The sequence below is a fragment of the Amblyomma mixtum genome, chromosome 8 (genome assembly GCF_055824585.1).
Source record: "Amblyomma mixtum isolate Tamu chromosome 8, ASM5582458v1, whole genome shotgun sequence".
Lineage (NCBI taxonomy): Eukaryota > Metazoa > Arthropoda > Arachnida > Ixodida > Ixodidae > Amblyomma > Amblyomma mixtum.
In genome coordinates, this window is record NC_143019.1 from 100361298 (window position 1) to 100433386 (window position 72089).

General features: G+C 45.7%; 1 protein-coding gene and 1 pseudogene across 2 annotated transcripts; both read right to left on the minus strand.

The window, feature by feature from the left end:
- Positions 1-2105: 2105 nt before the first annotated feature.
- Positions 2106-27306, minus strand: LOC149333729 ((3R)-3-hydroxyacyl-CoA dehydrogenase-like; annotated as a pseudogene). The gene is made up of 4 exons (XR_016285193.1): positions 27106-27306; positions 23923-24088; positions 21225-21421; positions 2106-2504 (listed from the first exon to the last, which is right to left on the minus strand). The product of XR_016285193.1 is annotated as a (3R)-3-hydroxyacyl-CoA dehydrogenase-like (transcript).
- A 6936-nt stretch (positions 27307-34242) lies between these two features.
- On the minus strand, positions 34243-52782 carry LOC149333730 (lysosomal Pro-X carboxypeptidase-like). The gene is made up of 9 exons (XM_089557787.1): positions 52687-52782; positions 51670-51810; positions 49078-49179; positions 48129-48310; positions 45241-45398; positions 42928-43130; positions 41314-41466; positions 36860-37047; positions 34243-34429 (listed from the first exon to the last, which is right to left on the minus strand). The coding sequence occupies exons 1-9, from the start codon at positions 52780-52782 to the stop codon at positions 34243-34245; spliced, it is 1410 nt and encodes a 469-aa protein (XP_089413913.1).
- Positions 52783-72089: the final 19307 nt, after the last annotated feature.

Sequence of the window (72089 nt, forward strand, 5' to 3'; positions counted from 1 at the left end):
CGTCATCCGTTTGTAGAGGAAGGCAGGAAGTGGGAGTGAGAAAAGAAAGAGGGGTCGTAATGAAGAAATGATATACGCAGTAACTGTCTCACATATCTTGGTGGACACCCGTCAAAAGCATGACACCTCTGCTGAGAGACTTCTGTAGACAACAATGAGGCGTCAAAGGCTTTCGCCTTTTCATTCCACCTCCAGCGAAACGCGGCCGCCGCGACAGTATCGAACCCCGGACGCACAAATCAGTAGCCGAGTGCGCTAACCACTGTGGCATCGCAGCTTCTCACATCTCTTTGGCTCTCCGCTGTCTGCATGCGACAGCATTGCGGCTCAGCTCGACCCAGTGGGCAGGGGCGTGCAATTTCGTTTCAATTCTTCCTTAAGAGAAAACAACAGGCATGCAGACCACATGGTGCCCGCACGAATGCACAGCATTCAAGTGTTTAGGTTCTGAAGACTATAAACTTAGCGTCCCGGCAGGTGGCGATCACGTGCACGGCCGGGTCCACCGTACACAGCAAGCTCTAAACCTTATGTCGGCTCCGGTAATTTTCGGAAATTCCCAAGTTGTTTTGCTGCAACATACTTAATCTTCCTTAATTTTTAAGTTATGTTTCCAGGTCTATACTACAGTATGATAATGTTACATAGAATGACATGTAATACAGCAATTCTGTTAAACAAAAAGAAAAACAGATATGGATATAACTTACGGTGGTGGTTAAACACCTCTCAAGAAGTGAGCAGGCTAACAGTAATGGTGAAAAAGTTCACTGATCAATATTTGGTAAACCGCCTGCTAATCAGCACACTTTAGCAGTACGCAAATGAATTAAACCAGTTACAATGCCACGCGGAGAAGAAGCACTCTTTGGACTCTAATAGCTTCTTTTAATATATTATAGAAAGTTAAAGGGGAAAAATCCTGTATAAGTTACTGTTGCTTAAGGTGCAACTTTAATATATTGCGATTTTTGCCCATTTTTGAGCAAGCAAGACGGTACACGCGGTGTTTATATTTAACACGGAATTATCCTCGGTGCGGAGGCTCGAGAGATTTTGTCCTACCCGCTGGCTGTTCAAAAATTGCGCAGCTCCTCTGTGTGCACCGCAACCCAGATGAGTGCACGTCGCTGCGAGGAGCAGGTCTCCGTTGACCTTCCTGTTTCGCGTGGGTTGGAACTGCGAGAAGAGGCGAGCACCGCAAGTGGTAAAAGGAATAAGTTCTCAGAAAACGTTATTTTCATATAAAGAGAAGCCCCTTTCAAGATAGTGAAATAGATTATCATAGCTGCCCTAGTTATAAATAACGGCTGAGAAGGTGCAGGGCACAGCAGACTTGCCTGTTTTTTGTCCAAGTGTCTTTTCCTGTGTGTCATGGGTGACAAGTGCCAGTGGCGAAGACTGTTTCAGATATTCAGGTCCGCGAGAACGGTTATGATTCGACCAGTTGCTTACACTGACTGCGCGAACGTGGCACATGTTGAGAAATAATGGCGCGAGTTTACTCTCTCTCACATCGACAAAGGCGCTAAAGTGAGCTCAATTATAAGAGAAATTCCTAGGTAGAGTAAGGCTTAAAGAACTAAGGTTTATTTCAAAATCAATTTTTATTTCCATTCTCGCATATCTTTATTATTATCAACCAAAAATTCAGGTAAACGCTGAAGAAAAATTTGCATAACGGAAGACAACAATCACCGAAACCAAAGACCGAAGAGGCAAACGAGCCCCTCTTTTCTCTGCCCTTGTCCAATAAAAATTCAGTTATTTATTTCACAAACACACTCAATCAACGGGACTTTGATAGAGCCCGAAAAGAATAACCACAGCTCCTTAACGCTTAAAAGCCGCCGCGGTGGCTGAGTGGTTATGGTGCTCGGCTGCTGGCCCGAAAGACGCGGGTTCGATCCCGGCCGCGGCGGCTAGAATTTCTTTGGAGGAGAAATTCTAGAGGCCCGTGTACTGTGCGATGTCAGTGCACGTTAAAGAACCCCAGGTGGTCGAAATTTCCGGAGCCCTTCACTACGGCGTCTCTCATAGCCTTAGTCGCTTTGGGACGTTAAACCCCATAAACCAAACCAAACCAACGCTTAAAAATGGTTCTATCAGGGCCTCCCTCCGGCCACCAACATGGCGGAGCCCACGACATAGGAACTCTCCGGACAACAGAGGAAAGCAATAGCTTCGGCTACCTCTCGAGGCAGAGCGAAGCGTCCCAGAGGAATCTTCTCGCACACCGCACTTCGAATTTTTTCTGGCATGAGAGCCAAAGGCGGAGAGTCTGTCGTTCCGGGGAGCACAGCGTTGCAGCGAATGCCCCGTGGTGCCAGCTCGGCGGCCAGAGTTCTGGTGAAGGCGACGACGGCGGCCTTGCTGGCGGCGTACACCGACAGAAGCGGAGCGGAGTCGTTGGCTGCGCGGCTGGCCACGTTCACGATGGCTCCGTTAGCGATGCCAGCTTCGAGCATGGCCCGTGCTGCTGCTCTTCAGACGAGGAATGTTCCCTGCAGTCGAGAGAAATGAAGCTGCGCTTTCTGCACATCACCTCTATAGTGCAGTAAGAATGGCTAAATGCTAAACTACCCTGAATTAGTTTAGATTTCTCATCAAGAATGATATCATCTCAGCATTTTAGGGGCTGAGAATGTTCACTGCACACGTATCTGGGAGTTTGTTGAAGCAAACTCGAGCAGTCTAGGACGTATATGACGGCATCTGGTAAATAGCGCTCCTTTCATCTTTGTGCTCAAGGACAATAGGACCCAGAGAACCCAACAAAATCGTGTGCTGTTTCAAAGCCCCCGGGTCATTTTCCTGCTTGTTGGATTGTCAGTTATCTTGTCCAAGAAGTCATTGCAGGTTTCTGAGGTTTTATACAGGTTGGTCAGAAAAGTGTGACTGTCACTTTTATAGGCTGGCTTTACAAGCTACCTCATATACAGACCCTTCTGAACGTGGCGTCGGCTTCAGAATGTTACTGGACATCGAGAATGACTAGCACTGGTAACATAATTGCTCGCTATGGGAGTACCTAAAAAATTAAGTACGGTATTGCGATTTCAAATCAAGAAAATTAAACCATAAACAAAGCGCCCACCGAGCAGACCGCCCTGTACCGAAAGACAACATTGACAGCCTGTTGTCGGTTTACCGACTTAATTTTGCCACTATTACGCTCCTACCTGTATATCTCCAAAACGTGACTAAGGTTTGCGGCTGCTATCTGAGCAAAATGTGGTGTCTTGCTTTCGAATGTAGTCTCCATGCTTTAATGCCGCGGTGAACTGAGAACAAACCACTAAGATAAGTCCTTGTTAGAAATCATGGTATTTCAATCACAAGCGCAAGCATGTCTCATCCGCAGGCGCTGATAGGAACATAGCTTATTCTAATTTTGAATTTTGCCCGAAGAGCCGCTCGACATATTCACCCCCACCGAGTGACATCATAGTTCGCATCCCCAATTATTGTGACTTCACAAAGTACAGTGGTTATCCAAAGCAAAAACCAGTGCTTGTCCACGAGGCCGACGTGATAAGAATTGATTTAGTCCTGGTTGGCATGTCAATGTAATGTAATGAATAACTTGATTTATAAACCGAAGGCAGCCCTTACTGGGGTGCACGGGGCTCAGTTCTGGGACTGATCTTTTTTTCATTACACGTAAATGGCATTCCCCCAACCTTAAGATATTCCAAAGCATTCACGTACGCTGTTTACAGAGCGTTAGTATACAGGGTGTCCCAGATAACTTGGACACAGATTCATATAAAAACTAAGCGGTCTTCCGAACTGAAATCGCGTGGATATTGTTAGGGGTTATCTAAAGTTACAGTACCAATTTTTTCGCTTCTCCTATTTGAATAATTAGTGGAGATAAATAAATTAACTTTTTAAATATAGCTTTAAACGTTCAGGCGTCAATAGGAAAGTTGTGGAGCTCCTCAAATATTGCCCAAACCAGGAACTTCCAACGAGATTGACTTAGCCTGGCCGTTTTTATTCGGGAAAAACGACAGTCCGCGGAATTTAAAAATACCGCGTGATAGCGCGCTCCGTGCGCTAGAATGCGCCGCGATTGCAGCGCTCTCATCCGTGCTTTGTACAAAGCATCACTCGCTTCGTGCATTTCGTGCTGCTCTAGACAGGGCTTCGGGTTGTGCTTCGTTTCAAGATAAGCGCCAGTAGGTACGGGCGGCAGCTGAAAGAAAGCACGGCTCCTGTTTTTCAGCGTAATTCATACGCGACGCTATCAGGCTTGTTATATGCGTCTTTACTTGCTGGGATCTTGCTCCCAAATTCGAACTCATGAGATTGTCATCGTTCTTCCGCTTGCATTCTGCTAACGTGAGAGCGCAATTATCGTCGCAGAAACGGGAGCTGCGCTTTCTTTCAACTGCCGCCCGAACCCACTGGCGCTTATCTTGGAACCAAGCACAACGCCAAGCCCTGTCTTGGGCAGCACGAAAGGCGCGAAGCGAGTGATGCTTTTTACAAAGCACGGATGAGAGCGCTGTAATCGCGGCGAATTCGGGCGCACGGAGCGCGCTGTCACGTGGTATTTTTTAAACTCCGCGAGCTTTCGTCTTTCTCGAATAAAAACGGCCACGCTTAGGCTACTGCGTTGGTAGTGCCTGGGTTGGACAATATTTGTGGAGCTCCATAACTTTCCTATTGACTCCTGAACGTTTCAAGCTATATTTAGAAAGTTAATTTATTTATCTCGACTAATTAATCAAATATAAGGAGTGAAAAAATGCTACTGTAACTTTAGATAAACCCTAACAACATTCACGCGATTCCAGCTCTGAAGAACGCTTTGTTTTTTTTTATTAAACTTGGTCCAAGTTACCTGGGACACCCTGTATATGGAAGGATCAATGGGAGAACTAGCAATATAAACGAAGAGCTAGTTAAGGTATTAAAGTGGTTTACTACGAGCCAGCTCACTGTTACTACACACAAATCAAAATACACTGGAGAGACGAGGAAGACGAAGTGTCCCTGCTACGGTGGCTGCACATCGCTCCAGTGAAAAATCTCGCCATCCGCGTAAATACGTTCCTTATACCAAGAGAACTGACTTCATATCATCTGAAGAAGCTCCCGAAGCTCATGCGCCGTCTGGCTGTGTGGCATTGACAGAATGTCCCACAGTCATCCCTGCAACTGGACTGTGCTCCGAGACTAGGCCTAGGGCCTCCGGTGACGCGCTGGCGGGGGTAACTCCGCCGGTGTCGCTCGTCGCGACGGCTTCAGCGGCACCTCTTCTGACAACTGAGCCTGGGTCCCAGCTCCTGGTTCCTGCTCCCGGTCCATCAGCGGCAGCGCACATCCCGCCTTCTCCAAATGTTTCTCAGCCCGTGAGCGATCTGCCCTCTGGGCGGAACACGGCAATGGCTACCCAGCCTCCACTTTTGGACGGGGCCTCAACCGCGCTGCGTGAGGAGGAGAGCTCTCCAATGGACATGACTTCAGCACCTGCACCCGTGACTCCGGCTTCTCGCGGTTCTCAAAAGCGTCCATCAGGGGACACTGCACAGGATTCATCTTCGGCCAACAACAGCTCACAAGGCAAGCGTTCCTGCCTAGCAAATGCCAGCCACGTTGTATCGACGCCTGGATCGGCATCGTATAAAGTGGCCATTAAAGCTCTGGCAAACACAAGCCTCACAGACATCCCGAACAGGATCCTTCAGGCAAACCTGGACGCTTGTCTTGGAACCAAAGGTTTTCGTGGCTTCACGGCTAGAACGAAATCCAATACCATCGCTGTGTGGCTTCCGACTCTGGCTGCTGTCGAGCGTCTGCAAACGCTCAAGTGTATATCGATTACAAGCGAGATTTCGGTGCCTGTCCAGGTGTACCTTGTAGAAGGTTCAGACCTACAACGGTGTGTTGTGTACAACGTCGACGTCGCCGAAGACCAGGCAACCCTACAGCGTGAGCTATACTGCCCTTCGCACCGTGTTATCCAAGCGCGGTATATGGGCAAAGGGCGCTCCTGTATCGTCACACTGCAAGGCCCACCAACTCCTCCAGAACGCCTTTACTATTATGGCTGTATTCTGCGACCTCGGCCATACAAACCGAGCGCTGTCTACTGCTACAGTTGCTTCAGATCTGGTCACATGCGCCGATCATGCCCTTTTACAACTCAAGATCAGGCTACGCCACAAGGCACACCGTCTTACCGTTGCGGACTTTGCAAGACCGACGACCATGAGATCACCTCTCCAACCTGCCCAACAAAACAAAAGGCAACTGAAAAGGCTCGGCGTAGGATACATAAACTCGTGCCTCCACCTGAAAATGCAGCCCCGATACAGACATCCAACAGGTTTGCGGCCCTCCAGTGGGATGACGACGACTGGCCAGAGCTTTCTGAGTCCAATCCGCCTGCAGCCTCTGTTCAACTGTCTTACAGAGATAAAGTGCGCAAGGATCGCCGTCGCCTTCAGGCTACAAACAATACCAGCATGCTGGAGCCACTGCCTGAGGACATGGCAGCAGTTGACGACCAAATCGCACGCCTTTTAGCCGAGGTTTCTAAGCTACGACAGCGCCGTGAGCTGCTTGCTCGTCGAAGACCAACAGCGGAATCTAACCCCGCGCCACTGAGTGCTGCCGCACCGTCGACTACGTCCAGCCCTCACGCATTGTTTGCTGACTCTACCAGGTCTTCTGCTGCACTGCGGGATAATTCTACAACATCCCTCCTCCGATTTATGGTAACCCAGTTATCTAACCTGACATCCGTTCTTTTACAACGCTTGGACGCTTAATCGAAAATGGCGAGTACACGTTGTTGCGGCGTGCTCCAGTGGAACTGCAGAGGCCTCTCCACAAAGGTGGGAGAGCTCAAATATCGACTTCGCATGAACAAGCTCCAGGTGTGGGCCCTGCTACTGCAGGAGACCAATGCCTTGCCATCCATTCCGGGCTTTAATGGATACATGTCTCCATCAATGACCGACCGTCGTGTGCACACTGCAGCCCCTCCAGGAAAGGCGGCGGTATATGTCGATACGCGCTTTCCTCAAGTTCGCCTCTCCCTAGAAAAATGGTGCACCTCATATCAGGAGGTAGTTGCAGTGGCCGTGAAGTTTCCCAAGACAACTGTTGTGGTCGTGTCATGCTATGTAAGGCCCGCCGGTGGAGCTTCCTCCCGCATTAATTTGGGGTGGTTATTAACTCTGCGACGACAACACCCAGGGTGCCCTATTTTAGTCGGTGGTGACTTTAACGCCCCTCACCCAGACTGGGGATACCCCACTTCTAGCCCCCGTGGTAGGCGTGTGCGGGACGCCTTCGCGGATGCGTTGCTTGTATTACTCAACCATCCCGATTCAGCAACGCGGGCTGTGCACCATGCTCGCAGTCCAACGTATGCTCCGGACCTTACGTGGTGGTCCGGTCCCGGCACTCCCTCGTGGCACCTGGAGCCTGACTGCTGGGGTAGTGACCACCACCCTATCATCATCGGTCTTCATCCGTTACGAGCCCGCCGATTACGCCGTAGGTGTTCTGTGGTCAATTGGGACACCTTTCGCACCACGCTCGAAGATCTCTCTGTGCAGTCATCTACACTACGTATGGACTGCATACAAACTGCGCTCAACAAGGCTACAACTGTCACCTGGACAGACGTCAATCGTCCGGCGCCGGATGTGGGTCTGCTTAACTTGTGGGCTGCCCGCCGACAAGCGGAGATGGCAGCTTCCCGAGACTCGACTTCTGCACAAGCACGCACAAGGCTGAATTACCTTACTGCCAAGGCTCGCAGATATGAACGTGATCTATCGCGAAGGCAGTGGCATGCGTGGTGTGACCAGTTTTCAACACAGTCATCGAATGCTTCTTTATGGCGAACATTTCGCGCTATGGAACGTGGTTCTCGTCGTCCTGACGCAGCGGCCACAGCGTGCTTCGCTGCTAACTTAGCTCCGGATGATTTCGCAAGAGAAGCAGCGCGGAAGTTTTTTCCGAAGTATGACGTGTTGCCTCCAAGGACCGCAGGAGCCTCCTTGGCTGGCATTCCAGCATATGTCGACAGGCTTCCATCTACAGCCGACGCCGAGGGTATCGCAAGCCCATTTTCCATGCCCGAGTTGCTTGCAGCAATAGATGAGGCCCGTCGGAAGACTGCACCCGGCCCGGACTCCATTCCGTACGAGGTGTACAAGAACATGAGTTCCGCTCTACTGCCTCAACTCCTCGCCACCATCAACAAGGTATGGATAGAAGGCGTCGTACCAGAAACTTGGAAATCGGCTATTGTGATCCCCATCCCAAAGCCAGGGAAGCCGCCGACAGACCTTGGTAATTTCCGGCCTATATCACTTACGCCCACTTTGTGCAAGCTTACTGAAAAGATGCTTGCCACACGCCTGTCGTGGTGGCTTGAGCACCACGGTTTCTATCATCCCGCCCAAATCGGCTTTCGAACGTCCATAGGTACAGAAGATGGATTGGCTGTCTTGGCGTCATCAGTTCTAGCATCAACACGCAGCCACAATGTGCGTACCGTACTGGCCATGGACGTTGAAAAGGCGTACGACAATATCAGTCATGCTGCTATCCTGGAATCACTTGACATGCTGCATTTCCCCGTTAGAGTGCGCAATTTTGTAAAATCCTTTCTGGAAGGCCGACACTTTGCCATACGCCTCAGTGGTGAGGCCGTCGGATCCTTTGTGCCTCTTCGCGGCGTGCCCCAGGGATCGGTACTATCGCCAACACTATTTAATATTACTTTTATCCCCCTTGCTTGGCGCTTACATGAAGTGACTGATATTAAGTTTTTATTGTACGCTGATGACATCACTGTGTGGAGCACCCACCACGACCTGTTGACTCAAGCCTCCGCCCTACAGTCAGCCCTAGATATAACGTCGACTTATGCCTCTTCAATTGGTCTTCAGCTTTCAGTGAGCAAAACTACGTATGTGTCTGTTGCCAACCGCTGGGGACGCCGTAAACTCGCTGCGACACCAATTCGTCTCCATCTATCCGGAACTCCACTTCAAGAAAGTTCGATAGTCAAAATATTGGGCTTGACGATTCACGAGTCAGGAACAGGGACTGCTTGGCTTTCTCGAGCTAAAAAGCAAGCGATTCAGGCGTTAGGTCTGATTAGACGAATTGCTCCTAAAACAGGCGGCGCCCGCTCTCATGTTGCAAGGCAGTTGGTGCGGGCGGTTGTGCAACCGCGCCTCGTGTACCAAGCCCAATTCCAGCATTTGACGAGGGCTCAGTGGGATCGCCTTGAAGCCGTAAATCGAGAGGCAATGAGGGTCATCACTTGCCTTCCCCGCATAACCCCGATCGTGGCGCTCCAAGAACATGCGCAGCTGAATACTCTAGATGAGCTGGTGCAGCAAAGACGTGATGCTCGCCGGCTTAAGTCTAACCTTACACACGCAACGTGTGCACTCAGGGCGTATGCTTCCTCGCACTCCATTCGACAGCCGCCTCCGCCAGTTCTCCCTCCCTGGCATTTTGTGCAGCTAAGCGATAATAAACCAACAGATCTACGCCGGCCATCATCTACCCTCGCGGCGGCGTCGTTTCGCGAACGAATTACACAAGAAGACGCCCATCTGCCGCATGGCTCCATCGTTTTATACGTTGACGCAGGCATCCAGGCTTGCGAAACCACTACTGCAATTTACTGCCCTTGCAAGCCTGCCCTCAACAAAACGTCTAGGTTTCGCTTCCCAGAACCTCCTTCCTCCTTCTGTGTGGAGATGCTTGCCGTTCAAGAGGCACTATGCTCAGTGGCCGCCGTTCCCCTACTACCTACGGCTCGCATTGTCATCCGCACCGACGCTCTTCAAGTCATACGCCTACTACGACGCGTCAGTCGCACCCCAGGCATTTGCCAGGACATCCATCGTCTCGCGGCACGCATCCCGCAGCCAGTCCGAATACAGTGGGTCCCACGAGACCTCCTGAGTTCGCAAAGCCGTGCAGATTCTGCGACCCACCTTGTGACCCCAACTTCGTCTTCGCCTCGAGTCCTAACACTGGATGACACCACCCTCCTTTTAACAAAAAAGGAACACCTCCGGCGCCGCACACGTGCTCTAATCCCTCCGTGTGCGGTAACCCTCCCCCGTGGTCTTACCCGTGCAGAGGAGGTTGCGCTTCGGAGGATCCGGGTCGGGGTTGCCCTAACTCCAGCCGTTACACGAAAGTGGCCGCAATTTGAAGGTGTATTTCCCCGCCCCGGGTGTCCAGTCTGCAAGAACAGAAATCTTGAGGCCGACATTCACCACCTGCTGTGGGTTTGCCCGGCGCTGAAGCCTACAAGAATTCGGCACCTGGCGGCAGCGGGTCTTTCGCCCGAGAACAGTGCGTCATACACCGCTTGGACACAAGGACCTCATCATCGTTCACTGCTCGATTTCATTAGATCAGCGAACCTTTACTCATTCATTTAGGCATCCTCATTTATCATTACATGCCGTTTTATGCCCTGAGGCAATAAACATCGCATTAAAAAAAAAAAAAAATACACTGTGTTCAGCTCTAAAGGAAAAACTTTAAACTACAAAAAAAAACCTTCTGCGCAAAAACAGTGATGCGATACAACATGTAACAAGTTTAAAATGCCTAGGCGTGCATTACGATTCTGACATGCACTGGGGAAATCCCATACACAAAACTAAAGAGCACGTTTACTACATTCTAATACGAGTGAAAGCACGGATTTGTGCTACGTATAAAAAACGGCCAACAGGCAGTGCCGCGGGATGGAGTAGATGGAATTTGATGAAGACAACGCTCTCCAATGCACAGCGCGAGAGTGCGGTGCAGTCTAACACGAGGCGTGTTGGCTGCGGCAATGTCTCTGATGCCTCTGTTGAGTATGACTTAGAAGTGGCTGATTGCCAGTCTGTCAGCTCACCCCCTGACAGCGAGTGGGGGGGGCGGAAGTGCCAAGTTCAATTGTGTCCTCAAAGCGTGGCTTGTCGCCGAGTTCTGCCTCCTCTGAAGAGGACGCCGACCCTGCATCCAAGCACAGGTCCCGCCATCGAAATCCAAAAACCAAGAAATCTCCTCGATGCTCCAGATCGAGGAGAAAGGGTGCCAGCTCTAGGGAGGTCTCACCGTCCGCATTGGCGCTCGACATCGCGGATAGTTGATTTATGTGCACATTGGTCACCATGGCGAATGTCCAGCAGTTGTCCGTCGCCACACTCAACATCTGTAGGCTCCGGTCTAGGCAGAAACAGGTGCAGTTGCGCTGATTGTTCATAGGCGCTCGGCTAGACAGTGTAGCTGTTCAAAGGAAAATTGGATCTTAAGTGGAATTGGATGGGATGGGAATTGGAGAGAGAGGTGGCCCTGCGCCTTTCTTAACAAAATACCACGCCTGAATGTCGCACTCGGTACGCGTTTGGGCGGGCTGCTTTGTGTTCTTCAAAAAGAGCCTCTCTGTTTCTGACTTTATGTACCAGGTTGACACAGATGGGAGCGTGAAACATTGCGACTTTCGGCTGCATTGTGAATCGTGGAGGTTCGTCAATGTGTATGCTTCAAAGAATCGGGTGCAGTCAGCAGTTTTATTTGAGGGTATGGCAACTCTTCTACACTGTGACCGGTACGTCCTACTCTTGGTTGATTTTAACGGCGAGTGCGACCCACGTGATCGCATACATCCAAGTGAAAACACTGATAAGAGCGCTCGAGTTTCATAGGCCATCACAGCAAACGCAAGATTAATTGATGCCGGATTATCATCCGCCTTCACATTTATTAGCGGAGTCTTGAATTCACGCCTAGATCAGTTTTACGTTTCTGCAGATCTACTTAAAAGGTGTATTTCGTGCGAAGTCAGGCCTGTTTATTTCTCTGATCGTGCCATGGCCAATGCGCAGATTGGAGAATGTGCCCGTCTTAAATTTAACCCAAAGTGGTCACTGTGGAAGCCTAACTCTTCGTTGCTAAATGAGGAGGATTTCAAGCAGCAAGTGTGGACAACTTTGGAATCTTGCTTGACCATGAGAGTCCCACTATTTGCAGCTTGGGAGGTGTTTAAGCAGGATCTTCGTGGCGCAGCTATTGAGATCGGCTCCAAGAGGTCTTACCTGGTGAGAAGAAGCGACTGCTTCAGAGCCCTTATAATTTACACGAACTTGAATGCGAAGCTCCAGGGTTGTACAGAGAAGAAATTGCAACTGCAAAGTGTCCCCTTCAAAGATTCCATTGAGAACGCTTTCGAGCGGTCAGTGTACGATCGGGCAGTTATCGTGCTTTGCACTGTGAGGAGTCATGTAGACAGCCCTTGCCTGAGGAGCGTCGACACGTGAATGCCAAGCGCGTCTCTGAGCTTTACTGTGGTGGCATTCTGGTCATAAGTAAAGAAGAAATAGTAACCGAGTTTTCAAAATACTACACCTCGCTTTTGCTGCCGCTTCAAGCACTGCTGACGATGTTCATGTAGCTGTGTGTCCATGGTTTCCTCTCGCTTTCTGAGGATGAATGCGAGATAAGCGGCCCGATAACCTCGGGTGAATTGGAAGATGCAATTGATGGATTACCGCTTTCGAAAACCCCAGGTCCGGGCGGCCTCTGAGGAGAATTTTGTAAGACCTCTAAATCTGTTTTTTCCCCTGTCCTACTCCAAATTTTTGAGCAGAGTATTGATGTTGCATTTTTGCCACAGTCATGTACCAACAATCATATTGGCTTAATACCGGAAACCGATGTTAGATAAAAACAACTATTTTTAGAAAGCTAAAGCTCTATCACGTTTTTTAATTTTGATTACATGCTCCCTGCTAAAGTCCTCTCAAATCGGCTACAGCTTGTAATGGCTACTTTTATTGGACCTTATCAAACATGTGGCTTGAGGGGTCGGTCCATACGATCTAATCTACATACAGCGCGCACAGTGTTGCGTATTGCAGTGAATGAACAAATAGCAAACCTGCAAATTGACCTGGCAGAGGCGTTCTATGTGGTGTCCCATTAGTTTCCTTTTTCTCTTTAAATCACGTCAATCTTGGTTCAGTTCTCTCTATTGGGTTACGCCTTCTTTACAAAGGCTCTTCAGCGTGCTTGATTGTAAATGACTATCTCTCACAAGTAGTTCAAATTCAGTTCTCTGTGAAAGAGGACTGCCCGCTGACTCCGCTTGTGTTCGCATTATGCTTGGAACCACTTTGTCTGAGTGTTAGGAACAGTGCAGCTGTCCATTGTTTTTCTAATATGGGTCACGAAGTGATGGTGTTAGCCTATGCGCATGACCTCGCGTTTTTCTGCCCTGTTAAGCCAAGCTCGAATTATTCGTTCTAACTGTTGCGGGCTCTGTTAATGTATGTGGGAACGACACCTGCCTAATAAGCTGATATACAATGGGCACGTGCTCCACCTAAGTACCTTGCCGTCTCTATGAGTGCCTATAAGCACAGTGCCCATTACTGGAAAGACTGCGTGCCAACTCTGCAGTGCTATGCTGTCACTTCAGTGCCCCACTGTCTCTCGAGTTTTGGCAGGGTGACCTCATGCAATCTCTTCCTCTCCACTAAATTTTTTTATTTACTGCAAATTATTCCTTGCACAAGACTTTATATCCAACGTTTCCATAAGTTTTCGCAACTTTTGTGTGGGGTTAGTCTTTTGAATCAATGAGGTGTGATAGCCTGTTCCGACCTCTAAGCGCTGGTTGCCTCGGTTTACTCCACCTGTGTGTTCGAGAGGTGGTTTCACGTTTCATGTTTTTCCGGGACGCTGCAAAGCCAATGATGTGGGAATTCTTGCAGGTAAATTTAGTTCTTGCTTTACAGAGCATGACTTTATCTTCTAATGCTTCTGGTGTTCGTGGTGTTCGTGAGGTTCTGGTGTGTGCGGCGATTCATGCATGAGGCGTATTTGTCGGTTCGTTTACTACTTGTTCGTTTTCCCATCAGTTCCTTTTCTTCGGTGTCGAGAAACTATTTTATAAAGACTTAATCTGTATGCTCTTTCCTCCGCCACTATATCGCTCTGTGTATTTGGTTTAACGGGACGTGACGTACTCCGGAGACTAAGTAAAATGCCCCTCTCGCCATGTACAAAAACATTTTTGTTAAGGCTGCGCACTGAGACTTTACCAGTTAAAAAATTGCTAGAGAAAGAGAGTATTTTCGTGTCTACGTTGAATTGTCGCCTTTGAGATGCTCCTGAAACTATTGAGCATTGTTTCATCCATTGTAAAGATTCAATACTCTTCTGAGACATCATGCAACGGACATTGAAAAAAAGACAATTTTAGGCTGCATTCTCTAAAATTTCTGACTGCGCTACTATTTTGTTTATCAGCCCTTAGGTATGTTATTTTTAAAAGGATTACACAGCCTGTGGAAAACGCGCATGATGGCCCGACATAGTGAATCTCTTGTTTCTGTCAAAAACCGTTTCTTCAGAATGATTGTACACCTAAAAGAATTGTATGCCCAGACCGAGTATGAACCGGAGTGGTACTCACTCTTAGTGCTGTGTTGTTCAATGCCTTTTTTCTAGTTTTTTGTTTCCTTAGATGTGTCGTTTTATGATGTATTCGCTATGCGCTCCGAATTGACTCTTTTCTCGTGTGTGTGTTGATGTGCCACTATTTGCGGATATCTCAATTAAATTAAACATCGCGTCATTGTAATCTATACCATGTTGAAGAAAAAAAAAAGGCGATAGCCTAGTGGTTTCGCTGAACGGCCCTTCAAGGAGATCTGCTCACGCAGGCGCGGGTTCGACTCCCACTCATGTCTATTTATTAAATTCTCTTTCTCTCTGTTTCATGGTTTCACCTCGGACTCGCATCTCACGCAAACTAGGCTTGGTCCTGATTTCTAAATATCAGTCGCCGGGGGATGGAGCAGATGGAAGTCGATGACAGTGCTCTCCAATGCACAGCGTGTGAGTTTGGTGCAGTTTAATAGGAAGCATGTTGGCTGCGGGAACAGCCTCGGGTTCGACTCCCAATCGTAGATATTAGAGTTTTAGCTGAGCGGGTTTGTGCGCTCGCTCCGCTCAGTGAGCTAGCGGGTAGCGCTACTGCGCATGCGCGAAACGCTCAGGCGGGAGCGCGGGAGCGGTCCGGCTCCTCGGCCCCGCTCCCACGCGAGCCAAGCAGAGCCCGGAGCGGCGCGACGAGCAGGCCTCGCGCAAAGCCTTCTGGGCCCACGCTAGCCGAACCAAACGTAAACATTCAACATGGCGGCCGCCAGCGCGGCTTCTGTGACAACAGGAGCGGGTCTTACAGGACACTTTTCGGCATGGCGAACAGGTTGCAGGCGGCGTCACAAAACTTTCGAACGCAGCTCGATCACGATCGATGCTCGCACGCGCAGAGGATGAATACAACCTCTAGACAACGCCACAAATGCGTACACGCGCACGCTGAGGTATGGCTTGCTGGCCTTGACTTGGCTCTCGCAGTGGCAGACTTTTCAGTTTTACGTACGAAAACTTCATTCCAATGCAGCGCTGTTACCAAAAAGCATAGATCAAACGTAAATAGCTGCTATTTATGTATTCACAGATAAATCAGAGAGGCTTAATTATAACTATTTTCTGGCAAGTCCAGTCACCACCACTAGGTGGCGCAACGAGACGCTGCCCTTGAGCGGACGTGGAAGACCGTGACGAGACGCAGCGCTAAAACTGTACTGTTGCGCAACGCACCGCTGCAGCTCCGCTGGGAACTGCGTGCGGAGCGGACAGTAAATCCGCTCTGCTAAAACTCTCTATTGACTCAGTTTCTTATCCTATTTTTCATAGTGTGACCTCTAACCCAGCTGACTTCTAACTCAGAACCTTTCACCCGGCGATCGAAGCACAAGGTCCGGTAATGGAGATTTCGCTTCAAAACAAATTTGCGCAACACTTGCATATGGATGTCATGTTCTCTCAAGAACGGGAGAGTGTTTTGATTACTCTATCCTACGCACACTATACTTTACTCTTCTACACAGTCTGTTACGTTACTGCATAGGACATTGGGGCAACACATAGCCCTCATATCTTAAAGAATCATCAAATATTCCAAATACCCTTACCTATAGCAAGCCACTTGTTTAGACAGCCCATATTTTATCTTTACATCCTATTTTTGCGTTAACAACCGCACAGACAGTTCCTAAAATACTGCAATTCAATGAGCCGTTTCCCTAGTATATTCATAACTCGTAAACGAGACACTGGAGCTTCAAGTGCAAACTATTTTAACGCGCCAATATGCCATAATACATGCGAAAAAAGGCTGATTCAGTTCAACGGTGCCCTAATTTAGAATGGAATTTCTAATGATGTTAAAATTAGAAGTAATTTTTCACAATGCCTCGGAATGTTATTCCTGATTCTGCAATTGTGAGGACGGTTGCATGTGTAAATTTTGCCTTGAAATGATTTTGTTAAGGCATTGTGCAAAGAATGACCGCATGAAGAAACGCATATAGGGACCTATTTTTGAATGAAATTGATGCATAAAAACTGTCGTGATTTTATTATTTTGAATTTGTGTATGTGAGAAGTGTTCTATCCAAACGCTGCATTTACAAGGTATCTTTGTGATGGACCCGACTCTAGCCTTGGCTGAGTTCAGTACCATTGTACTTAGGTTCATTCTATTCATTTCATTTTTGAAAGAAATAAAAAAAAGTCGCCCAAAATTTGCTTAACCGCTTGCGCCTATTGATAAAGAAAGCGCCAGTCCAAAATCGTTCGTTATTAGTTCTCTCTACGCACTGGTGTTCTGAACTCACTTTCATGTTCAGTAAGGCCTGCAAGCCAATTTGATGTAAAAAACACGGGCAGCCAAAAATATTCCTGCTATCCTCCTTTAAAAAGCAGCACTAGCGGTATGATGGCAACGTTTTTTTGATTTTGGATGAAGTGTTATTCAGCAATGGTAGACATTATTTTCAACGGAGATATATATTCATGAAAAGTATACGACTTAGACCATAGCAATTCTTGGTCTACAATGTTTGGCTTTGGTCATTTTTCTTTTTAGAATCTAATCTTGCATAGTCTCTCGTGTGCTGTAGTTCTGAATCTCCTCGGTGGACATTGCTTGGATTTTGAATTTACTGGTTTGGAGTTTACTGGCTTTAACGAGAGTGAAGGTTTTCAGCTTTTTCTTAATCAGCTCCGTCTTTTTCTGTTCGTCCATTTTGCAGCCAAATGTACCCTAAATTCTTGTATGTATTCTGTTCTCCATGTGTGCTGCTTCCATGGCTGCAAATCATCTCTGACGGAGGAAGGCCTGGTGCACGGAACATTTTTCATGTAATTCAGAACCTTATATTCGATCAGTGACAGTTAGCAAAGAGCAGCAACTCCCTTTTCTGCCGAAAAAAGGGGACTCGTTTACGCGACTGCGATAGTCCTACCGAGTGCGCAAGTTTCCGAATGGACGGCTCTCGCTCGTTCGTCACAAGCTACATGCGCACAGTATTTCACATTTTCAGAGCGTTAGCTCTTATTCATCACATTTCTCGATTTCTTGGGGTCTGCTACCACCTGCCTTTGACGTGACTTTTTCTAAGCCCGAGGAATTCCAGATGGCTGCCCCCGTAGTAAATCTATATAGCGAACCAAATGGTGATTGATTGGTGACGTCTTTAGTACATCGAATTATTGATTGGTGACGTCACTGGTTTTCTGCCATCATGATTAACCAGTCACACGACTGTTTTAATCGCTTTAAACTCAGTAATTATTGAGGCATCATAAATCGAATTAGATATTTGTAATCCTCTATATGAGTAGAGCAGGATAGGCATCAAAATAACGAACGAATTGAATATTTAGTTATGGTTATGCTTATATTTAATTGCTTATAATTAACTAAGCGATAACGCCATGATCTAATTAATGAATATTAGAAACCGGCTCGGTGAGTAGGGCATGTTAGACATGTTAACGAGTTAGCATTAAGAGGGAAAGTAGAGGAATTCAGGATTTTGCTGCAGAACAGATTTTCCGCTTTAACTGAAGATGACGACCGTAATGTTGAAACGATGAACAATCGTCTCACAGATATCATAAAGGAGTGCGCAGTACAAGTAGGCGGTAGGATGGTTCGACAGGATACCGGGAAGCTTTCTCAGGAGACTAAGGATCTGATTAAGAAACGGCAAAGAATGAGGACGTCTAACTCCATAGATAGCATATAGCTAGTAGAGCTGTCGAAGTTAATAAATAAGCGCAAGTTAGCCGACATCAGGAAGTTTAACATGGAGAAAATCGAGCATGATCTAAAGAGCGGAGGTAGCCTAAAAGCAGCGAAGAGAAAACTAGGCATAGGTAAAAACCAGATGCATGCGATAAGAGACAAAGAGGGCAATGTCATTAGCGATGTGGATAAGATAGTTAAAGTAGCCGAAGAATTTTACACAAATCTAGACAGTAGCGATTGCAATCAGAATGTTACTGAGAGCGGCAGTAGAACACAGCAATGGGACATCCCGCCAGCAACGCAGGAGGAAGTAAAGAAAACCTTGAGAGCAATGCAGAGGGGGAAAGCAGCTGGTGAGGATCAGATAACAGCAGATTTGTTGAAGGATGGGGAAGATATTGTGCTCGAAAAACTAGTCATCCTGTATACGGAATGCCTTGTGACCTCTAGCGTACCTAGAGCTTAGAAAAACGCTAATATTATCTTAATTCATAAGAAAGGAGACGCCAAGGACTAGAAGAATTACAGACCGATCAGCATACTTTCTGTTGCCGACAAGGTATTTACTAAGGTAATCGCTAATAGGGTCAGGACAACCTTAGACTTAATCAACCAAATGACCAGGCAGGCCTTCGTAAAGGATACTCGACAATCGACCATGTTCACGCAATAAATCAGGTGATAGAGAAATGCGTACAATATAACCAGCCCCTATATATAGCGTTCAATTATTACGAGAAAGCATTCGACTCAGTAGAAACCTCAGCAGTCATGGAGGCATTGCAGAATCAGGGTGTAGAAGGGTGTTATGTGAAAATATTGGAAGATATTTATAACGATTGCACAGTTACCTTAGTTCTCCATAAAGTCAGCAATAAAATTCCAATAAGGAAAGGTGTCAGGAAGGGAGACACGATCTCGCCTATGCTATTCACTGCCTTTTACAGGAGGTGTTCCGGGGCCTGAAATGGGAACAGTTGGGGATAAGAGTTAATGGAGAATACCTAAGTAATTTGCGATTCGCTGATGACATTGCCTTGCTTAGTCACTCAGGACATGAACTGCAAAGCATGATCAATGAATTAGACAGGCAGAGCAGAACGGTGGGGCTAAAAATTAACATGCAGAAAACCAAAGTAATGTTCAACAGCCTAGCAAGGGAACAGCAGTTCGCAGTTGGTAGCCAGGTGCTGGAAGTTGGTTGGTTTAAGGGGTTTAACGTCCCAAAGCGACTAAGGCTATGAGAGACGCCGTAGTAGAGGACTCCGGAAATTTCGACCACCTGGGGTTCTTTAACGTGCACTGACATCGCACAGTACACGGGTCTATAGAATTTCTCCTCCAAAGAAATTCAACCGCCGCGGCCGGGATCGAACCCGCGTCTTTCGGGTCAGCAGCCGAGCACCATAACCACTGAGCCACCGCGGCGGCTGGAAGTAGTAAGAGAATATGTCTATTCAGGGCGGGTAGTGACAGCTGATAGAGATCATGAGAGGGAAATAACTAGAAGAATAAGAATGGGATGGAGCGCGTATGGCAGGTTATCTCATATCATGAATAGCAGTTTACCAATATCCCTCAAGAGAAAAGTACACAACAGGTGTATCTTACCGGTACTCACCTATGGGGCAGAAACGTGGAGGCTAACAAAGAGGGTTCAGCTTAAGTTAAGGACAACACAGCGAGCTATGGAAAGAAAAATGATACGTGTAACGTTTAGAGATCGGAAGCCGCCGAAGTGGGCGAGAGAACAAACGAGCGTTAATGATATCCTAGTTGAAATCAAGAGGCAGAAGTGGGCTTGGGCAGGGCATGTAATGCGAAGGCAAGATAACCGCTGGTCCTTAAGGGTAACGGAGTGGATTCCAAAAGAAGGCAAACGTAGCAGGGGGCGGCAGAAAATTAGGTGGGCGGATGAGATTAAGAAATTTGCAGGAATATAGTGGCCGCGGCTGGCGAAGGACAGGGTTAATTGGAGAGACATGGGAGAGGCCTTTGCCCTGCACTGGACGTAGTCTGGCTGATGATGATGAGATGGTGATGATGATGATTGTATAATTAGGTTACTATTTACTTACGGCTAGGCTTAACATGGCGGCCTTGTCGTCAGTACTCGGCCCCTCACAATTTAATCCTCATGGCGACCGGGCACCTACCGCCTTGAGGTAAGAAAAAATCGCCCAAGAGTTGAAAAACTTTTTCGGCCCAAATTGGTCAAAAATATCCGTCCTCAAGGTGGTAGGCGCCCGCTCGCCTTAAAGTATCAAAAAGTAGCGTAATCACATGGCAATACATCACATGGACGATAGATGGCGCTACTGAACAGCTAGCGCTCGTTACTTCAACGCCTTCCAGACGGTGGCGGCTTTTTTCGTGCACTAGCTCACAGGCTTCCACTCAGCCGTTGTCTCTGAGGTCCCTCTGCTTGCCCACGGGGTTCTGGGCAACCTGCCCAAGGTGACACCTGCCACCTAGGGGAGGCACCTAGTTGATTGGAGAGCAACTTTGGGCAACCAGCTAGGTGCCTCCCGTAGGTGGCTGGCGAGCCACCTTAAGCAGGTCGCCCACAGCGCCCCCTCTTGGTGGTAGTTGTGTTTCCACAAACGTGTAAACTTGTGGCTTCACCACATCCTCTGCAACGGATTGTGAGCAAACTGCCCACTGTGCGAAGTGGCAGTTCAATAAAATATTGGCCACCGGAGTTTGGTCGGCAAGATCAACCTGGGTCTGACAATCCCCGCGGGTAGCAGCCCCTGTGGTCGCAGGGCACTTGCGCATAGCTTAAACGTTGCACCACTGCGCCAGGAATGGTTTGAGGACTCCCAGAGGTCTGTGAATGTAAAGTAGAGGACGCCCAATAATGCCGCCTATATGGGAGTTATTACTTACAGGCTGTTGCATCTTACCATTAAGGCTGAGCTCTAACTGAACAACTTAAACTAAGCTCAACTAGTGCTATATCACCTGTGCCGCATTTGGCCTAACCAAGGTAAACTATCTGTGGCTTTCTTTGCCTCCTAGATATAAACATCCCTCTAGAAAATAATGTACCTCTCACCTTGAAATTTACTCGCACCGTCTGGTCGAACATTTTGTCGCTGATATCGGTGGCAGGTGGCGTGTTGGGGTCGATGAAACCGGCGCAGTTAACCACAATGCTGGCGGCCACTGGACTGAAGCTGCTTACAGCTTCGAAGAGCTGTTCCACCGACCCCGAGTCACCAACATCTACGATCATTGCTTTGTGGTCAGTGCCTGTAGTGAAACAATATGCGTGGCGACCTGAGACAAATATGGCAGCTCTTACAAGAAAAATATACTTTGGCGTTATCCTATCGATCAGTGGTCTGTGTCCCTAAATCATTAAATTACCAGCAGCCTTTTGCAGCAGGTGAGCAGAAAACGACGTTGCTATTTTCTAGACAGTCGCTATAAACGCACTTAGGGCTAGCGACGTGTTAGCAACGTTGGCATTCTTTTTAACATATAAATGCACTCCCAGACTTCATGCATCTTTTTATGTTCATTGTGGGAACTCCAGAGATTAAACTGGCCTATAATTCATCGACCTCTGACGAGAAAAATATTTATCAGCTCCGTGCAATATTATCTGAAATATTATTTCAGATGTAGTATGGCGGCGTACTGTATAATGCACGTTTGTCGTTAGGGACGAGAGATCACTGGCATCCCGTCAACAATTTCTTGTAATAAAAATTCAGTGCACATTTTTTGGTCACGTCGAGCATTTACAGCATAATACCGCAGCACGTATCGCGCAGAATGGTCTGTCGAGTAGAATTGTGAAGAATCACAGGTTTACGTGAAAGTTTTTAGTCTTGAGCCAAAGAATCCGTTTAATCGAAGCGTTTTACTCTGTAGGTGGCCATTGTAAAAGACGGCGATAGTTGACAGCGTTTCTCTCGAACTTAAGCACACAAGCCCATGATATAGCTGAATGGAACTTATTGACAGTATTGAATGATGATGACTTTCTTCATCGCTCTGACGAAGATAAGTTTTTACATTCAAGGTAAGCAGCAACGGGAATGTTTTGCCATAGATGCAGGTCAAATTCAAGCACAGCTATGCTTCAGTACAAAGGCGATACCGTTATAGTGATCGTGCCACTCAAAGAGCTTCTACAGTGAGTGCACATTTATTTCTCTCGCCTTCAGAAGGAAGTTCGCTCCTTGAGGAAAATAGCCGCAGTAACTAGCTTCTGAAGAGAGTGCAGCAGCCACTTTGTACTCTTGCAGTGCACTATGTTATAACCCGGCCTGAAGGAAACAAAGGGACGCCATCCTTCTCACCTGAACGCTCGCTGCCTCACTACACTGCAACCATCAGTAATACCGAAGGTTTGACAGAGCGCGTGTGGAAGTTCCCGAACGGCTAGATTGCACATGAGCAGCGCACCGCAAGTAAAATGCATATTAATTTTTACAATTTCGAAAACAGGCTTACCCTCGGCGCTTTGGCTATTTTTTCGATTTACGTGCACTGCACAGAATTCTTTGCCATCAAGCTTCCCGAAAGCGTATGTATGTTGCCGCGATGCTCGGATAATTAAGTGAAACACCCTGTATAAGGCGGCAGTTCTATGTGATGTATGGGCTGCTAAAGAGGACCTTCTTGCGCAGAAGCGCATCCGTCCGTTATTAGCCTGTCTACATAATTCATTTCAACGTAAACTGTAATTTCCTTCATCTGGGAAGAGGTCTTGAAGTGTTTTGTGAACGCAAAACGTGTGCGTCGGCCTCGACACCTCGCGAATCATGTCAGCTTCTCATCTGAAGTGTGCTGGTTACAGTAAGCCGTTTATCTCCATCAGCCTGCTTTCGCAGCACTATGAGTCCACACGAATACTCCACATGGATTGATAGCCCACCTACCACGTAATTTTCCGCAAGCTAGAGTGTCAGATTTTGATATACGGTGTCGATGGCGACTACAACAACAGGTATGATGAAATATGTGCGCAGTTTTATGTGAAACACTTCACGCAAGGAGCAGACAGTCGCAGTTAGTGGTTAGTGGACAGTGGTGTCAATGGACCGCTTGCTAGCACAATGCATTTAGTTTCATGTATGCGACTGAATAGAGTAGCCCCAAATTTCTGAAAGGAAGCGAATAATCAGTTGAAGCGTTCGGTACAGATTTCAGATTCTAGAGAGAACAAAAAGAGCTACCTCGTTATGGGCTTTAGGAATCGTGCAAAAAACTGCGCGACGAAAAGCTGGCTGAATTTGGTTTACAGTTTCAACACTGCAACAGCGCGAAAATGACACACCAAGAAGAAGTCTAGAGAAAAGCGCTATTACTATATAGAACATTCAGAGCATCTCTCCCATTTATTCACGCTCGAGAACTTCAGTGCTAGTTCCTTAGACTCTTTTTCATGAAGCGCTGTGTTGTCCTGTCTCTTTTTTGTTCTTTTGTCTCTCGTGGTTTTAAAGTATGAAAAACACATGGCGTTTACATAATTTGTGCGTCCTACTCGCAAAACGATTAATGGCACAAGTGATGCTTATTACAGCATTTAAATTCAGCGACAACACAGGAGTACATTAGGAGCTCCAAGACCGGCCTCACCTGCTCATGTGGCGCTACATTCATGTTCCGAAGGAATCCCCACCTACCAGCTTGCGCTATACTTGGAATAAGGCTTACATAAAACGCGTGCTTGACGCAGTGGCATTTAATCCGCAGGCACTATTGCGGCGTTCGCATTCCGTTGGCTCTCACTCTCTTACCAGGGAGAGATGCAGCTGTGGCTTCCACGCTCGCCAGAGTGCGCGCCGCCACCACCACGCGGGCTCCTTTCTCCGCCAGAATCTGGCAGACGGCGCTGCCGATACCACCGCCTCCACCGGTCACTATGGCCAGGCGGCCAGATAAACATTGTCCTTCGGTGGCCATCTGTATAGAGCGCAATATGAATTCATTCCAAGTTAGAATAGATAGATTATAGCGAGGGGACTGCGCCTGATCGCACTAACATTCTAACAGTTCAACAATCGACTACCTCCATTATAGACAAGCAGTCATGGAGTAAACGACCACCGATGGCGACTTTTGGCTGGTCATCTTCATCAACAGGATGGACAGGCCATACGACTCGAGCGCACAGCTTCAAAAATTTTCAAGCGCTTTGTTAAAATTAGCGAGCGGGTGATCACATGCTTTTTTAGCATCGAAAATACTAGGAAATCTCATGCATTGGTACTGATTCCCCCCATCCAAATCACATGGCCATTTGATTGTCTACGTCGCCCAGGACGTAGACAGTGCCTCGGCTGAGGCCTGCTGGAAATACTTCTTGAGAGTAGGCACAGCGATTCAAAACAGATTTGAACCGTTCGAGGTGCAATACTCGAACATTTCATTTGCTTACTATTAACCGATTTGCCAATATTACTCTCAATCCTTCGGCTAATTTCGGTGTTCCTTATTGAGGTACTAAGCACTGTGCGCGAAAGCCGCACGTTGCATTCATTACTTTTACTGAGAGAATATTTTCAGTTTTGTTTGTGGAATCAGCAAACCAGTTATTGTTATTCGCAAGTACAAATGCATTTTCTGTCTTTCGCTGCAGATATTTTTCGAATATATACAAATAAGGTCAGCGACCGCGAGTGACGTACTCTGGCGTGTAGAGAACCGCTCATAAGGCAAATGTTTGGTAATTCTGGTCCTTAAACACCGATAGTCACTCTGCAGCAAGCTATACACAGCGTTCAATTCACATTTATGGGGAAGAACGTACGAGTATCTACGCTGCGTAATGGACATGTCAGTTTCTTTTTACTACTAATTACATTAAAATATGGGTTACTTTCACTTTTATTTTTACTTCGATAAAAAGGGCGCCTTCAGTTCGTGCCATGTCACACTCCAGTAACGGTGTAAAAACGGCCCCTTTGAAAGACTATACGAGATTATCGCGTTTGCATTGAGGCACGATCATTCTTTCCCACAAATTTAATCCGACGTAGCACTACCTAGGCGGGTGACATGGTGTAATGCGTGAACCTAGAAAAATGTTCTACTGATTAGAGAATTTTGTAAAGCGTGCGCACTCTTAGCACACGTAAACGGAGGTCATTTTCTGTACGTTACTTTTATTTCACTTCTGGAGATCCACGTCGTCTTGCACATAACCAACGCAAACGAAGATTAAATTATAGATGCCCGTGTACTGTGCAATGTCAGTTCACGTCAAAGAACCCCAGGTGGTCGAAATTTCCGGAGCCCTTCACACCGGCGTCTCTCATAGCCTGAGTCACTTTGGGAGGTTAAACCCTAATAAACCAATAAATAAAACAAACGAAGATGCACCGGCAATCCGAGCAACTGTAGCCTCATCTAGTTTTCACGATGTTAACCATTTGTAGTAAAACGTTGATGCTTTTAATTTAGTGAAGGTGAGATTGAAATGACAAGGGACTAAAAAACAGTAATTTCGTAGCCTATATATTTAGGGGGAAACAGGATGAGCTGGAGCGAAAACCCAATGCCCCATTCATAGATGCGTTAATAACGCTCCCCAACCAATTTCGCAAAGTGCAGTGCGTACACGTACGATATATGAAATAAGTCAGGCCGACACTTTCGTTATAGTTCCTTGTGGCGCCGTCGGCACAACAGCACTATTTATTTGGCGCTTTCAATGCCTGGATATCAGCTCGTAGTTGCTTTTAGTCGTATTCAGCTCAGGGATACACAGGCTTGATTGTGGGGTTGCAGAGTACGCATTGCAACCTAAACCGGATGCAGGCGGGAGAAACGGGAGGATTGGGGTAATTGCGGAGACATCGTCACGCCTGTTAAGGCGCATTTATACTTCGACGGCTTCGGCGCGCGGGCGAGCGCCGGTGGTTGCCAGGCAGGTCAGACTCTCGACGCCGCGCCAGGCGCAAATTCGGCCTTCCTACAGTCCAGCCCATCGTCCAACCGCTCCGGCATGTATGCAGAACGTTCTACGCGCGATTTGTTGTATATTAGCGAAGCAGCGCATCCAGACGAGCGGAGGAACCGGTCTGGTACATGGGCCTGGTCCTGCCAACTCTAGCCGGCGCGCTTGGCGCGAAATAGAGTCGGTTTCTTTCCGCACAGATTCAGGGAACAGAAGTGCGCTTGAAGCCGCCCAACGCGAGTGGCGATTTCGCCAACGTGACGCCGCTATGCCGGGCGTGGGCCCGTGCGCGCGCTACGACGGTGTATAAACACGCCTTGACTAGAATCTTCTTGTTTCAAATGTTGAGGTGACAATTAAAACGCTCCTCGACATCACTTGCCAGCCTTTATCCACCATAACATTCCTTCCCACAGCGATATGGGCGTTTTTACATTTTAATTGTTGGCACTTCTTGCCGCTTTATTATCCCTGTGCAATTTTTTATGCCTATGCACGCGCGCATGTATGTTCTATGGAATTTATTTCAGTATTCTAAGTTTGATTTTAGAATAAAAGTCAAGGAATTGTGGTTTTCGCTGGCTGCTTCTTCATATAAAAATAAGCAAATTACAATACTAAACATCCTACACAACTTATATTTACTGGGTGTTCAGTGGCTTCCCAGGAAGAAAGCGGAGCAGTATGATTTAGGTTTAAGTCCTTCTGTAAAGAAGCTGTGATAAACGCCTGTGTTTCTTTTAAAGTGCGATAAAAAGAGCTATTTGAGAAGTTCTTCAGTGCTAAAAGCTTGGATCAAAAAGTCATTTCACAGTTGGGGGACTCAGAGCGTTATTCTCGAACGAACTACAAAAACACTTGTCTGTCAAAAACAGAGTTTGTCAAAAACTCTTGTATTAAGGTAAGTCACCTAGTATAAATCACGAACAACATATAACTCAATGCCCTTTCGTATTCTGACTACCCCTTTTTGCGCATCAACATGAACTAGGTTCAATAAACAGCAACGAATGTTTCTTACGTTCTTCTGGGCCAGAGTAGAGTAGCTAGTAGAGTAGCTTCTTTTCCGCAACGCCAAAGCTTTGAGCACAGGTCGGAGAGCGCACTGGAATGTGGCTGCTGAATGCTACATCGCCAGATGTAGGACGGCACGTGTAACAAATTGGTGCGCAAGTGCAGTCGAGAAGGCGGTTGTAATGCATGAAAGTGACGGGAAAAAGAATTATGTGCACGTTGGAAACCACGGTTAAAGGACCGCTGGATATTTTTCGAGCCGCACGATCATCCGAATGAAGCAAAACCTGGCATCTGCGCGCAGGAAAGGCGCCACGCTGCTGGGAAAGAGGGGTTAAAATGGCTCTAGAGGGTCACGTAGTGCAGGATACATATTTTGTATCTGATATCCATTTTCTTTTTTCTGTGTGCTTTGTCATGCTCTTTTTGACGACGTTGATAGAAAAAATTCGGAATGAAAGTAAACACTGCTGGAAATTTTGACGATTCAGAACAGGGCTGTTTTCGTAGGACAGGCTTAGAGAGGACAAGACCAGATACCGTCAGATTATTTTACGTCCCACGAGCACCATGAGACTTGGCAGGGCTAGTTTAACCTGAACATACTCACACTTCAGAACAACCAGTTGGCATCATGACACATGTATGCTTCTATTATCAAGAGCGCCGAGAATTGATGAAACGAAAAACATGCGCTAAAACTAAGTAATTTCTCTAACCCCTGGTGAAGTTTGAAACCAACTCGCTTGCAATAGAATAATCTCAGTTGTCCTTCCGCTCAATATCTCTGACACGATAGAAAGATACCGTCCGTGCCGCCCGACGGCTGTTTGAAAACGCAATAAACCATTTCATGCATATTATGTATGGGCAATAAGAATTTATAGAATTTCAGTCTAAAAGTAGGCATTAAAATGCTCCTTCCATTCCTTCGATCTTATCCAAATTATTTGAGCACATTAGGCCGTTATCTGAAAATGAAGACGGTGGGTATTTTCCGGAAGCCGGAATGGCTGGATAATATAGTCTCCCACAAATGGGACTACCACAGAAATGTACCTTCATTCACTCTACGCACAATGACCAGGGGCTTACAATCCTGCTAATCTCTTGCCTTTGAAAGTCCTAAAAGTGTCTATAGGAAGTCCCAGGGGAGCACGTTATATCTAGATTGGTTAGTTGGAGGAAACCGTCGAGCTAATCCAGTGAATTCAATCATTTAAAACTTACAGCTGCTCTCTTTCTTCATTTCCCTAGGCGGCGCAAGCGAAATGCGAGTTCACCAGACTAACGTTTAACTATATCAATAGTTAGGTATATGCAGAGAGCTAGTTTCTGTCTTATATTCGACCTCTTTCAAGAATACAACGAACTGGCTTTCACACAACAGAACTTTGAGACCACGAGTTCAGATGTAAGAGAGAGAGAGAGAGAGTAGGGAGACTTTAATGAATAAAGGAGAGGTCTGCCTGGTTGTGAGCATAGCATGCCACTCCAGAATGGTAAGAGGGCTTCTTTGCTGGTGGATGGGCACCCAGGCGGGCACTGGAGTCTGTTGCAGTTTAAGTGGCTCCGCAAGTGAAGCGAACACAATGGCCTTAAGGGGACATATACATCGGAAATATCCTGCAAACTGCATTCACGTCGTCTTCCTGGGTCATAAAAATAACTGCGTTCACCGGCTTCCCACAGTGTTGTCACGTGGGTCGGGGTCATGCTCAGTACGACCGGTGAGCGAGATCTTTCTAGAATGCGCCATCTGAGATTGTATATTTTGAACGTCCTTTTTGTTCCTTATTTCATTTTGCAGTGACATCAACCGCTAGGAAAGAAACAGCAGGTAGGGAAGAAAACGGCGAATCATTGACAGAGCCGGTCTAACCGTGGTTCCGTCACTTACTACCCACGTTCATGTTGCCGAATCCTGCCGTGCTCCCTAGCACGGCCCCCACTGCACCAAATCCTTCGCAGAATGGTGCCTCAAGTTACTTCGTCGAGGCTGGTTTAGTGCGGATAGTTGGTTGCTTGTCCTCAAATAAAGATGGCACATGCTCTTTACGTGAGAGTGGCCAAGACATCATGGGCGGTGAATTGCTGGAATCATACGAGTTTAGAGAGAGAAAAAAGAAAAATAACATGATATAGGCTGGGAGATTAGACGTCGCAATGAAAGGGGAGCTGTTAACTGAAAGATCGAAGACGGGACAATTGTTTCATATGAAAATTCAAATATGATGCATGTAATGCTTCAAGTTTGCATTGACTAAGCGCGGAGGCAACAAAAGAAACGCCACGGTGTTCAAATTGTCCTCGTTCTCCGTCATTCCTCATCGCAAGTATGTTTCTATCACGACAGGTGCGGTATCTTCTCACGGAGCCTGCTTCACTGGAAGCAGGCTCCGTATTCCTATCATAATGGGTCACATAGAGTAACAAATTAAGGAAATGGCAGCCATGTGCACAGGTTATTTCCAGCTAAGGACTTTATAATAGTAAACGCATGAGGAAGCACAGAAGGGTTGCTAAGTCTGCTAGCTACCACAGAACTCAAGGAACAGAGAAAAGTATGACGAAAACGGAAAGAAATATGTGCTGCATAGGCTGCGTTTTTCATATTGCACTCTGCTTCGTCGCTTATCTCCTCGTCGCTTATGTATCTGCTTTGTCTTGCATTGTTTCGCACACCTGCTTCCACTTAGGTGATGCACGAACATAGCGCATGATCAGGGCCTCATGCGCAGCCTGAGCAGATGCAAGGCGTGCACATTTCTGTGGTCATCCCCTGTCTCGGCATGCTCATTTTCTCGTCGGTAACGAAAATACGTCTTGAAAAAATAGATCTCATTGGTTTCACTTTTGCGTAGGAAGTCATTAGTCACTACGGAAGATGGACACCACTTGGTCGATAACGCCGCCTAAACCTGAAAACTGTAAGGAACGAAAAAATGATTTCATCAAGTTTTCATGAACGTTCTATGCACAGAACAAAGTAATGCGTTTTTGCGCATTAGCTTTCATTTCGCCTTTCAGTAATCTCACCCAATCTGAACTGCCTGCTCTTCCTAGCAGTGAGTCTTTTGCGGCCTCAACCACATAGACCGTTCGTCTCAATGGTTTTCGCTAATACCGGTGGCTAAACCAACGCGGAAAATCAATGTGCAGCGTGGTATGCATGAAGACATGTAAGCCAGCGTGGTAGACCGAAGTAATATTTGCATTCAGAAATCAGTCGTGGGGAAGTATGTGAGTGACAGTTATATTGGTCGGTGCTTATATATAATTAAAAATAAATGAACATGAAGAAATGAATTAATGCTTTGTAATCTTGGCTGTAGTAGGCAGGCTCCCGCCGTGCATTCTCGACAGCTCTCTTTGGGTTTGTCATGAATTTTAGGATGTCATGAAATGACATAGCGCATCTCTTGGGTGACAACATTTTACTTAGCTACGCGGTAATGTAATACTGGTCATATATGCAGAACTGGTCATCCTCTACTTAACATTCGCAGTTGCCTGAAAGTTCTCATACCACTCTTGGCGCAGTGGTGCAGGGGTTAAGCGACGCACCACTGCCTTGCGATGGCAGATGTTGCCACCGGTCGGACTTAAGAGACCCGGATTCACCATGGCAATCTTCTGGGCCAGTTTGTATGACATGTTCAAGGGTAAAAAGAACAGCGACAGGAACAGGACGTAGGAAGAGAAGTGAACAGGGCGAGCGGTAGCTAGCAACTGTCAACTTCTCTTCCTACGTCCTGTTTTTGTCGCAGTTCTTTTGACTCTTGAACTTATGCGACCCAGTTTGCACATCCCGAGCAACTTTTAGCTACCAATGATTAGTTTAGCAGCCACCTGCCACTGTGTGCAGTTCGCTCACAAGCCGGTGCGGAAGGTGCGATGTAGTCACAAGGATACGAGACCTATAGGTGGCCCTCCTACCATCTAGGGGGGTCACTGTGGGCAACCTGCCAAAAGTGGCTCGCCAGCTACCTAGCTGCTCCTCTATTTGGAAAGTGAGCAATTTTTTGCAGATTGCCCACAATCAGGTGGTCACACAGAGGTACCTCAGAGACAACGGTTGAGCGGAAGCTCTAGAGCTGACGCGATAAAATTCGAGATATTGTGCGCATGTAGTTTATGAAGAATTAACGTCAGCCTTCCATTCGTAAGCTTGTGCGATCAGCAGGATCGCGGCAGTCGTGTGGACGAGCCACTTTCTCTACAAACAGCAATGAGCGCCGCGTGTAATGAGGTCTCCTAAATGACGAAATATTGTTCACTTCTTACCTCTAGAGAGTCTTAAAGCGCGAAATTCAACCTTTAAGCGCGTGCTACCAGCGCACTGCATCCCCTAAAACTCTTTTCTCGAAACAATTCTTTACAATTTGAGCCAATCAACGCGCAGAACTCAAGCGCTTAGAATGCCTCCAACAGATCGGCCATTAAAACTCCTCGGAAACGCTTAAAAAGCTTCATATCAATTCATTTACGCGTGATCACCAATCAGCAAGAATTTTCAAGCGAAACCTTAGAGGGCTAAACCACTCTGTGTGCCACAAGAGTTCTCCCCTCTTTCTTGGTTTCGTATAGAAAGAGGAAGACCACTAACTTAGTACAAGCAGAAATGAAATTCCTGAAGTCTAGGAAAAAAATTCTTAATTGTGCAGCACATCTTAAATGGTGCACTATTTCATGACTAAACTAAAAAATCTTTAGAAAGTAAGCCTTGAAGCTAACGCGGCAAAATTTGTTGGACCAGTACCCAGCCATTAACACAGCATGGTAACTTTATTAGTAAACTCAAATCTTGAAAAAAGATTGTCGCGAGGGTTACCTGTATGTAAACCAAAAAACAGCCAGAGATCATGCACAGTAGATGAGTAATAATTGACGACTTCAGTCTAAAAAGAATTATGTTTAGGTACGTGCAGAAATAAATTAAGGAACTTATAATTTACATAAAAATGTTGGGCTATTCTATTTAACTCGGTGTACGTAGCGTAAAAACGTTTTCAAACATTAAATCCAACTTGGGATATGACGTGTGCGTTCAGCGTCGGTGGCGCTCCTCGTACACGCCTTCAGTTCTATTTAGCAACATTACTCTCCGTAACGAAAGATTCCAGAAGTGCCCGACTGTGTGAACAATGCATTAAATCGCCTCCGTTGGGTTGTTTTCTGTATAGCAGCGGTAAATTAGTGCTAACGCCAGCGTGCTGACTGGCACCAGCTAATGCGTATGGCGCGCAAGAGCGCCTGACCTTTAAAGCGTGTCGTGTGCTCAGCGCGCAGCAAGTGGGCAAAAAGAATCGAGGATGAAAAAATAGACTTGAAGCAGAGCGTCGTTACTTTCAGGATCAATAGACTTTACGTCTGTAGGAAGCATAGTTTAGCCATAGTGTGATGCGTGGAAGAGCTTTGCGATGCCTTGAATTATTTCCTAATGTTCTTAAATTCACTGGAACGCACGTTAACGCTGCCATCTGTCGAGCGCATGGCGTGTGCTCAAAGTAGTTTGCGCGCCACTCGGTAGATGGAACAGAATCCGCTCAGTAACGAGCCGGCGGGAGAATACAAAGCCACCGAACGTACTCAGAAGCTGTGATTAATCGGAGGTCTAAAATGTATTTCTTAACACATAGCTCCTGTGTGTTTGTTCTGGGGTATTGTTCTTTGAGGCACAACTCAAGCATTATCAGTTCTCTTTATGCTGATTTTGGAGCTTTTCTGGGTTCCCCACGATTAATGCACGCGTTATTCGGACATTAATAAATGCGCTCTCCTAGACTGAAGCAAGGCTTCATCGGCTACATTTATTTGCTAGTGAAGCGGTTAAAGCCGCGGTTGCAGCGCAATACCCCGGCGAGCGTTCAGAGACGCCTGAGATGAGGTAGCCATTCGTACTCGATGCGCGGGACGTGAGCGGCACGCAAATTGCTACCGCTTCTGTCAATTTTCGTCATGCTTAAAAACCGATTCACTTTCATATGTAAACGTATATGTATGTGTAAAACATCAACGTATATGTAAAACACCATTTATTGTGGACAGAATCGCTCGCAGACGAATTTCCCGCCACTCGATTAGAAAGCGCGTCGTTTTCATCGAAAAGGTTCCTGCGACTGCGACTTTTTTCAAGTAATGGGATTGTCGCCTCAAAAGTGTTTACCTGCGATATCGGACGGTGGGGACACAAGTAACCTGCTTTTTCTTATTTTCTGGCTTACATTGTTGGTTACTGTTGATCATATGTGAATTGAACGCAGTAATCTATCGATACAAGCCAACTTCAAAGTGTTAATGGAATTGGCTTTAGCGCAAAAGGACAGCACAAGAAGGAAAGAAGTCGACACCACAGAACACTCAGGACATGTATACTGAGTGTCCGTTTAAAGAACAGACTTAACAATGCAGTGAAGTGCTTGGACCCTTGACTGCAAAAATAAATCTGAAAGTCCTCCATGTGCTGCACATTGCTGCGTGTGTAAGGCTGGTGAAAAGAAAACCTACTGGCAATTCTTAAGAGATTCCTGAAGAATCTGTCATTCAGAGAAACTGTGACAGTCTAACAGGAATTCTGATCACAAAGCGGAAAATAGGGAAGGCCGGAATGTAGCATAATGTTCCACAGCCTGCTAGATTTTCCGAAGGATTAGAGGGGACGTTTTAAGATTATTGACAGACCGCACCCTGAGATAAAAAGACTCAGTCTTCACAAACTGAGACAGCGGAAATGGCGTAACGTAAAAAAAATTATCAATCAGCAATTCTACGAAAAGCAAAAGGTAAATTTTCTTAGGAAGAAAAAGTGGTCGGAAAAAGCTCGCTGAAGTCTACCTTTTTACTATATATGCCAATATCTATATGTGGCTCTCCGCCAGAGATCAGCCGTGGGCTAGGGCCGCCGCCTAGCTTTTCCTACAAAATAAAATAGCCTGGGTTCGTTTTTTATTAGCTTCACCTTTATCAGTGTTCTTGACACGTGGTTGTGCGACAGACAAGTTGCTTCGATTGGGTTCCTCACTTGGTTACTCGTGTAAAATGAATGAAGTTTGAATCGCTTTTTATTTCATGCAGTGTGCAGCGCTTGGGCCATAGAGTTTTCTGCGTCACAGGTGCGGCGTAGAATGGACTCCCAAACACACTACGATATCCACTTCTTGATTGCTTTCTTTTCGGCTTCCCTGGCAGAGGCGAAAGACGGTGGCTCGCCCTGCCGGGCGAACTGCAGATCGGCATGGTGGGCGGCGCCCATGATGAGCCGATATTCGGTCTGTTTTGTGGGGGCTGCTGTCACGCCATATGCAGTCCATGGGTCCAAGTCACCATTGCTGGTGGGAAAGAAGGAAAATCCAGAACAGAAAGATACCTTTCGTTGGTTGGGACAAAAAGTTGCTTTTCTGTCGCATATTTACAGTACTAAACCCATCTTATCGATCCGTGAAGCTCGCATTCTTCGCCGAATACAGTTGAATCTCCTACGTACACCAGCCAAACTTTATCTGTACCGGTACACTTCCACACCTCAGTGCCTAAACAGTCCACACAGATATGCAGACATAGAACACTGCCTTACACAGTGCCACGTAGCCTTTCAGTCCCCCGCCGATCCTTTCCCGCCACCCCCACCGTGGCCCATCTGGCTTCCTCCCGGCACCTGAACCTGCAACACGGCCTTGTCACCTTGGCCCAGGACCTATTGAACGCATAAAGGCTGTTAATAAAAAATGTCACACCACCACCACCACCACCCAGTGAACGCTCTGAATCTTCATCATCATAATCGTCCTCATCATCTCAGTGACGTCCGCTGCTGAACAAACACCTCGCTTCCGTTAACCTTCGAGACATCATCTAATACGCAATAGGTGGCCACTCTAATCTCAAACTTTGTTGTACCTCACCTTCCCACCTCACCCTCTGCAACATCCTGTCCAACATGCGGCATCCCTAAGAATACGCTCCGTACGCCCTAGGGTTCAAAGATGAACTGCCGCCCGCACTGTAGGGGCCAGCCAAGACTAGTCCTTTTTTTGTTACCTTTAACTAATTGGCCTCCCGCTGCATAGTAATGGAGACTAATAATATACTGAGTTTGAGGCCTCACACAAAATCAGTCTTCCATGTGCGTACGCACCATGATCAGTCACTTTATCGAAGGGGATATTGAAGAACAATTTTTTTTTCTGCCTATCAAGTGCGCCTATAGCGCGAGATTTTATAGGCAACTTCTTAATTCGCGCTCTTAATTTAGTTTTGACTTTATTCTCGGCTGCCTCCTAAGATGTCGATGAAATTACTTGTTTTTTCTTCAGTGTACATTTTAATATACCTATGACTGGCACTGTACTTCAAGGTGCAGTATAGTTTACTTGTAAAAAAAGTGTAGAGTGCGCAGAACATTTTTTCATACGTCTCCCATTCCCATTTTCTGCTTTTTGCTATTTATGTTTATGTATTTATTTTACGTGTAGGTATTTGTTTTTTACCTTTATCTGTTTGTTTCTCTACTCTATCTGTTCCTCGCTCACCTCTTGTGTCCAACCCATATAAAAGGGGAAACACTGGCGAAGACAAATCACTATTGAAAATGATCAGTTTGACATCGAGTCAAATAAAAACGTTTCCTTTAACGAAGCGTATATTTCGCTATATACTCCTTTAAGCAGTCAAGTGCTTCATGCTGTCGCTACCTACATATACTAGATACGCACAGAACGACATTCACAGGAAGGTTTCGGGAGCAGTGGCGCTGCACTCGTGTTCGGACGGTGTGTTTACGACTGTGAATACTTACTAGAGTAACCATATTTCGAATAAGGCATCAATGACAAAATGCCTGTCTTTTTATCTACTTCAAACTACAAGAGAAACTCACAGAGAGCGTCCAATACGCGTTTGAAGCGATTGATGGCGTATACGATCTGCGATCTGACAATGAAGGTTGCCCATTGAGCGTGCGATGATCAGCGTTCACTTGATGGACACGGGATAGCCTGGTCATGTGATCTTGAGTAAACACGGGCCTTGTCTGCAACGGTAGCGCGAGGGATATGCTCGGGTCGGTCACGGGACCGGTTACAGCCACTCTGGCGCTCAACTCACAAGCAAGCCATTGAAAGCTGAGCCCTATAGAAAAGCCATATCAGGCAGCTTATCACAGCCGCTGTGCTAGATGTGCAATGGTGCTTTGCTGCTAGCGTCGACACCACACCGCACGGCGACAGTCGCAAGACCATGGACTGTAAAAATATTCATTCATTCCTCTACTGACATGCAACCCTACAGTAATGCGTATTTCGTAACCTAATTTGGGCTTGTGCGCATGTCGCTTTCAACTTTTAGCCGTTATCTGAAAGTCAACCTTTTAAAAACAATTTAAAAAAGAATTTACAACGTGTACAAGCTGCTCTATAAATTTAGACGGAAGGCATGGACCACTTGCTTTGTGAAATTACATTACGACCTTCATTTCAGACACAGAGCGAGTTAGATGTCAATGACGTACTGTTCACTGCGCGCCTACGCTCACCGTATGGGTGCCTCATTGGAGTCTCTATACGACCCGGCTTCTTTTTTCCTTTCCTGCCCCAAATTTGTCCAGGTGGATGCGACACTTCCTGCTGACTTGGAATTGTGGCGTTGCATTTGGGCTACGAGCACTGATTATTGAGACGAATCGTAACTGGCTTCTTTACCCGAGATCAGCTGCAAGTCAAAATACATATAGGCATAGTTCTCTGAATACTTATTCAACAAACCTGAAGAAAATTTTGGACGCTGTTTGAAGATTTGGTGTAGGGTAGGTCTGCACCATCTTGTTGAAATCTGGCGTCACACCAAACCTTTCTCTGCAGCTCGCGGAAACGTCTAGCGGGTCCCACTCCACCGGGTAAAACATGTCGTGCACACCATCACCGCAGACTGGCTGGACAAGTTCGGTGCAACCCTGCGGCGAAGAATTACATCGCAATAAACGTGCTTTAACGTAAGACATTTTGAAAAAAAAAGCCTTCGGTCTTGTGAAGACGAAATATGTAGGAAAAAGTTAGAATTCTAATAATGAATGTCATTTTGCATGAAAACTCTCGCAAAATCTCTTGAGTTTCTAGAAAAATGTTTCTATGACTTCTACAAATATTTTTTTTTTGCGAATGCAGTTGCATACTCAGCATTCCGTGTTATGCGTTTGCTTTGAGATCGTAGGCGCTTTCTTTGCTGTCGCTTCATAAAGCTGTAAGATCTCCGCATTGTAGTAGGAAAAATATGGAAGTGAGATTATTTCCTAAAGTAAATTATGCTCGTTGATTTCCTCCTCAACACGTGCAAATTGTATACCAGACACGATGTGACAGCAACCTATGTTCACCCGCCGCTCAAGGAATATAACTTTGGAATACGTCATTGGCTCTTCAAGATAACAGAGGGGCGCACCAAAACGACTGCTAGCAAGAACAAATTTAGGGGTCTTTCATATTGCGCATTATAAAGGGCTACATATATTCTTTTCTTACGCGAGGCAACTGCTGGTAGCCGTCGAATCATAAAGCGCGAGTGTTTCACTGATGTGCACAATTGGGGAATGGAACCATTCATTTATTTGGGACCACTAACCTCATTCAAGAAGCTTTCATTAAAAACGTCTATTTACTCCTAAATACCCTCCCAGCGACGCATACAGAGCAAACGTGTTTCCACTGATTTGTTTTCGTGTGTTTGATTCTCTGCGTTTTGTCTATAAAATAACATTTACTTAATGTACGCATGCAACAGAAAGTTCTACTGACAGACATCTAGACCAAAGGAGGAATGTTGGGAGTGTATAGGAAGCATTTTATGTGGTCACAAAGAAAATTAGAATAGACGCCCCATAAGAACAGCGTCAATCACAAAAGTGAGAAAAGCATAATGACAAAAATAGATTTTTTTTAAACGCAAACCTATGGTTGCGACGCTTACACAGACCTCAGCGTAGAGAAGAACTTCTAAACCTACAATGCAATGTCGCACTCTTAAGTTTGATATCAATAAAACAATTTCCTGACGCACTACGCCGAGATTACTGCCGCATTTACTCCCAATCTCTCCCGCCTCAAGGCACACTCTTTCGATAGGTACCAGTACAGTACGGTCCACTGCTAAAGGGAACATGAGACTGCGTGGCCTCCGCGCTGCGCGAAGCGCTCCTGCCGAGGACTTTCGGGAACTGATGGCAAAAGGCGCATGCCCAGTAAACATGGCGGCTGGTCTTTCAGCTCATGCCTCTGATCCTGCCCATTCTAGCCGCATCTAGGCAGCAGGGCTCCGCGAAGCGCGGAGGTAATGCGAGCGCATGGTCCTTTTAACAGTGGAACGTACTGTACATATTATCAGCAGCTTCCCTCGCCCGAATTCAGGCATGGAGTTTTTTTAACCTACACATCTCCGTATTGTAGCTTTTGCAGAGGCCCGGCACCGAACCCCCCCTCCCCCCCCCCCCCAAAAAAAAAAAAAAACTGTCAGGTAATATGGGAGGAGTAATCAATCGCACATCCTCCACCGAGCAATACCCATGTAGGAGCAGCGGCTGTCCCGCAACTTTCCCGACCAGAGCCCTCTATTGGTCTTGCCAGGCGCAGGAGATCACAGGAAGCGCTGGGATTTTTACATGGAAGTCCGACCCTGGTAGAAAAAATTTTGTCATAATAAACAATTATCTCTCTCTTCAAATTTCTTCTACAGAAACGTAAGGGCATTGGCGCTGCAGACACTGCTAGCCTAAATGGGGCATGTGAGCGCTCCACCTTTGGATATTACTGAGAATGGACGGTCCTTTTTAGTGTGCTACGAAGATGTTTCCGTCGTGTATTGGACGTTAAGTGCTCTGTTAAGGTGTCTGATTTCATTTCCTACTTTTCTTTTCAAGTGGATTTCGCTTCCATTCATAGTGAGGATAAGGATTAAGAAGTAAATAACTTTAAATAGTGCATTCCACAGTTATTTGTTTCAGTCTTTTGTGCAGCTTTTTCACCCCTTTTATAACTTAAGAACATTCGTTAACAATAGTGTTTGTACTTACTGAGGAGCTTTTTTTTTCTCTCGTGCTGCACGGAGCGAATTTCCCTAACGTTTCCTTTCGTCCTCAAATCTTTTAGTGTTATGGGCACTGGCCGCGGTTTCCTGATGACGTCGGCAGTGGCGTACACCGTCATGCTTAACTTTGGACTCAATATTGAATATCTTTAATGTCGTACTATAGTGTGCGGGGCAAGTTAAACAAATAATGATACGCGGTTCTTGCTTCACAAAAAAAGTGTTGCAGTGCTGGGACAATGTTAAATTCATTGCTCTTGTGAAAAAAAGTTTATAAAATAAAAAAAATATTCTCACGTTTGGGCGGTATTTTAGCATGCTTCTAAGCAAAACATTGGGTAGCCGTCACCGTAGCTCAGTTAGTAGAGCATCGGAAGCGACATTCAGAGGTCGCGGGTTCGGATCCCACCGGCGGCATGTGGTTCGTTTCTCTCCTCCTTTTTGTTATTCTTGCACTGATGAAAAACGAGAACTTAAAGAAGATATCCCCTCGGCTCCTTGGTTTCGGTGACTGTTGACTTCTGTCATTATGTATGCCACTTAATAAACCCTCATAATCTCTTCATTCTGCTCTCACAACATTAAGAAAAGGCTGAATCCCGTGAGGCAAGACAAAGCAGAGTTTCATTCACCTCAACATTGAGAGCGTACTGCATAGGAGCACCCTTATGTTACAATGCTCCCGCTCTGCTAAACAAATAAAACTGAGAAACTTTTCACATTGCCTTTAAGTGAGAGCCTGTAATTGAGGACTGCTCCGAGAAGATTTTTCTCTTTGCCAATTCCTTTTGCACGGACGCTATTTTCTGTCCATATGTATTTGAGTTCTATGCAATGTGAGTTCGCAATTAGTTGTGACGTTTTACTCGCTTAAATTATGAGATTTTCTGAGGACGGTAAATGGAGCACTGACTTTCTCACGTCTCAGTGGCCACCCGCACCGCCAGGTAAGTAAAAGGAGGAAGGTGGCAGTGAAGAAACAGAGAGATGCCGGAGTGGCCGCAGCGCTCCCCAAGACAATATTTTATGGGAATCCCCTAGCAAACACCTTCTGACGACGCTCATGCCAGCTCCCTCAGCGGAGGGAAGGGACAAGCTCTTGGCCAGTTTAAGAAAAGCAACCCAACTGGCCCTCATCACGCGAGCTCAAGAGGTCGCCTCCGACTGGAGGACACCCTGGACTCACCCCAGACCCAACCAATACCTACCATTTTGTGTCAATAAAGTTGTAACTACCATCGGCGTAGTAGAATAACACCATATGCCGGGCTAGTTGGTTGCGATCGTTGCCGGGCTAGTTGGTTGCGATCGGTTGCGGGCGTAGTGGAGGGCTCAAGAATAATTTCAACTGCCTGCTGATTTCTAACGTGTGGTGACATCGCATAGCACACGGTCGCCTTTGTGTTTCGCCTTCATCGAAACCAGGCCGCCGCTACCGGGTTCGAAACTTGGAGCTCCGGATCAGTGGCCGAGCGCCCTAATTATTGAGCCACCGAGGCGGGTTACCGCATCGCATGTTCGTAATTCTTTCATGATGTACATATGGGACCAGTGAATTTCTTATTTAATTAATTTTGAAGGCTAAGTACTGCATTTTGCTGCCCAGGTGTTTTACTTTGTATGTGTACGACATCGACTAATTTATTTAGTAATGTTGTGAAATGCTCTTTGACCCCCTTCTTCGACTTGTGGTGCAAGTAATCTAAAATAGTTCAGATCTTTTGCCAAGTAGTTTTCAAAATTATTAGCCACGACTCTTCCTTCGTAAAGAAGAAAAAAAGGGCAACTTCAACGACAGCTTGAAAAGCGTCAATGTGCCTGTTCTGGAAGGCCATTTGAGAAGGAGCTTCATTTCAAAACAATAAATACTCGCACGTAGGCAACGGAAGGAAGGTACGGTTACGGTTAGATTTTTGTTGTGGGCGCTGGCCGACTGGCCTTGACGCCGCCTGCTGAGCGGTCATGACGGCGTATTTGACACATGCTAAAAAGAACGGCCGAAGAAAATGTAACCGTTGCATCTTTGATTGGGCATTTGCTTCCCAACGTTCTGTTGCCTATGTCACGCTAGGCGTTCCGAATAAAAGAAACAGAACTTTCTAATCGCTTCTCGTTATAACTACCCAAGAATGCTGAAACTAACCTGAAATCTCCAGGCTTCCAAATTGAAGGCCTTGTGAACGTCGTTACAAATTCTGGCTCCAGAATAGTTGAAAACGTGCATGGCTTCAGCCACAGCGCTAATCACTGAATAGTCGCTGCTGTCGGATCCGTTACGAAGGAGACTGCACGCAACCTGGGGGATAAGATTTAATGATTAGAATCAGAAAAACAAATAGGAGGAAGTAGCAACGGAAAGATAGAAGTCTAAACGCAGGACTAGGCTGGTCTTGGTTCATATCAGCTGTATCACAGTTTGTTATTGCAAGAAGTGAATAGGTCTTGCAGAGAAGTTTATTGGACTGATTATTCATACAAAGGGACCATAGTCCCTCACAAAGACAAAAACACCAAGGCAGCGACTAGTGTCGCTCGGTACAAAAAAGCTATGAAACAAGAACACGACGGCGACTGCTGCCGCCGTTCACACAAAATCATTCACAGCACAAAATGTTCAAAGGGTCCATAATGTCCAGGCATCGCGGGGAAGCACGCTCACTGAATACGATGAACGCGCACTGACACCGCGCACCACACACTCAATACGGCAGGAGCCGCACCGTCACGCGGCCCCCGCTGGCGGCGATGAAGCGGGTGCTCCACCGCCGCAGGAACTCGTCTTCTGGGAGGGTCACAGTGAATAGGTGGCGGAATATTCTTGCGGTTTGTTTACTGCCCTAGGACGTCATGTGTGGTGTTCTTTCATGCTTAATATCCTGCGATGTGTTGTAAGCGCTGCTGACTGCGCAATGTAGTTTTCTTTTCTTGAACAGCTGTTTCCGGTGTTACCTTTTATTTAAGTACTTCTCGAAGTTGTGAATTCTACTACTAATGTTTTGGTTTTGTGGGGTTTAACGTTCAATAGGGGCTCAGTATCTAAGGATTGAGTTTATTACTGGGTCAAGCATTATGTTTAAGGTTTAGTAAGCGCCTAATGTTTTGAAATTAAGCGTTGAGTAAGCTCTGTTATTCTGATCTATTTGTTTTAGTTTCATGTTTAAAAGCTTATGCCTCTCCTAAACAGCAAGGCATTTGCCCGTCATCGCGTCTTTTCGGCCTCCTTTCTTTAGTGTATGCACGGGGCTGGCTTAAATTCTCCGGCCACAGGGTCGTACTGTCAGTCGTATAGCTGGGCACTTGTGGTTGCTGTGAAGCTACCTATGTCCTTTTGGTTGAAGCTGAAGCTGTTCACAACCCTGCTGAGGTTTAGAACGTCTGGTGTTTGGTGAATGCCCAGCTACGGAACTGAAAAACAGACCATTCGGCATAGTGGAGTTTCTCCAAACATGCAGATTGTTGAAAAAAAAAGAATGCTGACAGCTAGGCTGCGATTCCTGAACGCGAATTCTATCAAAAGCTTGGCGATACTGTACAGATTGAGACTGCAGCTGAATGACTGTAGCATGCGACGTCAACATTTCAATCAGAAGTTAAGCCGTCTCTTGTGCGCCGGAGATTTTTTATAGGTGACTGACGCCTTCGCTTCGCCTCTAAAGCGCTCTTCTGCTCATTTTATACTTTCAGACATCCTAAACATTTGCTGGGGGAACCGTGTCCTTGAAAGGAATGCCTATCGACCACCTACAGAAACACCTACCGAAGGAGGTGCTGTGCTGAAGTTTACAGATACCTGGACGGGGTTCGCTGGTAACAGTCCAATCAGTTCACTGCTGTAAGGGTAGTTGACGACTGCCATGTAGGTGTACCTGTCCCGAACCCAGTCACGGAAATTTGTGTAGTTGCTCGGGTCCAGCGTCTGGCAAGTGCGGAAGGTATCCGCAAGGGTCTTACAGCCGTCCGCTGCGGTGTGATGCAAGTGCAAAAACATATTGGCTGTGAAGATAAGGTGCAATGCACGAAACTTAGCCTCCTTAACTGTTTAGCCATTTAATCTTCAATGAATCCTTGGTTGGAAGTGTTGGCGCGGAATTTCGCTTTATGCCCCGCAGGTAAGCAGACGGTAGTTCGAAGAGTCCCAAGAGAACACTTCGTTGATCCTACAAAATTCTAGCCGCCTGAGGGAGTTTTTTTTTTTTTTTCCTGGCGGAATAACTCAAGCGCTGAAAAGAGGAAGCATCCTTCCTGCAGGAGGGGTTCGGGCATTATTTAAGTCTCGCACTGTCAACTTTTCTAGAGAAATGGAGCGGAGTCGGAGTTTTGAGGCAATACCGTACAAGTTTTTCACTCCAATTGTTCTCTAATTTCGTCCATAAAAGAAATGGAGAATGCCCACGTTCAACATTTAGCTACTCTGCCACACTATATACCTGTAACACAACCGGCAACAAGAGCAACGGGCTGATGATAGCACAGGGACAAGCAAATATATCTGTTGCGTTTTGAAACACAAAACAGAACCGAAAAACCGAAACACAAAACCGAAAACACAACCAGAACAATGTTACAATCGAAAAACAAACTTTTACTTGCAAAAAAAAAGACGCAACAGCACGCAGTTATTTCAGGAGCGCTCGTGTTGGCTCGGAACCAAGGCCGTCTTTCCGAAGAAGGCAGTGCACGTCTTTGAAGTATCCGCTATCTTCCTCACTGTTTGCAATTAATGTTTTCCCCTCTTCCCATCTGCTACTGCTCCAGTGAGTCCACGTGATGCGCAGCACAGTTAACGGTGGTTTTCACTTTTCACATCTAAAGGGCCACATTTTTGTTTTTTGAAAAAGGTGATTGCGATTAAAACGTAAAACTCACTTCCTGCTTACGGCTTGTAACCCGAATATTTCAGTGTTAGTTGTGGTATTAGAGTGGAGAGTTTTTCCGACATTCGTTCAATTCATACCACCGTCCGCATTTTCATAAACTATGGCTCCGCAATGCCTTTGCAGGCTGCCATGTTCGCCGGGCGAGCCGTCCCATATGGTGCTCTGGGAAAGTATAAACGCGCCGTGGCCCTACTTGGGCTTCACCTTTTTCCCACGCTATCAAGGTAGGCTTCTCAAGCACGTGGTCTGTGTGGTGGACGACATTGGGGGCGCAAAACTGAGGACAGACCTCAAAGCAGCTAATACTTAAACATATCAAAGCTACACGTTTTTCATATCGGCTACAATTTCTCGCCTTTAATGGGTCTGCTGGCGAGCATTAATAGGAAAGAAGGTTCCTGGATGAAGCCTGCATTGAAGTGGGAATGAAGGGCTTCACTCGAAAATTCTGCGTCAGCGTCATGTGTAAAGGAAACCCGTGGGAACAAGCGGGCTGCACCTTAGCCTCCGATATCTTGTCTACATTTCCGCGAATCGAGGACTTTCGTCTGACGGATGTCTGATCTACAAAATGCCCGTATAAGCAGTGGAACGCCCTGCCCCTCCTGCCAGCTCAACAAGCGGCCATTGCGCTGGAGGTGAGAAATGATAACGCGCATTTCCATCCTGGTTTTCTTCAGTGTGAAGTGAGGGCGCATTAAGCGATCAATTTAAAATAAGCTTTTGGTCGATTTGCACATGAATTTCTCTATTTCTCCTGCCTACGCGAAGCGCATAGCGACGTCCGTCAAGTCGTGACACTCTGTAGCGACGTACCACGTGACAATCGCTGCCCCACCTACGCTGCGGACTCCCCGCTCGTCAGCACTTCGCTGCTGGACCACTTGCGGGGCAGCGATTTTGACGTGGATCATTGCCATGGAGTGTGGCGATTATTCCCGTAGCCAGCGCCCCCTATCTCTATAGCGACTTTTTAGCCGTGGTCATTTCTCCTCACTTCCTTTCTTGACGGCCAATTTCATTCGCGCAATATTTTTATGTTCACTCTCACCTTGCTTCTTCCTCAGCAAAGCTCACACCCTCTCCCCCCCCCCCCCCTGTGGAGACTACCCAGGAAATAAGGAAATTAATAGTCGTCAGCTGCTCAGTGTCGGGTGCATAAATAAAGTAATTTAAGAGGTAAAGCTACTCACGTGTTGATCCGTATTTATCGAGAATGGCCCAACTACTGGAAATTATATCCGGGCACCCTGGAGACGATTTCTCGAAGGCAGCGGTGATCGCGGAGAAGTAAGTTTCACAGGTCGTGAGGCTGGGAAACATCTTGAAAGGTGCGCTACTCGCAAGGGCGCTGGAAGAAAGAGGTGGATTGTTTTAGTGAGCGCTTCAGTATTGAACTGATCTCAGCTGCACATCCAGAAAGAGAGTTTCCTCTTTTTTTTTTTGTCACTGACTTCGTCAGGTTTTCTAGAAATTTCAGCGTTCGAAACTGTTATTTGCAATTCTTTTGCGCGAAAATATCCTGTGCATTCTATCAAGCCTCCGTTCATAGGTATAATGAGCTAATCACAATATGTGTCATGAGTTTATTAAGTCTCACCAACACCAAAGTAAACTGTTAGGATAGTCCGGAATGTCTCCGCATGAAAGGAAGATGGCTAGTCAAGGTTAAGAACAAAGAGTTATTTAATTGTCTAGAGCCGCAGAACCTACAATGGGCATTTGTAACCATGGAAATGACCTTTTCATGAGCTGTATTATGAATATGTACAAGAGCCAACAAGAAAACCAATAAAAAGGTGGTTTTAAAATTTTGTTAGAAATGAGCCCAGAGAATTTTCGGCCCGTTCTAGCTGCAAATTGCCGCCTCCTGTGAGTTATGCCGGTTTTTACTTCGCTTGTGCCCTTACTTTTTCATTCCATATCTTCTTCTTTGCTTTTTCTTTCACTGGCGAGGTTTTAGCTAAAAGGCGCTGCTGTTGATTTTTTTTATGCCAGAGTCATGTTTACAGTCCTCCAGAAAAACAAAAAACCATGTAAAAATCTGATTGTAATCTCTCGAAAATACCGCTTGTATGTTTAGAAGTTCGGTACAAATGTTCCCTTTGTTCGTCTCATTTTCGTTTTGCAGCGACAGCAGTTAAAAGCGCGATCAACAAGCTTAACCGAGTAGTATTCGGTGTAACGGGAGAATAGTAACTGCAGGAAACGGGGAGGAGCGTTAGCATGGAGGACGGCATTGCAAATGCAGAGGAGCGGGGTATCCGCTGAAGAACACCATAACAAGATTGGAGGAATGCGTAACTAAAATATGCGAACCATGGGAACGATTTGGACGGCTGTTGCCGTGTGAGAAGGGGAGTACGGGGAAAACGGTGCAAATTGTCATCACCTATCTGCGGCGGCTCAGATTAAGTTAAGAACAACGCAGCGAGCTATGGAAAGGAAAATGATAGGTGTACCATTAAGAGATCGGAAGAGGGCGGAGTGGGTGAGGGAACAAACGCGGGTTAATGACATCCTAGTCGAAATCAGGAGGAAGAAATGGGCTTGGGCAGGGCATGTAATGCGAAGGCAAGATAACCGGTGGTCCTTAAGGGTAACGCAGTGGGTTCCAAAAGAAGGCAAACGTAGCAGGGGACGGCAGAAAGTTAGGTGGGCGGATGAGATTAAGAAGTTTGCGGGGATACAGTGGCAGCAACCCTCAAAGGACGGGGTTAATTGGAGAGACATGGGAGAGGGCTTTGCCCTGCAGTGGGCGTAGTCAGGCTGATGATGATGATGATGATCTGCGGCGGCTGCTCCGAAACGCGTCAACAGAAGAATGACTAAGTTATGAAGAACGAAAAATGGAAGTTGTAATTGATGGAAGGAAATGTACGGAAAATTAAAAAAAGTGTATTCTGTAACTGCGCATGTAAGCGCGGCGCTGTGAGTTACTTTTACCTCATTACGAGGATAAAAAAAAATTTCTTTAAAGCTGGCCCTGAATTTCGCGTGGCATAAGACCCGAGAGATTTTGGCCTGCTGGTTCGTATAAGATTGGGCAGAGAGCACACCAACTACCCACTGGTCGCGGATGACGGAGACGCCAGGTGAACAAAAAAAACTATATTATTTTATTCGTGCAAGCCTAGTTTCTTTCGGCTTTATATGATTGATTGTTTTGAAGAATAATCAGTGGTACAGTCGTCCCCCATGCCGTGACGTGGGAAGGTGTGGGCCTGGCTCAAGATATATGCTAAAAACGTTAAGAGCAATTTAAAGCAATAAAATTACACACGAATAGTACGCAAAATGCTTACGCCAATGATTTATTCCTTAGTGAGCAGCACGTTGAATACCCCATCTTTTGTTTTTGATTTTAGTGACTATTTGCAGGTTTAGCACAAAACAGCAATGCCACAAGTTGGCTCTGGAATTAGAGGTGAGCGTTGCCGTAGGAAATTACTTAAAGTGCTTAATTTTAGCGGATAGTGACAGCCGAGCTCTCGACACCCCTTAGCCAATAATTATGGCCGCAAGAAAGAATAAAACAGATGTACAGCTTAGAAGGGCCGCATTTTTGTGACCGGTATCGGTGAGGTGGCGAGTAATGCTGGTACGTTCGTCAGCGGCGCCCCCAGCCGGTGCGATATGAAAAAGTTGCCAGCCTGTCGGGAACCGTTTATACTGGCCAATCCCTGTGTTGTAATTGCTTTGCTTTCGTCGGCACAAACGTCAGGATGCAGGAGGCGGGCCCAAAAAGTTGCCCAGGGACAGCTTGAAAACTACGCACGCCATCCACTGAGCGTCCGTGTAGCAGCATAGCAATGACTTTTTGTCTAGCTTACCAAGTATCACAATCGCGCTGATATAACTAAGTTTAGATTTTGTGCATGAAGTATACAATATCGTTTCCCCTTAGTTCCCCAACTTTATCGTAGTTAAATGAGAACGCAGAACAGAAAAGCCTTCTTCTATGTGTTAGTAGCACAATCTGACTGAGAAAAATGTGGGATATCTTCATTTGGCCCTTCATCTCCATGCGTTGCTGCCATTTATCGAAAGATAAGACCAGTAGCGAAACACTGCCACGTACGCGTCAACAACGTGAGGGTATTTCATTCGTAGAAATGTGCTCAAGAGGCCACCGTACGATCCTCCAAATGCAACTACTTTGCTTCTATTGGCACCAGGTAAGTTCGCCTTCAGCCACAGAATCAAGTCGGCGTAGTCGGCCAAGGCTTGCTCGGACGTCAGAAAACCCAAGTACTCTGGCCCCTGTTATAAAAAGACACGCATGTTTCTCTGAGGATTACGAAATATCATCAGTGGTTGAGCAAATTGATATGATTTTTTTTTGCATTACCGGAATCGTAGCTACATCAGTATACACCCAAATAGCAGTTCAAAGCCTCGTCTGAGACGCTGCGCACTCGCATTAGTGAGCCACTGTATAGGTTTCACCCTCATTAGATAACCCTTGCGCAAGTATCACGTTCAAACACTTAATGAATTCTGTTAAAACGGCTTCCGCTATAATTCATTCGCATGCACATTGAAGGCAGTTTAGATAGCTCCACCCGGTGCCGTCAGCGACCGGAGCAGTCCTAAAGTCGGCGAACACATCAGCGATCAAGCACCGCTGGACTTCAGAAGGCCCCGCTTCAGCTGCCGTGATATCCCCTTGTAACCGAGTATAAATACGGCGGAGTGTAACTACACGTTTACTTTTGTCTTAAGTGTGCACGTACGCAGCTTCTGGTGAGTGCGTTGTGCCAGCAAGCGGTGCAACGCGAAACAAAGAAAGCAAAGTCTAAGAGCTTCTCCTGGTTCTGAGAAAACGAGAGACAAGGCAACTCTCTCACTTCGTCTGGACATCTGCAGCTCACTGGGTTTGTTGCGGCATCTCTGCTGGCATGTTATCACACTAAGTAGCTGAAACAACAATACTGTCAAGTCAATAGGATGACCACGCCTACAAACTTCCCGTAATGGTGCTTTGCCTCTCATTTCCATACATCACGATGAAAAATTTAGCTACTTACCTTGAAGGACTCGTCCCCGAAAGGTAGTGACTGCCCGTAGTAGCGGTGTTCGCCAAACACTAGCAGAGCTTGAAATTCTGGTGCCCATTCCCACATCAGGCCCTTCAGAAATATAGTTTGCAGGCTATAAACCTTTTTCCATTCAATGTATCAATTCTGATGCCAAGTGTAGACCCGGCTACATGGATTCATGCTACAATAACCGCTTTAAGTGTGGGTGGCGGTGGTGCCACGCGGTTCAGCACTGAGAAACCTAGAGTGAGGTTTTTTAAAGATATGACATAGCTTATTCGTGGCTGCAGCTATTGCTAAAAGTTTTCATAAGAAATCAATGAACAACAAAACTTTGCGGCATGAGTGTTCAGTTCCAAAAAACAATAACAATAACTTTTTGCCATAAGGTTATCGCTTTCCTATTTTTTTTTTGGAACGATGTATGCCTAGTACGTGTAGAGTCACTGTCCTGCTTTGATTTTACAGTTCATTATACCCCAGAAGAGATTGCGAAAACATAAGTTTTGAAACGCCCAGTATACAAAAGGTCCCCAGGAAAATAACAGCCTAAAGGGCGAGTCGTTAGGCCGGCGTAATGGAATCTAGCCGAAGGATGGGGCAGAGAAACGGGCAAGCGGGACACGCTTGCGCAAGAGCTGCCATCTTCTAGCGGCTTACTAGAATGTAAAAGTCTTGACGGTTCCTGGTTAAGCATCGCGTGTCAATAGTAAAAAATCAGATAACCACAGGAAAAAAAATCATTTGAGTATATTCGTGCAATAGCGTACATGAAAAAGAATCTACTTCAGTGCCGTAATACAGCTTAAGAACATTCAGCCTTGCTATGTCGCTAAGAAAAAACAGATTTTGTCGTAAACAATCATTTGGAAGTGAAATTTCAGCCCACGAGTCCCAAGCCAATTTTTTGATTCAATTTAGCTAGACTACTTTATTCTCGTCCCCGATAAAGCAGAGATGAGTAGCGCAGTTATATGAAGCTAGGAGCCGGTTTCAAGCAAAAACGAATCGACAATCGTGATATAAGTAGTGTTAATAACTCTAAATTAAATGGAACCAATACTTAGCCAGAATAAATGGGATTGATGAATACCCAGCTTTCCTGGACATAGGCATTTAGCGGCGTCTGTATCCTTGGACAAAGAAGATGAAGTATGGTGCTGGTGTGTGGCTGACGGGCAAGACAAAAAGTATTCGTGCGCTGGCGCTTAATGTATGGCTACTTGGCTCTTTCTTGCTGTGTACATCTCAATCCCCTTTTGTAAATATACATTTCTGCACGTTAATTACCTTAAAGTCGCAATTTTGAGGAAACTAAATTGTCCTGAAAGAATCTGTGTGAACATAATGAATACCACGACCGAATTTTCTCCTGGCTAAAAAATATGAGCTATGAAATGCGTGTTGAACTCACCGCTTCTATTTCTGATGGCCATAGATAATCAACGACAATTTACCGAACCTTCGATATTCCCGCGTTCATTTAGGTTGCTCTATCAGTACGTGGTGGCACCCATGAGAACTAAAAGAGCTGGTCCAGGTTTCCTGCATTTGCAACTCCCCAAGTAGCTTAGCGATAGCTCGAGTGGAAGCGATCAATTTAGCCCCGTTTTATATGACGTGTCTGCTAAACAGTTAATGAGCTTTCTATTAAGGGTGGACCTGCGTAACTGGCTGCTCCAACGTGACGAGATATGAAGCTGGAAGTTTGAAAATGTGGAATTTCAGTTGACATTCTACTGCGGCTGATGCTAGAACGTGCAGTTTGAAGAAGAAAATAGTTGCCTAATAGCGTCATAGTTAAACGAAAAGTCGGTTCATAGCAAACCACTTTCCTGTGCGCTTGCCTCGTCACTTCTGCGGTCACAAGGCGAGATGTAAAGCTTCACCGCGCACAATACAACGCACAGACATAGCTCACTGTTTAAGAATGGTGAACTGGGCTAGTCGGTGGGGAACCATATTCAACAAAAAGTAGCGCACAAAACGGTACGAACAAAACAAGCGACACACACAACGTTGTGTGTGTTGCTCCTTTTTTTCTTCCAGTTTTGTGATCTGGGTTTTCTTCTATATGGCATAGATCACCGTCCCTGCGCCAAGTTCTCCTTAACAACAAGCGGTGGGTTTCTGACGGCACCCCTATGGTAAAGTTGGATTTTTTTTGGTGGAATAAACAAGTCCGTCCCGATTTTTTCGCTGGTTCATGTAATGATTGAAGACGAAGCAAATCACTTCCTAAAAGCTGGCACCTTTTTCCATTCCGTGTTGTTGGCAGGCACGATTCAAAAGTGCAGAAGAAATGTGATATTCGGTCACTCTCTGATGGTGTCGTTTGCATTCATCTGTACTCAATGGAGCCCCTTAGAACTTGCAGGATTATTTGAAAGTGAGACAGACAGGCGTCGCACCCAGCTTTTCGCCCACAACTCTCCCCACTACCTACGCGTCAACATGCTACGTGGGAACGAGGATAAAAATTCCCGTCGCGTGAGCGTTTTGCTAGGTAGTTGGCCTTCGTGATGAATCTGCACGGTCAAACCTGCTAGCTGCATGAGAGTACTACAGGTGTTGCTGTACCGTGTTGAGTACGAAGGCCTCCACCGGTTGTTCGTTTCCGGTATAGAAAAAGATCGGGCCTTTGTTGGGGCTCCAATAAGCGTCGGACACTGCGTACCGCATTTGGTATGTAGCGTTGTTGCGATAATTGAAGTGGTCAATCTAGAACAACAACGAAACAATATCAACCCCGTTATTTCTAAATTAAGGAAGAAAGCAGGCGTGCTCACTGTAGGCGAATAGGCTTGCATTCATGTCAGAACGCAGGGAATGATGAGTGGCACTCTTTGTTATAGGCTAGTGTAGAGGCCCTAGATTAGGGGGAGCACTCAAGAGAAGAAGGAATCATAATTATCACGAATTGAAAATACTTATGGTCATAGTTTAAATAGCCAAGGCTGCCCGTTAAATGCGATTGTGTACCGGAATGCGTAGGAACAGGCGAATATGAAGTGAAGACCCTGCATGCTCAAAGTCAGCTTCTGCGCTTGAAGCGTCAATGTTACTGCGAAGCATATTTTCCTTTTCTACGGAGTAATTTTCACTATGAGGAATGAAAAGCTTTTGATAGCTTCTCAAAACATGAGCAATAATGAAAGTCAATTTTAGCTCTAGACTCAGGGAATCTTACTAGAAGATCAGTAATGGTAGACACAGCACAGGAGCAAATATCTCATATATTGCTGAAGTGAAATGAAGCCCACAAATTACTAAAGCAAAAGGGTCAACATCACATCTGCTGTTACGATAACACATCTGACGCAACTGATAAGCTTGTTTCTAAAATTGAGTGGCAAATTTCTCGCCACAAGGCATCCACAATGCCCTCAGTGAAAACATCGTAAAATCCTCCTGCCTTTTATTCTCAAAGGATTCGTCAGCCGAAGTGAACAAAAGCTTAAAAGCTTCGTTTTTTAGACTTGCATGGGACGAGTCAGTTTTGCATGTTTACTTCCTGCACTGGTTCGCTATACCTTTTTAAAGTATTTCAAAATGCACGTACTTCGAAACAAAAAAAAAATAAAGAAGTGAACTAACCCGTGTGCTGAAATCGTGCATTGTGTAAGAGATGGTGTCGGGAGATATCGCTGCTTCAATTCGCACGAGAAGAAGGAACAAACATGTGATCGCCATATTCACCGTCATCATGATGCCTGCAGAGAAATTCGAACGGTTCTTATACGATCTTGTCCAGATCACTTGATGCCAGAATTCTGAAGAAACTAACTACAACTAATTTTCTTTCACTGGTACAAAGTTTGTTTAAAAAGAAACTGTAGTTTTGAAGTTTACATGCTAACTAACAAAGCTTGATTTTTCTTGCAGTCGCAGCTCACAAAAGAACAAAAAGGTGTGTTACACGTTACTTAATGTAGCCTAAGAAGTAATATCAAAATTCTTCAAACGAAATGGGGTCTGGTAACGAGACGTACGCATTCACAGCATCAATGCCTTACTGCCGACTTTTTTAAAGACGAAATGTACTGGATGAGCATTATATAGTTAGCATCGCCAAGGATAATTATGGCACCACGACACGCAAATTAAACAGTTTAGAACGGAATTTAACTGACTACAATAAAGAATAAACCTGCCCTAGCAGATTCTACAGATAGTGTATTAAACATTGGTGGCAACCTTTCTTGTTTCCTTTCATTCCCTACTGGGAGCTCTTTTTTTAAACAACAGATGCTTTATTAAAACGCAGACATCTCGCTGATACAATGCGTTCCTGCTTTGTACTACAGAATAGATAGCTTTTCAACTCTGCACGCAGTGAAAAACGTACCTCCTTGTTAACGGTGTCTTCCAGGAATTCCGTTCACAAAATTGAAGTGGCGGCGCTAGCGTCTGCCAAAACTTATGCACTCTAGCTAGCTGCACAACCGACCTTCACGCTCCCTTCCTCAAAATGAGGTGACAGGATCATCGTTGTGTTTTATCTACGCCTTTTATTTACAGCCGCTTGCATTCGCACCTACTCTAGCCGTAGCAGCCGCTGGGTCACCACAAGTGCGGCGACGTCAGCGTCGGTTACTCAGAGTCAACTACAGTCGACGAAAGGGCGATTTCCACAAACCAACAATTTCCTATTCCAGACTTTACTAGAAACAGGAAGGGGCTCTTTTGTCACGAAAATCAATCACCTCTTCCTGAGACGATGGCTTTGAAAGCGCGCTTGTACACATATACTGGGAAGGGGAGGTTAGTGGATTGGCTGGATATATTCCCGATGAAGATCGATGGTGAGAAGCAAAATTGCCATGTTGTCCACGTCCTGGAAGCACGGATGCAAGTAAACACTGCAGAACGAAACACTTCCGGCGCTATAGACACTGGTTTAATGCCATGCCACAGCTGAGAGCAGTCCGGTCGCCAACCTGAATGACTAAAAGAGTATACCCGGTGTTACTAGTTTTTGCCTCTCTTTAAAGCAATTTGAATGTAGAGGGTGCGCATCCGCTTCCGGTGCCGGAAGTTCGTACCCGTGCTTCTTTAACGATTCTGCAAATTCGGGGAAAGCGATGTAGTCTTGGTCAAAAGTAACCAGGCTGCATGGTTTGCTTCTAGCTCATACAGTGGAACCCTTACAGCTTCCCAGATGCTCAAATGGTCGTTACAGGTAAGGAATGGGGGTCTTCTTACCTTCCAACACGTTTTGATCTTTAGGAAAGCCACAAGGGCTTCCACTATTTAAGTTAGAAGCAAACCTTGCAGCCTTGTTACTTTTGACAAAGACTGTACCCGGCATTTCTGGCCCGCGGGGGGGGGGGCACGCTTCCAAACCCCTGTCTTCCTTTCTCCTGCGCTCAGATCTTTTCTAAGTGATGTCAGTCCGCTCTGAATCTTCGTGCTGGCAACACGTCTTTACCGCTTCTCGGCCGTAGAGAGCCGATCAAGTACTAGTGATTTAGGACGTGAACGACGCCTTTCAGCTGGAATTTCAGCTTCGGCCACGTCGGCTACGTCCCGAGACTACAATGCAGCAAAACATACCGCCAGTCGAGAGTCTCTTCAGCTCTTCTGCGCAAAGAATCCAGTCTAGCCACGAGGCATCTTAACGCGCCTAATTACTAACACATGGGGAGATGAACTGCACAATCCTTAAAGGCCGGTCGTCCTCCTGTTTGGCAGGCGTACGCATAATTTTGACTCCGAAATGCTGCCGGAGCCACCTCAACCTCACTACAAACCTTCCCGGTACTTCATGGCCTTCGAAGTCTTGGTCGCAAAACTTCAAATGATGGGTCACTGAAGCATTTGTTTTTAAACCAAGCACTTGCACTTGGCTGTATGCATCTTGTGGCCTGTTTTCATTGCCTCAGCACACTGCCGCTACTTATCGTTCTTGAACTCCGCGTTCGCATTCCCTGCCATGGTCGCTGCAAAACATGTTTGCGCACTGCGAAGCAATCAAAGTGCAAATTACCACAGGCTACGAATAAACATTCCCACTGCTATGGCTTTCAGAGAATACAACCACCCTTGACTTGAAAGACGACATGAGATTTGCCACAATCGGATTAAGCCTACGCAGTTGGAAGCTCCTCTTCCTTACCCTAAATCGCTTTCTGCTAGTTTGCGTACTTCTCACCTTTAATAACGCGGAAGCATTACCAGTCCCACTAGGACAAAAGGCGCTGGCGTGTGTGCTCCGTGTGTTTGTGCACTCAGAGATAGTACAGAAATCATTGCGATGGCAAAAATAGAGTGACGTCATCATTTGGCCGTATGACGTGCACAGCAAGACGTATGACGTGACACAGTATGACGTGCACCCCAACTTCAGACGACGTTATGCATATTGTTCTTCTATTCAGGGTGTCCAGGCTAAGTTTAGCCAATGGTTAAAAGATAAAATATTTGAGGTAGGCTAGGGAAACCACTCACATACACCTAAGAACCTGCTTGCGCACCACAGGCAATTTTTCGTTTTGCAATTTACTAATTAGCAATTAAGATAATTTTCCTAAATGCGTAAATATTGACTTTAGACACCAAATGTGAATAGCAAAGTTGTAGAGCACCTTCAGAAACCCCCATTTAATGTATTTGCTATAAAGAAAGTCTCACGTGTATCCTTTTTTTCCGAGCTCCAAAGAAAGCCCGCGAAACAAAAAAAAAATTACGTGACTAGCGCATTCGCGCGCCACGATTGTGCTGCTCTCAATCCTGGTTTGAGTGAACGAAATCAGCTGCCGGTAAGACGCGACGGCCACGTTGCTCCGGCAGGCCGAAATGTCGGCGGTGGTTGCACCGTCACGCTTACAGAGTGGCTCGCGCGCGCGACTGAAGAGGCGGGGGCGGGGGGAGGGGGCATCTTTTATTGCACGCAAGGCTACGCCCTCTCCGTCGACATCGCGTAGAAACGACTCGGACAGTCTTGAACAATCGACGGCAATCCCCCCGGGCCGCATCGGTCGAGCGGTGGTGGAAGGGGCAACCACGCACACACGGCCAGTCGCTCAGCGGTGTTTCCGTCTCCTCCGTTTTACGACGCGCGCCGGCGAGAGGCGTCCGCGCGGCGCTGATTTTTTTGTTTCTTTTCTTTACAAACTTTCACAGAATTTTGTGAAAATTAATGTCCTGCAGGGCTGTTAAAAGAAGGCGTCAAGCCCCCTTCTCCATGTCTGGTTTCCACTCGGGCAGACAATGTTCTTGTACTGGTAGGGAATGTCGGAATCTTTTGCTTTACTACGAATAAGGGTGGTAGAAGGGTAGCAGCAGGCGTCTAAACGCTTCCGGCACAGGTGTGCATGCAGCTGCTCTTGCGCTGTCCCGCCAGGTCGGGGAAAAGAAAAACCTGGTTTTTCCAGGCAGTTCGTCCGCAGGTTTGCACTCCGCTATATTCCTCTCCCTTTCTCTCGCTCTCTGCTGCGCCCGCTTGTTTTGTACATGAAACCCAGTTTGCTGCTAAGCTCTGCGCGGTGAGCTCGTGTCTTTTTTCGCTTCAGAGGCGCACCAAGCTCGCCCTAAAAATACTCCACTGATAGCCCTCAAGCCGTTCCGAAACTTTCAACCATGAAGTGAACGAATATTCGCACACTTAAAGAGAAGTAGTAATCTTGAGCAATTATGTGAATTACACGTGAGTTTGAGGGTTTTTTTTTCAAACAGCTAGTGTTTTTTTCCCCTAAAGGTTTTGTGGTCTGTTTGCGTTAGTGCACGTCTGTTTTGATTTCATTGGCGAAATTTTTCGGTAGGAGCGGCAAGACTCAGCGAGTTCTCAACGCAAAAGATATGATGCTAAAGTTTCTTTGGTTCATCTGCAGTGTGCTGAAATTGAAATTGATTTATTGATTCCTCGTACAAGCGAGTGGAGACAGGAGTAAAGGATATATGAAAGCCTGAGAGAGGTTACTGACCCCTTAAAGATGTATGGCATCGTGTGACCTCAAAAACAATTGTAGGACAAAATATCTAAAATACAGACAGTGATTTACGGTTAAAATCACTTCTTTCTTATTCTAAGTACATACGACAATTTAAACTGAAACAATCATACAATTTCGCACGAAATACACCCACCGTCGCGGCGAAATTTGAAGAAAACTCATCATACACATGAGCAATTACTAAAGATTACAACCAACACGTACAGAAATGGCTACAGACAACACAGACAACAAATAATGAAAACAGCAGGACAGGCTGACCATGCACGGAGAGAAGCAGTCAAAACCACGTTCTGTATTCCCAGAAAGCGTCCATAGGATGAAAGAGGTGCTTTATGCTTACCTTGCAGACAAAAATTAATTGCTGTACAACGGCGGTCCCGTGTCGGTCCTTTTGTCTACCTTTAATTTGCCGTTAAATACGACTATACTACTAGCCCAAGAACTTTATTTGAAGGAAACAATCCGCCTTGCGAAGATCAGACTAGTCCATTGCTTTCGGGACTTGCCTTGAAATATTAAGAATATCATTTTTATGAACTATGATATCCTAGTTATAATGATAAATATTTCGCCACTAGTTATCAGTAATTTATATGAAAAAATATCGATGCGAAAGTGATAGAACCTGTTGCAATAGAAATGCTTAAGTTACTTGTCTCAAAATAATTTTGCTACTGTTCCTCTTTTACACTTTGAAATGAATTCCTGAAAATTTTATTACTGACACATGAATACGAGCAATGTACTTACGAATGCACTTAGTTCAACAAATCCCTAAGGAATCAACAGTGAAACAATCCCAGCGACGGTTCCGAGATAAACAGTGCCCTGGAGTAATTTCGACCACCTCGTGTTCTTAACGTGCGCGGATTTGCGCACGCGTCATCTCGCTGGAAACATTTCTGCGTAAAACTAAAACATGAGACGGGTGAATTTTAAGGATCGGTATATTATAATAGCCGGTACCTGCTCATTACTGCGTACTTGAGCGGAAAGAAAATAGATTTACCACTGTGGGCAGAATGACACTGTGAGCATGCTTTTGCTGAACTGCGAAGATGTTTCTTCAACAGAGCTTTACAATATAGGCTAACGAGATGCGATGACATTCAAGACAACCAGCAGGAGTACAGAAAAATAAAAACGGTGCTCGACGTTTTTTTTCCCCCAGCAGGATTGCTTTATATGAGAGAAGAAGCTTTTAGTAGGTAAAATATGCCCCTAGTTGCGGTTGGCTCTTCCGAAAAGTGCATTTAAGGCTAGTAGTCTTTTGATAACGTAAGGTTAGGCAGCCGGGACAGTGCAGAATTTCTTTGCTAAAAAGGGATAAGCAAACGTTGTTGTGGAACTTGTCTTTTTCGTAGCTACTGATATCTCATTCGTTCCTGAATACTTCACTCCGCTTGCTCTAGCTATCTCGGCAGGATTAGGCAGGAACAGTAAAGAATGTAGCGGAATTAATACATCGCCAGCTCGCAAATCAATTTTTTTTTCAGCATACAATCTCTCCGAGCTCTCGTTTAACTTAGAGACCAAGTTACACAAGCTTAGCACTATTGCCTTAAAGAAATAAAAACGAAACAAGCTGCCAAAACAAAACTATTTGCTTCAGCCCTGGTAGGCTTTGTGTTACATCTGTGGGAGGAAATGAGCTTCCTGCAAAACCAAAAAGGAGCTTAGAAAAAGGTACTAGTCTGTTGCGACGATACATACTTCGATGTGGAAGCGGTGCTAGCCGGCACTGAGTAACAGTACACGCAGAAAAAAGATTGAGGTGTTTCAGCTGACGATCGAGGATGTCAATGAATGTGATTTTTTTTGCGTTCTGAGAAATATTAACATAACCGCAATATTCCTTCCCCTATGCCCCTTGGTATCTGTGGCTGTTGGCTTCTCTCGTTCGGATCCCACCGGCGGCATGTGGTTGTTTTTTCTTCTGCTTTTCTAATCAATTAGCTTTAAGCGATAACATATTCAGTAATATTCTAAATTGATCAACACCACAAAATAAAAAAAAATTAATTAAAAAAATCCCCTATGACCCTTGGTTTCTGTAGCTGTTGGCTTCTCTCATTCGGGTCCCACCGGCGGCATGTGGTTGTTTTTTCTTCTGCTTTTCTAATCAATTAGCTTTAAGCGATAACATATTCAGTAATGTTCTAAATTGATCAACACCACAAAATAAAAAAATATTAATTAAAAAAAATTCCCTATGACCCTTGGTTTCTGCGGCTGTTGGCTTCTCTCATTCGGATCCCACCGGCGGCATGTGGTTGTTTTTTCTTCTGCTTTTCTAATCAATTAGCTTTAAGCGATAACATATTCAGTAATGTTCTAAATTGATCAACACCACAAAATAAAAAAAATATTAATTAAAAAAAATCCCCTATGACCCTTGGTTTCTGCGGCTGTTGGCTTCTCTCATTCGGATCCCACCGGCGGCATGTGGTTGTTTTTTCTTCTGCTTTTCTAATCAATTAGCTTTAAGCGATAACATATTCAGTAATATTCTAAATTGATCAACACCACAAAATAAAAAAAAATTAATTAAAAAAAATCCCCTATGCCCGTTGGTTTCTGTGGCTGTTGGCTTCTCTCATATTCCTTTTGTTGTAATTTCTGCCTCGCAAGGTATCTCGTCCTCGATTCCGCTGTCCGCAAAAGCGAAGGGAGCAGTAACTTTTTTTTATTTTTGTTTGTCTTGTTTTATATGATATCGTTATGTCTGACAACATACTTTTTCATTAAAAGCCCCCGCGGTGGCTCAGTGGCCATGGTGCTCGGCTGCTGGCCCGAAAGACGCGGGTTCGATCCCGGCCGCGGCGGTTGAATTTCTTTGGAGGAGAAATTCGACGCCCGTGTACTGTGCGATGTCAGTGCACGTTAAAGAATCCCAGGTGGTCGAAATTTCCGGAGCCCTCCACTACGGCGTCTCTCATAGCCTCAGACGCTTTGGGACGTTAAACCCCATAAACCATACTTTTTCATTACCGCCGCTTCTGAAACCATAATGGCCGGTTATTTTTTCTACAGTATGGAAAAAAAACTGAGACATTAGCGCAAGCTTTTCTCGTTGAATTGTGGTGTTGCAGCTAAATAATGTTCTCCGTTTTGTTCTTCTTTACAGAACGCAGAGCCCACCCAGACATGATATAGCTGCTGAGCTGCGTTTTATCTGCCCAGAGTAGTTGAACTGCCTTGTGATATTCGTGCCCAACAACAAATAGTTGCCCATGTTTACGAAGGGCAGTAAAACTTTGACGCAGTAATGAATCCACGCTTAAAAGTATGAAAACGATGATACTATTCGCAGTTCCGGACAGGCGCGAAATGCCTTACAGATGGATGTAGGTTACCATGGTGAACTATGTCAAAATAAATTCTAGTTACACACCATAGAACAGATATCTATGTGCTGCAGGGACAGCCTCTTTTTGATTGCCGGTAAGAGCTTTTTATTCCATGCAGGACTCTCTCTCAGGCACACTGCCAAGGAGTTGGAAAGCTGTGCATGAACTTCAACTCTTGGCACGAATGTAGCGCACTGATAAGGTGCTTTCATGCACTTTATACTTTCCTCCGTTCATCATCTCCTACCATTGGCTTCCCCTCCCCCAGTGCGCAGTAGTACGCCATAAAGTGCAGATAGAGGCTAACTCTCAGCCTTTCTTAGCAAATAACATTTTTCTGCTATGCTCGTCACCTGGCTGTTCAAGTACTTAGTCTTCACCCTTGGTGACATCGAAAAAATAATGAACCTATACACCAGCCTTGACAGAAAAAGAACAGATTTGGAGTAGGTAGCCGCTGGACGGAATGAGGTGCTAGACTAGAATTAACATGAGAAAGTGGACATGCACAGGATAACCGACAGTCCGTTACGGTAATGAAGTGGTACCCAAGAGAAGGCAAAGGTAGCAGGCAGCATCAGAAAGTGATGTAGGAAGGCAAGATCACAAAATTTCCGAGTTGAAGGCGAGCGCAGCTTCTGTAGCAGCGACTACTTTGAAGGCTAACGGGAGAGGCCTTTGCAGTACAGTGGATTTCCTTGCAGGGACTGTTATCTTATGGCCATGCATACTCCGCGTCCTTGTTAAATGATTGCAATCAGTTTGTCATACAGGTTACCTTAGAGCTCCATACTTTGGAAAATATGGCCAGAGTCATACAGGCAGGAACATTTGGCCAAAGCGCGCAATCGAATGTGTTGTCCCGCAGCATGGGCGCACGTGTTTCACTACCAAATGCGGGGACGAAATTTGAGTAAATTTGTTACCCCCATTGCCGCAAATTATAGTGACTGCGGATGCCCAGTAGTGGTCGGTGGTCCACCACCTTCTTTTCCAAAGAATCCAAGTTAAGAGAGAAAGCCGCGGCGTTTGCATGTAGAACCCAATCTTGGCGCTGAGCAGAGTGCCGTTTCCCCTTGGATCCGCTGTTTTATGCGAAGCATACTAAAATAGCCCAACCCAGCTCTTCGAGCGCGGCGGTGTCGTTACCATTGACCTTTCGTGACCTCCATGTCATACCACGTGATGCGTGACGTCACAGCAGGTGAAAAACGGGGGCCCAACTCGCGCCGTCGCGCGAAGCGTCGTGACCAAGGATGACCACGTGGTGCGTGACGTCACAGCAGATGAGAAACGGGGGCCCAGCTCGCGCCGTCGCGACCTCGGAGGTCGCGACCAATGTGTTTCCTGCTTCTGCCGCTAGGTGCGCTGTAGTGAACACGTGATACTGGAGCGGCGGTATACAAGGGGGTGCGCCTGCCTCTGCTAGGCGTACACGAGATAGAGATGCCTCCTGGAGACTGGGCTGCTCGTTGGAATGAGAAGCAAAAGTTGCGGCGTGCTACAGAGACTGATGAAGAGCGTGAAGAACGTCTAGCCAAGCGGCGTGCTCGATATGCAACTCGGCGACAATATGCTTCGCATCTGACTAGGCTTAACCTAAGCTAAGCCTCAGCCATTTTTTACTGTCGAACTCGATTTGTTCTCACAAAGCTACTCCTTTATTGAGGAAAAAGTTTTTTATAAGTGAGCTATCAGCACGGAGAGCCGCCTCCAGTTGGCACAAAAACATTCGCGCTGCAGATTTGTTGCGTCATCTGCTGTACATCGCTGAAGTCACAGACAATTTATTCTGCAGATAGAAGGAAATGAGCCATAAAACTTCTTGTTGTACATATACCAAAAATATGTTATAAAAAGGCGCATATGTACAAAAAGGGAAGCCGGCTAAGCTCGAGAACAGCAGGACAACAGCTGGTTTCCAGCAACAACCAAATCGAAAACAGTGCAGAGACGTCGGCTTTACTGCAATGCATAAAAGCTTTGTGGGTACCTCATCTTGAATAGCGCAAAGGATTTGAGCACGAAAGTGTGGCTCTGTGGCTCCCTTAAGAAGCTTATAAAATAAATTTAGAGCATAAGAAAATCGTGTGCCATCTTCCGCACGGCACCGAAACATTGCGCTTTCGCATTGCGAGTAAGCTCAGCAGATGGGAGCACCATGACTGTGAGGGGTGAATAAAAGCGTGAAAATTGGTCCCGCTTCCTAATAGTTTTCTAAGGAATGCCAAAAGAAGATAACACTTATAAAGAAACAGAGATGCGGCGGCGTTTAAAATACTCAGGTGTACAGGGATGAAAACTACATAAAAAGTATACTCTTAGAAAAAATTAATCATTACGGCTGTTTTCGCTTGTAGTGATGTTTAACAGACTTCAAAGCCACAATAATTCCTGTTTAAATTGAGCCTAAACATTTTCTTGCGAACGACTCAAACGCGTTGCCTCAAGATCGACACCGGTTCCTGAGGAGCTCCTTGGCCCTTTAAGCCTAGGGCCTAGGGCCTAGGGACTCTCGCCGATTTTTGCGAGGGCAGATTGCCACCGGGGGTATATGTTGCTAAAACCGCCGTCGTCACTCCGGCGGAAGTCGTTACCGCGGCGCGCGTCTCTTCTTTGCACCTTGCTTCTCACTACCTCTGGCGCGATTGCGACTCAGCTGGAGCCAATGGGCAGGCCCATGGTCTTTCCTTTTCGTACCTCTTTCAGTTGCTGTAACGACAACACCAGATCGACACAGACTGCGTGATCACAGCCCTGAACTTAATAACAGTATAGCCAGGCCTCAGAGGTCACCATGAAAAAAAAAAAGAAAAAACTGTCTCCATACATTGCAGGGTGGTTGCGAAAACGGCTGCTGATGGTGACGACTATTCTTAATTTCTTGATCTTTTTCTAGCCAATAAAAGGTGCAATTCCGGTGACAGTGGTTTGTTTACATCGATAGACGATAGTCTACCTTATACGTCGCAGCTTGAACTAGAACTAGTCCTCCGTGTCCCATTCAAGCATAACATACAGTTACCATGACATCAGACTGATGAGCCAATTTGTACACAAACAGCTGATGTTGCCTTCAGGAGCCCTAAAGCTCGTGGTGTTCCTTGTGTCTTCGTCTTTGGGTGCGCAACAGTGTCTTGAAGCTATGTTTTATCAACCAGACCAAAAAGCTACCCTGCTCAGCTATATTTCAAGAGCCGTCACACTGGCTTTAATCGAGACGCTTTGTTGCACCAAGCTGCAGTTTACCTCTTGTTTAATAATCTTTGGCTGGGATTAGGTGAAATACCCTGTATGTATGAGATGGGTAGTTACGGATTTGTGTGAGTTGGTGCCCATGTGCATGAGATTCCCACTCTCACAGCACATCGTTTTTCATTTTCTTCCGAAGGGTGTATTCTTGCCACTACCGAATTCATCTGCTCCAAAGTAGGGGGCGTTTTTAGGAGTAAGAGAGAAAAGACATTACCAGTAGCAAGAAGAGTGAAATTTAATTGAATTGACTTAATTTATTTCATGTAATATACATACATGAGGAGATGGGAGAAAAAGCCGCTATAATGCAGCTTGACTAGGCTGCCACCCTTTATACAAGAGCAGAGCATCAGCAACTAATTTACGTGTCAGTGAAGCAAACAAATACATGGTTGAACTGCAATCAATAAGAAAAAAGTTCACGATGAGTAAAAAAATAAAAAATAGGTACTAGCAAATGCCCATAGTGAAATTGTAAAAAATAAATAAAATAAAACAAAGAGTACAATGAAAAAAAAAACAGTTAATAGCAAATGCACACCGAATGTGTCCTGTTGGAGCATTTACATAATTTTATGGATGTGGAGAGATTCGAAGAATGAAATTTGAGGCGATTTTTACTTCCCTTGTCAAATAAATCCTCCTTCCTTTCTCTCTTCACAAAGTCTCCCTCCTGTCCCTCATCAGTCCACATCACAACTCTTCGGTTTGTTCCGAAAGAACCTCCATGATGGTGGCGCTATCGTGTACGGGGTTGTCCACTCTAGTGTGAAGACGCGAGCGCATGGCCTTCCTCTTTGGAAAGCCACTGTGTGCGACATAGCCGCACATCGAACCGAAGTGACAGATGATGTGAAGCACGACGCCCAGCTATATCTTCTCGTGCTCCATTTTGCTACGATGAGTGGCTCTGTAGCACGCAGCGGACCTCTGAAGAGTGCAGCCACGCGCTCACGTGTTCGCACTACGAGCGGACGACCTTGGACTTGCAGGCGGAATAAAGCCACTGCTTTAATAAAGCCTTAAACAAATGGCCGCAGCAAATCATACTATGCGGCAGTTCAGGACGGCGTAAGAATAAACGCATGAAAAAAAAAGAAGAAAAAACAGTTTCACCCCAGTTTCACAAACTACACGCGAACCAAGCTCAATATCGCAGAGGCAAAAAGACGAGTAAGGAGAACACCAGCAAAGGCAACGTAACTTATTTACACACGCCTCTCGGCTAGAAGACCGACAACAAAGTATGAACAGCGTCAGTACATCAGACACCTCTGCGTTATAAAATCCTGCTTCTCGGTGTTTCGGTGCGTGCTATTGGAGAAAAGAAGTACACAGCCAAACAAGTGCCTCGAAGGCGCCCTAAAAACACGTCCGGCGTTCCCCTCGGGAGCCTAGCCGGTGTGGCAGGTTTACTGGCCCTCCCAGAAAACGTCAGCCTGGTGGACCATCATAACACATGCTGGCCAGACTAACGGCTCGAGCACAAGCGATGGCCGAACAAGATCAGGACCAACACCCGCCCCAAAACACACACAAAAAGAGTTATGGGCTCCAGGAATCCTGAAATGCGGCGGCACACAAGAGTGCTTTTTGTTCGCCACAGTGGAGGAGGACAAGAATGGAGTCAAACGCTTGTAGATCTTGCATCTTCATGTCTGAAATTCTCAGGAGCAGAAAAGTTCTTGCGATAGAGTGCACATAGACAGTAGAAATTTAGAAGGCGTTTTTAGGTGCACATAGAGAAACATTGTAAAGTTGAAGCCTTTTGAATGCCGACTTTAAACATCTCTGTGCACTTTTGTTCCGAAAACGCTCTATCTTTTCCTTTAAGCAACCACGCCGCGGTGCTCAGGGGTTACGGCGCTCGGCGGCTGAGCCGAAAGACGCGGGCTCGATCCCGGCCGCGGCGGCCAAATTTCGATGAACGCGAAACTCTAGAGGCCCGTGTACTGTGCGATGTTATTGCTTGTTAAAAAACCCCAGGTGGTCGAAATTTACCGAGATGTTCACTACGGCGTCTCTCATAGCCTGAATAGTAGGTGAATACTCTGAAAAGTACTTCCGACCACCGGTATTCCTTGGTATGGGATGCAGACAAAAAGATGTGTTCAGACTATGTTCCGAACCGCTATCACAAAGGCGCTTTACTACTATGCAGCAGTTCTACAGCGCTGCTCAACTCGTCTTATGTGCGCGGCGTTCATGTAAGAAACACTAAAAAATGTCACAATGTCCGCCTGCCGAGGAAATGCGGCTATGTGGCGCATGCCGCCATGCCCGTTAGGGTAAAAGGGTAAAAGCACGCCGTTGATTCGTCGCCGTTGCACATAGAAGACCTATTTAGTTTACCGTTTGTTTTTTACGCTGCTCTCATTCATGTGACTCAAAAACCATCTATGCACTGAAGAAAGCCAGCAGACCCGCAGTGTGTTTGGCACTAGACTGCTGCCGAAAGCTTATTGTTTACAGACTGTTTTCTAGCTTTGCGGCCCTTCTTGATTTGCCGAGCTCAAATCTTCATTAAAATTGTGTTTTGACTGAGAATACGCAGTTTTACAAAAATATACTTTATTATAAAAAACAAAACCATTGTGACTTTTACCTTTTACAAGGTATATAGCCACCCGTTCATACGGCGGGAGTTGTCATGATAACCACTCAGGTAGGCATTCGTGCAGCTTGCTCGCTACTAAACTACCTAACTTACTGTAACTGGATATTTTGGACTAAATTTAGTTTTAGAGCTGAACCTGAGTGAAATCAGCGAGTAGTCGTTCTAAGCGCTGAGCCAATAACCCTAGATGGTCGAAATTTCCGGAGCCCTCCACTACGGCGTCCCCATAGCCTGAATTCCTTTGCTACGTTAAACCCCAATGAACCAATAAATCAAACCAATAACGACTTCTTTTTCCCCCATGGCGGCTTTCATGCATAACTGCAATGCTTTGGATAACAAGAGGTGGACTATCGGGCTGTATACCTAGCGGGCTTGCCATTGGAGCCTCAGTGCAATACACTTTTGACGCGAGGTAATACATGTTCAACCCTGTTGTTTCCACGATGTTCAAGGTTGTTTTATCGGCGTTTAAGGCACGTTATCCGGAAAGTTTGATGCCATCTCTAGTTCGTGCACCGCAGATAGCGATGAAAATTGGGATCTTGACTGCCAAACTTTTTACTGGTTAACCACGGTCTGCTGCCGCTGCCATCGCAGTCGTGTTTTCGTTCTGTCTGTGAGCAAACGTTCACTCAGTAGTGTACATTTGGTGCCAGCTTTTTAATGACGTTAGCGTCTGCGTTCTCCCTGCCGTCCCAGCCACCCAACTTTATTGTTCAGTTATTACATGTATTTGCAGTTGAAATCTACGGGCAATACTGTGCATGGTGATCTTGTGATGGAAATGCTATTTTTAAAAGCCCGTCTGGAATTTGCAGTCTTAAAGATAAATAATCAACTGTTAGTTACAGGCTGATAGTGGCGGGGTAACAGCTGGATCGTTGCCTGTACGACTTCATGTGCTATGGAACGAAATGTACCCATCGTTTAAAAGAAAGAGACGTCTATTTTTCTGAGCTTGACGCCGTGAAACCTGAGCAATGTTAAATGTGTGCGCGGATATTGCTGAGACGTCATTTACTGTTTTGGCTAAGTGTCTTCTGTAGCTGACTCTCAACGATGGGCTCTGCTGCCGCCGCTGTTGCCTCTCTTAGGCGTTAGTAATAACGCTATTAGGACCCTGCGATCTGTTGTCTTTTCTGCCTGCAGAAGCAGTATCTATCGTCTAAAATATTCAGTCGACTCACAAGTGCTTTGTGAAATTACTGCGCTTAACCGCAGAGCTTGCCTCTTCGGCGAGCTTATATGTTAATCAAGTATCTTGTGACCCAAACATGATAAGGTCATGCAGGCTAGTCCTGGCAACAATAGACTTGTAACGTGAAACTTTTATTTTATTAGCCGGGTGATAGAGTGACTTCACTCCCGACGTTATGCGTTGTTAGATCACAAAAATGGGAGCGTGTTCCCGATGGCGCCGCTGTCTAGCAACATTTTGCCTTTTACAGCCATTTAGGTTTGGTTTGGTTTTATGGGGTTTAACGTCCCAAAGCGACTGAGGCTATGAGAGACGCCGTAGTGAAGAGCTCCGGAAATTTCGATCACCTGGGGTTCTTTGTGCACTGACATCGCACAGTACACGGGCCTCTAGAATTTCTCCTCCAAAGAAATTCCAGCCGCCGCGGCCGGGATCGAACCCGCGTCTTTCGGGTCAGCAGCCGAGCACCATAGCCACTGAGCCACTGCGGCGGCCAGCCATTTAGGTACTTAGATTTAAGCGTAAACTTTGCTATACGAGCTCCTCAGTCTACTAATAAGTTCTGCTAAACACACTTGCACAGTAAGTTTGGCTAACGGTACCATGTCTACGCTCAATGGCCGTGTTTCAGAATGGTGGACTGCAAAGTTGCACTGCAATATTTTGCTGAGTTTTGTTGGAATTCCTTGTGTGGTGCTGGGCTGCATACTTTTATACTTTGTTCAGGGACGCCTTTCCTTTACGACTTGTTATGTGGGATGTAATCACGTACAGAGCTTCGGCAGACGGCATTTGCCAGGTTAGAGATTCAAGTAGAAAATAGCTTAGTTCGCTTAGGTGGAGCTTTTGTAAACCTACATAATGGGCTTATGAATGGACGTGTCTATAAATGCCCTGTTATTCGGTAGGGAGCTTTGGTTTAAAGGAATTTCGGATACTGTCTTTGCTGTCCTCCACATATGAGGGTGTGGCGAAAACAACATGCTAGGTATTTCTTGAGAGGATAAGAGCAGAGTTTTAGAGTAACTAATCACAAAACGCAAACCTCCTTAGGCGTACTGTGCGGCTGCCGCGATGGCCCCAGATGACGGTGGTGGAAATATACGAGCGGCTGTTCGGTATATTCTCCCAATTATAAATCGTAGTACTTCAAGAAATGAACAGATCGCATACGTAATATTTATGCTCCTTCAAACTGCTACGTATTCTTTTTGCCCTCTCGACAAATGACCCTTTGTTTCATATTGTGCATTTTCAACCAGCGTTTTCTTACTCGCAAGTCATTGAGAAATTGAAACTCGAACGGCTTGTTTTTTTCTAGCGAAATTTTTCTGCCTGTATTCATCGCTCATACGATATGACTGGCAATTGCTTCGAAGTTTTGTTGTTATTCTTGCAGATGCGTTATTTAAAAATATGACGTTGTTTCCGTTGTTGATATAGTTCTTGTAGCAGTTGCGAACAGAGGCGAACAACGGAAACAAGTTCGAGAAGGATAGGAAAAAAGCCTCTCCACTCCATCAACAAATGTTACTAATCAGATGGATCCCTTAAGGCATATTAGACTACAAATGACACATCATGAAACGCGGGAGTTCACACTATGCGATAGCACAGAGTTAATGCACACCAATCACAATTTAACTTCGTTGCACAAATCTCCCGCCCATTTACGAAATTCGCTTCATTCTTGCGAGATGGCGGTACAGTGCGCCTTCTGAAATATCGCGCCATTCGTGTGATTTGCTTCATGCCTGGCAGATGTCGCTTTCAAGCGCCTCTGTCCTTTTTTCGTCTCACTAAAGCGGCCACGCGTTGGAATTTTGACTTGCAAGCGCTAGCACCCGCGTGCTCTTCTGAATTAACTTGCGCACGGATGGAAAATGGTGAAGACGACCATAGCCAAAACTCTTCGAGAGAGACTTGCAGTTTAAAACCCGGAACGGTAGGCTGCGGCGATGGCTAAAAAAAAAACAAAATTTCGTAAAATTGAAATGTTCATCTTTCCTGTTGAAATGCGGCTTCGTGCGGTGTGCATGTTTGTGCCATGATCAGTCAACTGCCGCATGTGCAAGCAGCGAGAGGCAATTCATCATTCATTGTGCTTTCATTGAAATATAGAGAGAACTCCTGGTGCAAAACTCGGGCAGTCTGGTCGAAAATCTAGTGCTTGGGTAGTGAGTTCTTCAGCAAAAAATGAAAGAAGGAATCCCCCTTTGTTCCGAAAATGGTTCAGAGCTGTTGCCCTATTCGAAATACGAGACATGCATGATTATAACCTTCCTTCCACAGTTTGTAAAAGGCACCCGAGTGAGTTTGAGGAGCGCTTAAGGTGAAAACTTCAGGACCTAAAATATTTTTTTCTCATGTACCCCTAAATGCCGGCAATGAGAATGGGGCTGGAGTTAGTGGAGCTGTGTAATCCTTTTGTTAAATCCTATTGGCTTGTGATAGCAAGTACGCACATACAATCAGAGTTCCTTAGACATCAGCACCGAAAGTGCACATTATTTAAAGTTTTAACGTTCGGATAATGTGCCGATCACCTGTTGTAACTAAAAGAAGAAAGGACTCAACTGAGCCCAATTGAAAGCACTGTGCACGGGTTTTCAGTTTACGAAATTCTGCTGCATAAACTATCGATTCAAGCATTGCTTTTCTCCTCAGTTACATGCTGCTTCCCACTGTACCTCCAAGCTACGTTGGTTACGATGTACATGGTTGGAGAAGCATGATTATCCTGAAATTGATGATGTCGGCAATTTAATGGCGAACTTGGCGCTCAGTATAATTATCTTATTCCTTGATATGTTTACATTAAGTTTTATTAGTAATTAGAGTTAATTTTACGACTACTGCCATGACACATCATATCTACATGTTCGCTAATTTTTTTCGTTGTTTCTTTCTGCTGTGGACGTCTTGAAAAGGCTGCTGGTTTAAGGAATGTGGCCAAAGGCTGGCTTAAACGTTCGTGGTATTCTTAATGGCGTGTGACAAGTACAGACATCCTTAGTGTTTGTTTACCAAAACACCCATTGCCACCAATGATGGACAAAAGCACTTTTCCACTGGAAGTAATTTGTGAACGCAATATTTTCTTCTGCGTAACATTTCACTATAAGATCAACATGTCACCAGGTTCCTCCTTGCATTTTGTAGATTTTAACGATTTTTTTTACCGTCAAAGACGCTCCCCTTTCGTTTTCTATGGCAGTCTTAACTGCTCGATGTGATCGTTAGAAAAACTTGAATAAAGAAAAGACTTTGCTAAACATGGGAAGAATGTCCCTTAGAATCTTCCACTATTTCAAATTTTTCTCCAAGTATGTTGCACTGGAAACTTTTGTCCTCAGTTTTTGCGACGCAGTGTCTGTTGATATATCTACAGTTAGAAGATTTGTTTAAAACCTATAAATTTAAAAACAAATCAGATTTGAACCACAACTTTGGTTCTACAAGTGCAACTGCGCAAAGCAGGTAAAAAAAAGAGGAAATAGTCGTAGAGAAATTTGCTCCGCTCGGGGAGCATCTATGCAGAAAGCTGTAGTTGATAAGAATGCGTATTTTTTGAAAGTTGTCCCAAAATCCAGAGCCGCCTTGGTTCATGAGACAATTTTTTGCAATACATCCCCATACGTTTCAGTAATTAAACTTCGGCAGAGCATAAAAAACGAGGCACGCCAGCAGATGCAATAGCCACCAAAATAAATCAATTAGTTGGCCTTTTCAATATCAAAGAAACGTCGCTCCTAAATTGATTGAAATATTAAGTGATTTTTGCTCCGACTGTGGCATACACACTAAGAAGATAAGGACATCTACTGCTGCTGCGGGAGCCCTCATTTTTTGCTTCAAAAATATCATGTAGACATCCGCTTACCGTCTTTGAAGAAAGTCATAGCAATTTTGCAAAATAAAACAAAAGGTTGCGTTTACTACGAAACACGATAATAATCGAGATAAAACGTGCTTTACTTGAAAGAGTTTTCCTTCAGTACGACATCCCTCATAGCGTGAGTCGCTTTAGGACGTTAAACGACCATAAACTATAAACCAATCCTTCAGAGAGTTGCGGACTTCAAAATATGTTCTAGTTTGCGCGAGATTGAAGCAGGAGACGGTGGCCTGGTGAATGCACGTTGGTAGTTTGCTCTACTGATATCAACTACAGGATCATGAGACGCATTAGCAATGATCCAACCTGGGTGTTCGCTGATTACACTTTACGAATAATCGTACCTTGATTGGCGAATCGTACCACCACAATATTACCGGTGTAGATAGACAACCTCCTTGGAGATTTGAGACCATAGGTAGCAATTGCGCCAGCCATTTTTTGCTTTTAATGTAACCGCACAGCTTGGCCAACGGTTCGAAACAGCTGTGTTCCCGTGTGCGGTTCGCAAAAATAAACGGCGTCTGGTATTAAGTGCTGTCTGGTGTCTCTTGCTGGCTACATCATCTGTAAAAGTGCTCCCTTTTGCTATTTTACGCTAGACGACAACACTGCACGCATTTTGCAATATATCTTATTTACTTGTTAGCAGATGGGGTTTCGCGTGGCTTGATTGCGCGTGAGGTAACAGGGTCAATGGCTTGAGGGAATCGTATCTGTC

Coding starts and splice junctions, on each gene's coding strand:
- LOC149333730 (XM_089557787.1), bottom strand. CDS start 52,782: ATGGCGATCACATGTTTGTTCCTTCTTCTCGTGCGAATTGAAGCAGCG. Junction 37,048..41,313: donor TGGAAGCCTGGAGATTTCAG/GTTAGTTTCAGC, acceptor TCTTCGCCGCAG/GGTTGCACCGAACTTGTCCA. Junction 34,430..36,859: donor GCGTCCAAAATTTTCTTCAG/GTTTGTTGAATA, acceptor CTTTCCCACCAG/CAATGGTGACTTGGACCCAT.